The sequence below is a fragment of the Arvicola amphibius genome, chromosome 6, assembly GCF_903992535.2.
Source record: "Arvicola amphibius chromosome 6, mArvAmp1.2, whole genome shotgun sequence".
In the NCBI taxonomy this organism is placed as follows: domain Eukaryota; kingdom Metazoa; phylum Chordata; class Mammalia; order Rodentia; family Cricetidae; genus Arvicola; species Arvicola amphibius.
The window spans coordinates 157,997,181-158,058,128 of record NC_052052.2 but is presented as its reverse complement, the minus strand read 5'-3'; the positions used below and the strand labels follow the sequence as shown (position 1 = coordinate 158,058,128).

Here is a 60,948-nt window from a genome sequence, read left to right as displayed (position 1 = left end):
CCCAGAATGGCTAAGTAACAAGGAAGGCTTTAGAGAGGATGCATGGATCTCCCTGTAAAGGGGAAATAGATTTGTGGATGGACTGGGGTGGTTGGGGATGAGTGGGAACAGGAGGGGTCAGGTTGGGGAGGGAAGAAAGGAAGGACAGTATGGGGAGAAATTTGAATAGATTGGCATTGAGGAGACGATGTAGAAACCTAGTGCAGTGGAAACTTCCTGGAACCTAGGAGGGTGATCCTAGAGAGGACTCCTAGTGCTGGAGGATATGCTGTAGTTTACTCTTTTATCCCTGGGGGCCTGCCACCCAGCTCCCAAATAAATCAAATGGAGACTTACTACTTATGAATGCCCGACCTTAGCTTGGCTTGTTACTAGCCAGCTTTTCTTAAATTAACCCATCTACTTTTGTCTCTGGGCTTTTATCTTTGTCTATTTCTCTATACCTTTCCATGGCTTATTGTGTAGCTGGGTGACTGGCCCCTGGTGTCCTCTCTCCTTCTTTTCTTGTTCCTTGATCTTCTCTTCCCAGATTTCTCTTCCTATTTATTCCCTCTGCCTGCCAGCCCCACCTGTCCTTTCTCTGCCCACCTATTGGCTATTTATTAGACCAGCAAGGTGTTTTAGACAGGCAAAGTAACACAGCTTCACAGAGTTAAACACAAGTAACATAAAAGAATGCAACATCTTTGCATCATTAAAACAAATGTTCCACAGCATAAATAAGTTTAACACATCTTAAAATGATATTCTACAACAATATGTAGTCTGAACCAGCCATCTTTTGTAACCAGGCTAGGTCCCCAGTGGCGGGACCAGGACATCAACCCAGTCACGAAATCTTCAACCCACACCTGTCTAGCCTGCAAGATGTGCTGAAGCAATGACAGATGGCTCAGAGCTTGTGGGAGTGGCCAACCAATGACTGGTCTAACTTGAGGCCCAAGCCTCAAGAGGAAGCCCATGCCTGACAATGCCTAGATGTTCAGGAACTGGGAACTAGATGGCTCAGAGACCCCTAGGGTAGAACTAAACTGACAAAAAAAGTCAATGAAATGGTTCTTAATGATATTTTGATGTACTCATAGATTGGTGCCTAGCCCAGTCATCATCAGAGAGGCTTCCTCCAGCAAAAGATAGGAACAGATGCAGAGACCTGTAACTGGAGACCATGCATTTGTTTTCCAGCTGCCCAGATCGAAATAATCACACAGAAACTATATTAATTACAACACTGCTTGGTCTATTAGCTCAGGCTTACTTATTAACTAACTCTTACATCTTAACCCATTTCTATTAATCTGTATATCACCACGAGGCTGTGGCCTACTGGAAAGTTTCTGGTGTTCTTCTCCTTTGGCAGCTACATGGCATCTTGTCTCTACACACACACACACACACACATCTTAAAATAGGAAAACTTAGCAGTTCAATTTACCACACTAACAAATAAAGTAGAGGTCTCAACGGGCAGAAAAATTTTATGATTTAATTCAATATTAGCAAAATCTGTTAGAACAGAACTTTCTTATTCTAATTAATGGTGAACTATTATATGGGTGCTGGAGAGATGGCTCAGCAGTTACGAGCACTGCCTGCCCTTCCAAAGGTCCTGAGTTTGATTCCTAGCAACCACATAGTGGCTCACAACCATCTGTAACGAGATCTGGTGCCCCCTTGAGGAAGAGACTGGTCAGTCATCCTCATCAACTTAGACTGTGAAACCCAAGTTTCACAAGTTCAGCAGAACCACCATATACGGGCTGCCCATGCCTGCTTCAGCACGGCCAGGGCATAAGTTTCATTTCCTTTCATTATATGATCTCTATTTAAAACCAGGAGTGTGATGTCTGTTGCTACTTCTAGTCAACATTGTACTAATCATTCTAGTAAACCAATGTTGGATATAAGTCATAGATACCAGGAACAAATTATAAAAACAATTGTTAACAAGATGATCATTTATGTATAAAATGAGAAATTATTGATAAACTTTTAGAATAAGAGGATTATTGGGGATCACAAGTGAACTATATTCAAATTTAATAATATAATTTAAAATAGATTATTTTACACTTAATAACAAAAATTACAATAGTTAATAGTTCAAAATAAATGGAAGATATTTTTAAGTTAATAATAAAATGTGAAAATCTCCAGTAAAGAGATACCTATCTCTGGACAAGTTGGCGCATGGTGAATCTCTGAATTCAAGGTCAGTTTAGTCTACAAAGTGACTTCCAGGACAGCCAAGGCTATTACATAGAGAAAACTTGTCTTGATAAAGAGAGAGAGAGAGAGAGAGAGACAGAGACAGAGACAGAGACAGAGACACAGAGAGAGAGTGTTTGTGCTATTATAGTAAGAAAACTCGGTATGATGAAGAGGCTCCTCCCAACTCAGTAAATTAATAGAGCAGTTCTCTGCCAGATTACCAACAAGGGTTCCCCTCAGACCTGAACGATGAGATTGTAAGGATTCATATGAAAGCGTAAATGAAGAAGGGTGAGGTCAACATTGACATGGTATCAAAGGAATAGCTGAAAATAGCACTGGTACTAACACTGTAAAGTTAAGTATAAAGTACAAAACTTTTTTAATGATTTAAGTTTAGCTTAAGTGTAAAGTACAAAACTTTTTTAATGATTTAAGTTTAGCAAGAAAGAAGACAAATGAATAGCAAAGTACCTTTCCTCACTACAGCATGCCCATCTTGCTCTCTCTTTGTCTAGCTGGCAACCTCTGACTCCACCCTTTTACTTCCCATCATCCTTAGTTAGGTTTCCCCAGCTATACTTCCTGCCTGGCTACCAATTTGCATTTTATTAAACCAGTTTAGTTCGAGTGACAAATCTTTACAGTACACGAGAAGATTATTCCACAGTAGAGAATGATTAGAATAAAATAATATATCCATACGAAAACATGCTGCCCAACTTTGTTGGTAGATTATGATGAAAATGTAAATCAATAGATTAATATTTGTTTGTTTTTGTTTTGAGTTTCTCTGTAGCTTTGAAGTCTGTCCTGGAACTAGATCTTGTAGACCAGGCTGGCCTTGAAATCAAAGAGATCCACCTGCCTCTGCCTCCTGAGTGCTGGGATTAAAGGCGTGTGCCACCACCGCCCAGCCTAGATTAATGTTTTGTTATTTAGCACAATAAATGCAGGCTGGTGAGGTAGCTTAGATAGTAAAGTACTTGACTTGCAAGCATGAATTGGAACTGCAGAACCTATATTTTTAAGAATGCCAGTTGAGATCAGGCATCTTCCAGGTGGAGATCTGAAAAAGAACAAGGAAGGGTATGTGAGAGGGGTTGGAGGGGTCCGGGTATTATGGTGTGCAGTTCTAGTCCGGCACTGGAGAGGCAGAAACAAGCAAATCCCTGCCAGCCACCTAGTTTACTTTGTGAATTCCAGGACAGCAAGAGACCCTGTTTTAAATTTTCAAAAAGTGGATGCCCTCTAACGGGTGACACCCAAGGTATCCTCTGATGTCTACATGCACATGTAGGCATGGGCACGCACACACATGCATATGCCCAAAATATGTAAGTAAATAGATGTGGGCTTAATTATACTGATATTCTTAAGTGCCAAAACTAGCTTTTGAAAGCTAACTTGAAAATTGAATAAAATTTCAGGTAAAAGATTAATAAATAATACTTACTCTTGGTTTGTACTTTCTTCCCCCATATATCAAAAGCATTGTAGCACAGAAAGTTAGCTAATCCAAGTTCCTTGGAAAGATCTCCCCAACTAGAAGAAGAAACTAATGAAAATGTGGTGTTTGGTCTGTATTGAACATATACAGATGGTTTCCTTGTTAGATTTTAAAATTTTTATTACTATCGTGTGTGTATGAAATGTGTGGCCACATTGCTACAGTACACATCTGGGGGTCAGAGGACAACTTTTTGGAGTTGGTTCTCTCCACCTTTCTATGCTTTCTGAAGACTGAATTCAGATTGCTAAGCTTGCATAGCAAGTGCTTTTACCCATGGATCCATCCATCCAGCCCCAAAATACGCATTTTTAGGGAATTAAGCTCCAAATCATATTTACAATAGAATTTTTTTCTAAGGAAGTTCAATTAAAGAAGATAATATTTGAATAAGATCAAGATATGAGAGAAATAGGTAAATTGTATTTTAACAGCTTTCAGTAAGCATGATAAAAAACCAACTATCTGGATCATATTTTAGAATTATGGGTAAAAAACGCTTTTTGGCCTTACAAGGGACTTTCCCAGCACCTTTCATGTTATATGAGCCATGGTCTCACTTATGCCCAATGATCCACGTGATTTCTGTTAAAGATAGTTTTTCTCGATTTGTTTTAGGGCACATCACCTGGTCTTTGGCTTTCGCATCACTTAAATCCTTCAAGCAAAGAAAACTGAAAAGAGTGGGGCTACGTAGTTTTAAGTTCTCAGCTGCCAAGCTAAAGTGTGCTGATGTGCTTCGTAAAAGATTGTTGCTGAAGTTTTACTTTTCAAAATGTTCCCCGGTGAACAAGACTGTAGGTGTCATAGAACAAGGGTAAAGGGGGTGCTATGGTGATAAGATGTACAGACTTAGATGCAAGCACAAAGATAAATTTGATCACATTATCCTAAACGCATTATATGGTTGAATAATATGTAGGCTTTAACTATATTTGGTTGGAGGTAAGTTAGGTTAAGGAATTAATTAAGATGGGAGAAATATGAAAAATATGTAAAAGGCAAGTGAGTTTGTTTTTAAACTGGACCCCGTTTTTTCAATATAAAGCAACTCTTTCAGGGGAACTGTTCACGCTCTCCAGCTGATGCAGAGATTATTTGACAGAATGGCTGAAGTATCCCACACTACTTATGCACAGTGGAAATGCAAAACCCAAAGAATTCATATTTTCAGGACTGTTAACACCTTCTCAAATTTCGATAATTCATTCAATTTCTGTAGAAAAACATGGCCTTTGTTTTTCTTTCTTCTAATTATTTATATTGCTCGCTTTGACAAATAAGTTCTCAGTATCTGAAGACCTGCAAGAATGTTGCCACCCAAAGCACATTTCCCTGCTTTCTGTGCTCACCGGCATAGGAAAATATCTGCTTTCTTCCAGTTATCAACCTTTTCAGTGCTGTTCCTTAAGAAAACTGCTCCAGTCACTAATGCTGTAGCCCTGCAGGTTTGCATGTCTGCTGAATATTTTTCTAAAATGCCAGGCGATAGTTTAGCATGGCGGTGAAAGGGTTCACCCACTCGACTGTCCCTAGAGCAAAGTCTCCCTGCTGAGCAAGCACCTAGGACCAGGACGTAGCCATCACACAGATAGCGTAAGCCAAGTCTTCCACTTCGGTTTGATCATTTAGTGTCCATTCACAGGTGTGGATATTCTTCAGGGAAATAAAAAGAAAATCACTTCAGTTCTAAGTCTTTTAGTGAGCTTTGTAGTGGTGTGCAGTCCAAATCAAATGGAGTACAGTACACCTACAATATTCCTAGAAAAACATGTGATCTGGTTACCGTATGACGGAGGGAGAGGGTCTGTGGCCGAGTGCAGTACAGTATTTGCACAGTTGCATGCACAGGAATGGCTGCATTTTTCAGGAAGGGCTAGTGTATTGTTCAGACTCCAGGTGTGGATGTATAATCCATTTATAATTTGTATGTCTCCTTTTCTGTGTATTTCATATAATCTACAGCTCATTTAATGTAAATAATATTATAGTCTACTAAATGTCTGTTTCTTATTTTTCTGCTATAATAATTCCCTAATAAATGAGAAATTTACAAAAGAATTAATAATATTAAAAAATTGCCTGAAAAGTTCACAATTCCCTGAATATTTATTTAGACATTCATTCAATAAATGTTTATTTAGAGAACCTACCATATGCTGGGAATTCTGCTAAGCACCAGAGATAAAACCATTAACAGAAATATGATTCTGCCTTCATAAAACTGAAAGTCTGTACCATGTTCAATACGTTAGCTATAACAGACTCTTAGAGTTGAACAATGCAGGTTATATTTTGTGAATAATTTTTATATACAGACCACTAGTATAAAAGAAATGCAATACAGAAAAGAAAAAAATACAAAATTACAGCAGAGGTAGAGAATAGAAAACAAATTTAAAGAAATTAATCAAAATGAGTTGTTCTTCAAAAAGTTCAACAAAATTGACAAACTTTGTTATAATGAACACATAAAAGGAGAGAAGATGGAAATAAAATCAGAAGTAAAAGAAGGAAGGAACTGATTCCTGATTTTACAGAAATAAAATTCTAAGAGTATTATAAACAATTATTGAAAATTGGATAACTTGGATGAGATGGACAAATTCTCAGAAAATACATAATGTATCAAGACTCAATAATAAAGAAATAGAAAGCCTGAGTAGACCTATAAATTGATAAGCATGTTGAATAAGTAATCAAAAACCTTCCAACAATGAAAAACCAAGAGTTACTGATAAATTCTAGCAAATACTCAAAGACTAATTAATACTGATCATTTCCAAACTCTTTTAAAAATTAAAGAAGCCTGCATAACCCATTGCCTATATCACCCTTTCACCAGAACCAGAGAGAATCTACAAGAAAAGAAAACCTTTGTCAATATTTCTCAACAGAATACTTGCCAACTCAGCAAATGAAGAGGAAGACACAGTCACCTCACTTGATACAGAGAAAACATTTGGCACATTTTAATACTCTTACAATTGAAAAACCAACAAACTAAATCTAGAAGAAAAGGTGAGCATGAATAGCCCATAATTTGTATTTCATATCAATGAACAGATAAAAGATTGGAAGTGGTTTCTTTAAGATCAGGAATAAGAGACCCCATTAGTCCTCACACTCCAGGCCCTAGGACTATCCCAACCAGACAAATATTGCTTTCACCCCTCATCAAGTAAGTTTCTTCTTAGTAGATGGAGGCTATTGCAGAGATCTGCAAATTGATCAAAATAGAAAGACTAAGTGACCATGGGGTGCTTAAGCCCAGTTTGTACATCTACAGTGCAATCTTGCCACTAGACCTAAGGCTCATGGAAAATCACAGAAGAGAGGGTAGAAGGAGTGCAAGAGACAGAGGACCAGAGCACCTGCTGCTAGATAGTATCTCCTAGAGGGCAGGAGTTTGTGGGGGAGGATATGGAAGGAGGTGGAAGGCTAAAGGGTAGATATGATCAAAATGCATTGTACTCATGTATGAAATTCTCCAAAATAAAATGGACAAATAATATATATAGGCAATATGAATAAATGTAAACCTAAGTGATCCAATAATATGTCAGCATATGCTCAAACTCATGAAAAAATATTTAGTTAGCCATCCATGCAAAAAACAAATACTTGAAAAATCATGTAAGACCATAAGGTAAAACAGTACCTTATACATACTCCTTAGGGAAAGCAAAATTTCGCTGCCCAATCAGTCAAACTCAGTGCTCATCAACGTAAATGCATAACATGACACAAACCTAGACATACCTGGGAAGAGAGAATCTTACTTGAGAAAATGCCCTCCACGAGATTAGCCTGTAGGCAAGTCTGAAGGCATTTCTTAATTATTGATGGATGTGGGAGGGACCAGCTCACTGGGGGCAGTATCACTCCTGGGAAAGTAGTCCTGAGGTATATAAGAAAGCCAGCTAAGCAAGCAAAGAGGAACAAGCCAGTAAGCAGCATTCCTTCATGGTCTCTGCTTCAGTTCCTGTGTCCAGGTTCCTGCACTGACTTCCCTTGGTGATGGACTGTGACCTGAGAATTATAAGATGAAAGAACTCCGCCCCCCCAGCAAAGTTGCTTTTGGTCATGGTGCTTATCATAGCAATAAAAAAATCTAAAAGACAACTAGCTAGTTCTTACTATGACTGTGTAACATGTTGACACACAGAAATCATATCTTTGGTAGCCAGTGGCACACTGTAGAAGCCAAGCATTAAAAGAAATTTTGGTGTGTGCTGAAGGAAGAGCTGAGGAAAGTGTGGTGCTTATAATAGAGTATCCTTTGGCAATTTGAACTAACAGTTGTCTACCAGGCAATATTAACAAATCTTAAAAACATGGTGCCAAATAAAAGTCTTGTGTCTACTAAAATACAGAACAATCCAACATTTTGGAAAAAAAAAAACAAAACTCAGCCAGGCGTTGCTTAACAGGCAACATGTTCTGAGGAGTGCATTGCTAGGCAATTTTGTCATGATGTGGACATCATAGGCTACATTTAGATGAACAAAGAAAGCATGGCATTGCTCCATAATGCAGTCTCATGAGACCAATGTCATGTGTGCTTGCCACAACATAATGCAGCACATGACCATGCATGCATTCATGATCAATATCGAAGTTATTAGAACAAATATATGTGGAAAGAGAAAGGAGAGTGTTAATGGGGAATGAGATGAAAAGGAATAAATACCTGAAGTATTTGATTCTGGAACCCTAGTGACTGTATAGTATGAACCCAGGAATACTATTAACCTCATTTTCTGCCCCATGATCAATTGGAAATGGTGATAAGATGTGATCTCTGTGCCTATGAATGTACAGTGTGATAGAGGAAGATGACACAAGATATACTCAATCACACAGTAGATTAGTGCTAGAAAATAAATAAATAAATGCAGTCAGACAAGTGTCATCAGGGCGTTCTGGAAGAGATGGAGTTTTTAAATGGCAATGGAGAATAGTTGTATTTGATATATAGAGTAAGTTCAAATGTTATTCATTAAAGAATAAACAGAAAAATCAGAACGTTCATAGGAACTGTAAGAGGAAAAAAACATAATTAAGTTTTGTTGAAGTATCTGTGGCCTTAGGGGATCTCAAGGGTGAGACTGAGAGTCCACTGACCCCAAGAGCAGCAGAATGCCACTGTGGATTTTCCATCAAGTTAGTGACATCCCAAGGACGGAAGCCATGTGATGCTCCCAGTGTGCCTACTGAACTGAGCTGCCAAGGCCGTTTGATTATTGGTAATGACTTTCGGGATCAAACAGAGCTTCTCAATGTCTCCTTGAACTTTCCTTTGACTGACTAATGAAGGACTTAGCAGATTGAAGCTGCCTCCAAGAAACAGTGCAAACAAGTCTTGAGAAATCCCTGGAGCCTAAATTAAGCTCTGGGTGTTCTCGGTTTTAGTTTTGGCAGCTTCACTAAGTTTCTGTTCCTGTTTCCACACTAAGAGCTTCTTGCTTTCTTATTAGGCTTTAGATTTGCAAGCTCACAATGCATTTGTACAGTGGGTATGAAGACCCAGCTTTGAACTAGGTCAATAACTGGCAGGCCAGCTGCTGTATCAGGTCAGTGCAGGAACACAGGGCGTTAAGAAGCTGAACCTGAGCCCTGGTTTTCCTGGACCAGGAAGAAGGCTGACAAGTCAGCCCAAGTCACAGCCACCTGGTGGCAGATGAATGCTACCCCTCAAGATGGCAGGGGGCTGATCTGAAGAAGCTGGGCTGCCTTGACCTGTAGAGTTGATCTCATTATTATTTTAACTCAGCCCTAATATTTGAAAATTTGACAAGTGACAGAATGCTGAGTTCATCTCAGCTTCCTTGGGTCCTTGAGTAGAAATGTAAATATGAGTGCTTTCTATGGCAAACAGCTCTAAAATCCCCAGTCTCACCTGTTTAATTCCCTAGAAATTGATCTCTAACATTTAAATACACCCTTCCTATGGCCTTTTTAAAAAAGATTTTCTGTGGTTTAGCTTTCTGCAGTTAAAGCCCTGAAATTCTTAACTGCCAATAGCAGGCTCTCCTCACCCTAATTAGAACCAGGCCAGGTATAGGAACAGAGTCTGGCATGGCAGTCCAAGTAGGTTCTAGGAAATTACAGTGCTCAGAAACTGAACCTAGTCCTTGACACTTTGTTTCACATGTGACCATTCTCCTGACTGTGATTCTGTCAATAAACACTAAATGGCTCCTCTTAGTAGGGGCAGTTCGGAGACAAGTGGCCAGAAATCAGTCGGTTTTAATATAAATTAAAGAATGATTCTAATAATCCATTTGCTAAATTTACCACATTTACCAAAGTATATTTTAAGAAAAATAATCATCTTCAATGTAGTAAATGCAAGTGTTCATGGGGAGACTAAGGAATATGTACTTTGTAGCAAGTAAGGAAATGAGAGGTCAGCTAGCGTCTGACTTCGTTGGTGGCGCACGCCTTTAATCCCAACACTCGGGAGGCAGAGGCAGACAGATCTCTGTGAGTTCGAGACCAGCCTGGTCTACAAGAGCTAGTTCCAGGACAGGCTCCAAAGCTACAGAGAAACCCTGTCTCAAAAAACCAAAAAAATAAAAAAAAAATGTATTTCTTATTTATGTGCCTCTGTGATTGTGTGTGCACGTGTCTAGGTGCATGTGACTGTGGGTGCCCAGTGAGGCCGGCAGACGGTATTAGGTCCCTGGAAGCTATAGTTACAGCTCCCTGATGTGGATGATGGGGACCAAACTCCCCTCTGAGCAGCACTCTGGTCTGCTGAGTCATCCATCCAGCCCCAATACGCAATTGCTTAACACTGATTCACAACCCTAAAGTCAATATTTTCCTGCTGTCATTCCCCAGCAGGTAAGTATCAGATTAATATGTCTTTGGGTAGATTGTGTTAGAATGCTTGCTTTTGAAAATTGCTTTTTGAGGTCCTGACTTGAGCTTCATATACAATATTCAATGGGTTTGGCTTGGGGTTTGGACAGAATTTCCAACCGATGGTGAAATGGCCCTAAACATTTTTCTACAATTTTGTATTATATATTTATTTATGAGAACTTATGTTTTTGTCACTGATTTTAAATTTTTGGTTTTAAAATCAAAATATTGGTCAATTGTTAAGAGGTTCTACATCCTATAATATCAAAGAGTTGGCTAATATTTCTTTTTCAAATAAAAATAAATAAGTACATTTGTTTATGCCTTTAATAAATGACAAAATTACATGCATATGCCAAAGAATTGCTTTAATTGATTACATACAAGAAAAAATGTGTCCCTAATAGATAAATACTAGTACCTAGATAACAGGAAGTATTACCAGCTAGAATTACTTTTAACAAGTTGTTCACTGTTAAATTATCTTTCAAAAGAGTAATTTATGGAAAATTGCTTCTCAAGGGTTGACCATCTTTCTTCATAATTTTCCAAATGAGGGGTTATGTGGATGAAAACCTTTCTGGCTTTCTCTATTCAGTACATGTGACAATCCTCAGTCATGGGGTGACACAGAGTAACTCAGACTGCATTTCAGTGCTTCTTTTTGCCATTGAATTCATGTCCTGGTCTAGAACACGCATGCTATGTGAGGCCAGTTCACCTCCACCTCCACCCCACATCCAGCTAAAAGATGAATTTTGAAAAGACTTAAACTGTTGTCCTAAAACAAATAGTGCCCATAAATAATCAAATCAGTTCAATCATGTACCTTTCATCTCAGGAGCAGTTCCGAGAACTAAGTTACCGACTGTGATTATGGTTTGTAATGAACGTGGTCTGAAGTCACTCTGGAACCCTAACATGATGCTTTTGCATATGTTCATGGCTTGATTAAGATATTCACGTGTGTTTAGATACTATTTTACTGCATGTGGCTCACTGCTCATAGCGTGCCATCTTACAGCAATGAAAACATTGCTGAAGAATTTTGCCATCTTGATAAATCAAATTCCTCATTTTTAGATATCACTGAAGTCTTATCTCTGTCTATGCAGGCTTTACTTGTGATTTACAAATTCAGTGTCAAAAAGAAAATTGTGTGAGAGAGCATGTATGTGCTGGAATGCTGGTGAGAACATTGTTCTAAATTAAAAGAAACTGAGACACAAAGATAAAATCCAGTATCTAAAACTTGACTTTTTAAGGAATATCATACTATATACTATATAAACTGTATTAAGGACACATGAACAAAGCTGCATGTCTAGGGAGTAGATAAAATTGCAAAACTATTCTTTCTTTCTTTCTTTGTTTCTTTCTTTTTTGTTTCTTTCTTTCTTTTTTGGTTATGTTGGTATTGTACTTACACAGCAGAACACCTTGATTTTAGAAGCTGCCCCTGAAATTTAGGGTAGAGTGTCAGGAAGTATGCAATTCATTTTAAGGTACCATCCCTAAGCACACAGAGGTACACACATGCGCACACATGCACACATGAAAAAACTAGTGATGTTTTAACATTCAATGCTTATGCATTTAGACGGCAGAGATGTGGTAATGTGAGCCCTGGGTTAAGATTTGTTTATTGCTTTGTCTTTCAAATTTTCAACATGGTACAATATTTATAATCAAAATCTGGGGGAAAATAAAATCATTTCTTATAAGATAGTTCTAGAATTTCTAGGAAAGAAATTCTGTTTATGTAAGATACAGAACTAAATTGAGATCTCCAGCTAAGGTGAAGAACAAGCCATCCGGAGACAAGAGGACAAAGAGCAGTGCCAGAATCCCTGAGTGAACCGGATGTGAGAAGGAAGCCAGCCATTCTGTACAGTCAATACAGAATAACAAAAACGAACCCATATTCTCTGTAAGTTAGTCACTTCCAAATACAAGTCCAAGAAAGTAACTGATTATTCCTAAAATGTGGGCAACTGGCCTTTGATACCAGTTATCTGAATTTTTAATTTTCTTGAGTTCTCAGGATGAAGACAATGCTAATCATCTTAACCATAAACTTTTAAGTTCATGGAGGTCAGTATGTTTTTAATTATCTTCAATGTTAAAAGTTTCCAACCTTGATATAAACCTTAGGAGAGGATTCAAGTGACGTTCGGAGCTAGCAACATCTAAAAAGTTTCAAACGTGGGATGATTTGAGTAACCACTGTACTGTCTCTACAGAAGTAGATTAACTTACCTGAGTAGCTGAGGGTCTCACTGAACTCGTGTCTGGGCATCTCTGTGACACTGTGGCTGGTTTGCAATGCTTCCCACTGCTGTGTTTTTATAGCCCAGGCTGAGATAGACTTCCAGGCAAATGCTCTACCTGTCCAAGGTAAGGGTGAAGAAACACTGGGCTGAAGAATCAGTATGTCAATGTTGAATGATGACGGCAAAGCTGCTCTCTCTATATATAGCTACAATTGTTGTTCCAGTAGTTAACAGTGTGATCAAGAGGAAGCAGCTTATCTGGAGGTTTTCGGCAAAAGTCGATGACAACCACATGCCTTTATAATAAGGTTTGTTCATCAGCTGTATTGTCTGTTATGGCCTACATTAGCACAAAAGATTAAAAACTGAGTAACTGGTGTTAAAGAATTTCAGTTTCCTTGTTCTTATTAACTTCACAATCAGCACTCAATAATGGAGAAAGGGGGATGGACAGTAGGAGAGAGAGGTGGAGGGGGAAAAAGATGCTTACTGTGGTTCACAGCTCTGGTCCAAGGTCAAGGGGCTGCATCTTATGAATGCTTTCTTGCTGGCAACATCTAGATGGTGCAGGGTAGCATGTGTTGAGATGTGTGTGTGTGTGTGTGTGTGTGTGTGTGTTTTGTGTGTGTGTGTGTGTGTGTGCTGCTACTAATCTCTTCCTTTTTCTATAAACCTACTAGCAGTGGGTCAAAGAGTTTCTATCCACCCTAATGGTTTCATCTAACACTATTCACCTCACCAAGTCTCCACCTCCAATAGCATAATCATATTGTTTCTGCTCTCTTACTCACAGTGCAACTGAGTTTCAACATGAACTTTGACATGGAATAAACGATACATGGCGACCCAATACATCCACCGGCTTCCAAGTTAACTTTAACAGAAGCAGCGTCTCACCTCACACATCAACGTCTGTTCTTTGTGCAGCTGTGCTCAGACATTGCAGGCAGATGGCAGCTTTGCAGTTTCCTCCTCTTCTTCTTTTAAAATCTGAAACACACATAAATCTAGGCCATTAAATAAGAGCATCTTTTTCTAAAAATTCCTGTTATCAGTAGATAATCATAGTCATCCGTGTCTTCTGCTCTTTTGAGGGACAGAGACTGGCAGAAACAAGCACTTGGCATTAATGTGTGCACATTCTGGTCTTTCAGAAGGAAGTTTCCAACTCTAGACTTGACAGGAGAAGGCACCTGAAGAAAATGTCTATGCAGCAACTCATTTCTTCTACTACAAGTTGTCAAAAGTAGGCGCTGGGGAGTCATAATGAGATTATTTATCAGCAGGGAGCATACCATTGAGTCATACAGGGAGCACCTAAAATGGACTTTCCAGAAGTTGACAAGCTTGGTCACTGATGCAGGGAGAGGAGCTGCCCCTCAGTGGTCAGCGTACTTCCCAGAGGTTGATAAATGGGTAACTCAGGCAAGGAAAACAGAGCACACATCTGAGAGAGAATACTCTTGTTTCCAAGAAGAAAGTCACTATGTGTGCAGACTTCATGGTACAGGCACACAGAGGATATTGGCTTCTGATAGCTCCTGTCTTCCTCTCCCTCTTTCTTATGTCCCAGCCATGCATATCCCACACCTTTTGTGATCATGTACAGTTCCTGGATAGTTGTTTCATTTTCTTTCAACTTTTCCCCAAGTCTTCTGAATTTTTGAACTTTCTGTTGTATCTTTAAGCTCAGTTCTGCCTAATGACAAGCCTGTGAAATGCATTCATCTCTGCTTCAACGTTGTTCATCTCTGGCATTTTTGCTAGGCTCCTTCTTAGGACCTTCCTTTCTGCTTACATTAACTATTTGCTTTTACATGATAATTGATGCTTCTTATCAGAGCCTTTAGCACGTTTATTTATCATGGTTGTTTTGAGTTTTCAAGCTGCTGATCCCAATATCTTAACCAATATGGTGATAACTGTATGTTCTGTATCCAGGTTTGGAGGTTTCATTGTTATAGCTTAAGATTTTATGTGTGCGTGCTTGCATACATGTATTTATATATTTCGCCTTTTAATGTGACTTGTGACTTTTTTGTTGTTGAAAGCCTGTCATGATATATTAGAAAAGCAGAAAAGAGTCCTTTAGTGTAATGAAGGAAAAGGAATTGTAAATTGGAAAAGCTCTCTGTGGTCCACTGTGCTGTGCTATCTTCTGGTGAGTCAGGGAGCCAGTGAGCTCCCAGGCTGTGACCCTGTAACATTTGTCAGTAATGTCCCATGTTCAGATGATCAGGATGTATAATGCTGGGTGTGTCCCTTCTCCTAGGAAAGGTAGCCTCTGTCAAGCCTAAATCTAGGCTCTGGTGAACTAGCTCTCCTCAGGCAGATCTTAGCATGCTCGGACTTATTTTAGGTTCTCTGTTGAACCACACTAGAACTTTCGTTAGCCTCACTATGAGAACCAATGTTTTCTAGGAAAGACTCAAGGACATAAAACTTGCATAGATGTTTTTGACCCATTGGTGTATGTAGTTCCCAAGCCCATCTACGCTGGTAGGTTTGTCATGTTTACAAGCCTGGCTCCCTACTCCAGTCCCAGGGTTTGCAGTTTTGTTTATATCTCAGAAGTTGTGTTCTCCATATGTAGGTCTTCTTGTTTGAGGGTGTCTTAATTTGCTTTCTGTTACTGTGATAAACAGCATGACCAAAAGTAATCTAGGAAGCTTTAAGTTAAACTATAGGCTTGCACATCCCAATTACAGTCCATCACTGAGGAATGCCAGGGCAGGAACCTGGAGACAGGAACTGAAGCAGAGACCATGGAGTATTACAATGCAGGACCACTTGAACAGGGATGGGACTGCTCTTCTGTGTGCTGAGTTCATCCACATCAATCATTAAACAAGAAAATGCTTTACAGACTTGACCATTGGCAATCTGATGGAGGTATTTTCTGAGTTAAGGCTCCCTCTTCTCAGATGACACTAGCTTGTGTCAAACTGCCAAAACAACAACAACAACAAAAAAAACTAACCAGGACACAAAGTGAGGGGGCACCTACATAAGGTGAGTTACTCAATTTTCAGTCCGTTTATCCATTTTCTTGTTGAATGATGGCTTCTAAGCTGCTTACACAGTGGACAAGACTGATTTACTTATTTTGTTTTCAGGAAAAGGGCCCTGGGTCTTGAGGTACATTGTGTATCAAAACTACCGGAGCTTTCCATTCCAAGGTGAGGACTGTGAGGACGTAAGGTTAAACTCCAACGGTTGCTTTGGCCACAGTGCACACAGTCACCCTTCCTCTCTTGCAGGCATGGCAGGCCCCTACTGAGGGGTGACACTGTGACTCTCTAGCTGGGGTTGCTTACCTGGGAAAGAGAGTTTACATCAGAGGGGTCATGCACCCTCCTTCTCACTCCCTTCCTACTTCCTGTGGCTGTGAAACCATGGCATCCTCAAAAAGATATCCTGCCTCCACCACAGGGGCCCCGATTTCCTCTCTCCAGAGCCCTACGATAATGCTGTCTGCCTGCCCTTGGCTTTAGCGACTCCACTAATAAACTGCTTGCTCCCAACAGTCCTTAGTGTTCCCTGGAACCTGTGTCTGAGACCTTTCAAGTACGCCAGTTTGCACTGCCTACGACATGGTTTAGTGAACTACGGTTTTCATTTTAGCCTTTCTGTGATGCGTGTAGTGATTACTCACTGTGCCAGGCACCAGTGGTGCCGAGCGCATTTTCATGCCACGCTGTATTTCACAGCTAAGTTCCCTCATGTAGAATGCATTTATATAAGACTCTTCCTTCTGAAGCTATTTCTATGGTATTGTTCTTACATTCTTCGCTGTGTCCTGTCTGCCATTGTTGGCTTGCTTTGAACAATGAATCCTAGCCATAGGCAATTAAACCCGTCCTTTGTCTCAGCTGCCTTGGAGAGAGCATTTATTAAAGCAGCTGGACACTGTTATTCTCACCCTCAGCTTCCTGACCTCACACAGAGATTCAGCCTTAAGGCACCTGGTAAGGTCCTTGACACATCTAGCTATGCCCAAGTCTCATGGCGAGGGCGGCACATCTCAGTCAGGGTCTTTGGCACCCTCAAGTAGATCACAGCCACAACGAAAGAATTTTGGATCTGGTCCTGTGGAATTTTATTAAGTTGGAAATATGAGGAATGGAATTGATTCTTCTTTGTCATGTCTATATATTTGTCTTTTCCTGAAAGCTAATCCAGGGGCTGGAGCGATGGCTCAGTGGTGATTAGGACAGATGCGCTTGTCTTGCAGATGGCACAAGTTTAGTTCCCAGTGCCCGCCAGGCAGTGCTCAGCTGTCTGAAACTCCAGTACCAAGGGATCTGGACACCATCTTCTGGCCTCCTAAGGTGCCCTTGTTCACATGCACATACCCACACACATACACATAATTAAAAATAAGAACTTTAAATGTACTGAAAACTAACCCAGATTGTCATGTCACAAAGAACCTTGAGCAAAATTTAGCTGTTGACTCTCATCAGCTCCTAACTCTAGGGTTTAATTATGCAGCCACAGGTTTAATACAGGCCATTGGATCACAGAAGTTTGTGTGTGTGTGTGTGTGTGTGTGTGTGTGTGTGTACTGCTAGGTATGACTTAGGAAGTTGACAAACTCAGTATATGAGGACTGACTTGATTTACAAGGAAGTTGTTTCTAGTTGCCATACCCATGGGCAATATTGGCTACTCCATTCAATTGAGATTCCCTTTTTTTTTTTTCTGAGCAAACTACAACCTACACATCCCACAGTTAATTATGAAACTATGATAAAAACCATAAACAATACCGAGAACATGCGGTGTATATAAAAATAAGCTAAAAGCAATAGAGGACACCGTGAGTTATGAACTTAAGCTCCCAAAATCTTTTTAAAAGGTTGATTCTTGATTTGAAGACAGGAATAATTGCTCAAATCTCTTCCATGTATTATTGAACTAATCCTTAGATAAAAATTAAAGAATTGGTTTCAGACTCATAATGGTTGGTTTTTACTAGTCTGGAACAAAATCCTTGCTCACATACAAATCAATCATTATGAAAATTATTTTCTGAAAGATTGTTAAGTCGGAAGGGTTTTTAAAGTCTCTTCCAGTGTGTGAATTCCCGCACTGGTTTCTTAAAATGGGTCTGAAACAGAGGTTCTCAAGCAGTGGCAGGTACCCTGGGGTTTTGTCAGAACACAGACTCTAGGCCTGGGCTGGGTGGTGAATGCCTGCAATCATAGCACTACAGCACTTGGGAAGTAGAAGCAGGAGGATCAGGAGTTAATGGTCAGCCGTGGATACACTGCAATTTAAAGTTTTTATGTTTATCTTATGTTACGTGTATATATCTGTGTACCATGCATGTGCCTTGCACCCATGGAGGCCATAATCGGGCACTGCCTCCCCTGAAAATGGAATTATAAATGTTTGTGAGATGCCATGTAGGTGTTGGAAACTGAACCAAGGATCTCTGCAAGAGCAGCCAGTATTCTTAACTGCTGAGCCATCTTGTGGCTATTTTGAGGGCAGTCTGGGCTACATGAGACTCTGTCTTTAAGAAGAAGAAAAAAAGACAGATTTTGAATCATTAGGTCAGAGTGGGGCCCAAGATTCTGAATTTCAGCAGCTCTAAGAAATGCTGCAGCAACCTGCAGCCGATCTAGAGAGCACAGTCTGTGTGTACCAAGGACTGAGGACTCTTCAGAGACCTCGGTTTTTTAATGAAAACGTATCTGGAAATGGCAAGGAAGGCCATGCTCAGAACTGGAAGGACAATGTCTTCATAGCCAAAGGCAGGTATTCTACTTACTTGACTGAAGCCCTGAATGGATTCACACAATGGGTCTGGACGTCCATCTCCTCGGCTATTGGTGTGTGCCAGCTCCATTGTTTTAGCTCAAGACACAGTGGGAAGTAGTCTAAGTTGAGGTTAGTGTTAGTACAGGTGTAAGACAGACTTGTGTGTCTTTGGCAAACACGTATGCATAAGCATAAGGAAGTATCTGTGAGCATCCCACTAGGGATGTGACCTCAGGAAGGCCAGCATGGGTAAGTAGAGGGTTTTCATACTCAGCTGGCATCCTGGTTTGTTAGCATTCCTTGTGGTTCCAGAAAGGTTAAAGTTCTCTTCAGTCACCGAGAACAAGTGGACAGGCCAGTAATCTCTGATGTCACTCAGGAATTTGCCTCCTGATCTTCAAAACCACTGGAGTGACTTCAAATCAGCTTTCAGATGCATTTGTGTAAAGCATATTCCCGTTCAGAGAGAGCAACCCACAGCACGCACTTAGAGACGGGAACTTAAACTCAGCAGATGTTTCTCCTTTAAAATGGGTTCTTGAATTCATCGGCAGATCCTTGGCAAACTGATGAATTAATTTGTTCAAGCCAGGCTTTATAAACCCTCTAATAATTCTTCCTTTTAAACATATTGACTTGATTGCTGAGATCTACAGCACATGGTTTAAACGTTTTAACCTTTACTACTTTAATCAGCTAGCATTTACTTCAGAGTTGCATGATGCCCGACTATTGAAAGATACAGTTAACTAAGAAACCAAAGTCCAATTTGTCAGTTAAATAAGCCCGGGTCTCTAAAGAACAGGGAAAAATCAGTATGTCAGGGAATTTTGCACTGCTTGACAGCTTCAGAGTAACTCTTTGTCTTCCAGGCTTGTGTTGAAGACACATTTCTGGAAACTGAGAGAACTTGGTGACGCCTATAGTTGTCATGCTCAGATGTAGCTGAATTAATCCTGCTCTGACAACAGTGACTCCTAAATTGCTCACACTCATGTAAGCAGCCCCTCCCCATGCTTCTGTACCCTTACCCATGCTTCTGTAAGCAAACCCTACCCCATGCTCCTATACCCCTCCCCCATTCTCCTGTACCCCTCACCCATGCTCCTGTACCCCTCCCCTATGCTCTTGTGCCCCTCCCCCATGTTTCTCTACTCCTTCCCCATGCTCCTGTACCCCTCCCCCATGCTCCTATAAGTAACCTCAGTAAATTCCTTGGTTGGCCAAGTTGGACTTCAGTGGTATCCTTACTTTGGTCTGTTATCAGGTGAAGAGACATTAGTTCACATCTCCCCAGGATAGTGTACTAGAGCACCTCATTAAAAATCAGATTGAGCAGGTTTTAGTGGTGCATACCTTTAATCCCAGCACTTGGGAGGCAGAGGCAGTTGGATCTCTGTAAGTTCAAGGCTAGCCTGGTCTATATAGTGAGTTCCAGGACAGCCAGGACTGTTTCACAGAGAGACCCTGTCCTGAAAAACCAACTAACTAAAAAAGAAATCTATATTGATTAAAAAAAAAAAAAACCACACAAACGATGCCAAGGCCATTTCTTGCTAAAATCCCTTTCCAGAGAGAAACAAAAGCAATAGTTACCCTCCTCATGAGACTCCAGAAACAAACCAATGCACAATTCTGCCAAAGTTCTCTCTGGGGAACCAATGAGTATATTATGTTTCCTTACAGAACCTGAATAAGAGGTTACTTACAAGGGTGTGGCTGTTCCTCCCCCAACAGGTGTACCAAGAAAGCCTTTACCCAGCAGGGATGAAGGCTTCCCTGTAGCTGCATGGATGGTGACCCCTTTTCCTGAGTCTCCCCCACCTATATATTCTAACTTTTCCCCAAGGCCACAACAGTTCAGGCAGCTCTGCACAGAACTGGTTGTAGAGAGACACTGGACACTAGGGTGAGGAGCCCCTGACTCCCCAACCCTCCACAAGGAGCTGGGAATAGTCAACAAGCCCAGCTGGAATGGCTCTTTTGCAAGGAGGCACCTCTGAAATCTGTAAGATGATGATTGATTAGTTTGGAGGACATTCACACACAGCATCATTCAATGGAGAAAGGACAGACTTGTTGGGAGCAGTGAGACCTCAGATCCTGAATTTCTTGTAATCCCCTGATCTGAGTGCCTTCAGCTGCTCTGAGCATGAGCCCTTCAGGAGTTCCTGATGGCAGGAGAGTGGTTTCTGGTAGGTTTGGCTGGGGCGTGGCTATCTCTATAATCTGCCCCTGAACACAATAAAGGGGGCATTCTTGGGGAATTCAAGGATGACCGCTGTAGTTGACTCTCTGTCTGTATGTGTTTGTGTATTTTAACCTCCTGCCCCTTGCCTGAATCTCGTGAACTGGGTTCAAGCGCACCAAATGCAGACACGGGGGCGTGGTGCGTGGAAATTGGAGGTCCCAGCCAAGATATTGGGAACTAGGGAACGCTGAGAGGTTGCCCTCAGAAGATGAGGGTGGATTGGGGTATATGTGTTAATCCTGATGTCCTTCGCTCGGTTTTGGTTCCAGGAAGTCCAACCGAGAAAGAGGGGTAAACAAACAGGGTTGTCCCCGGATGGAGGGGACTTATGTATTGGGAAAAGATAGAAAGTATATAGCTTAAAAAGATAAATGTGTACAGATGTATGATGTCGATTGTGTTGTCTTTTGTGTTCTGGACTGGAGAAAGACATTTGATTCTAGGAACTGCTAAGAAAGGTATCTTGATTTTAAAATACGGGCTTAAGAATTTGATGTTTTGGAAAGGAGGTTCTGTTTTTGTCTCCACAGATGATGAGAGCCTAAGGATTTATTCGATACTCATGTGGTTTGAATCCCCGAGACCTCCTGAAATGTTGCAGTAGAGTGTGAGCAGCGGTGGCTCCAAGGCCAAGCGGCTCCAGGAGGCGGGCACTGAGGGGCTGCAACACGTGCAAACCCCGGGAACCTGCCTCGAGGACCAACGAGGCAAGAACACTAGGCCCGCTTCCTGTGTGGGCCTCAGGGCACAGAAGCGCAGCACAACCGTGATCCGCGTCCCAGCGCGACTGGAAAATGGCAGTGAATTGCAGTAAATACCCCTAAGACTGCAGCGTCCCCGCTCAGCAGGAAGTAGCCAGACAGATTGACAACACCCAAATTCCCTAAGTGTGGCCCCTTCAGTGGTTGCAGAGCAGCAAGCCTGCTTCCCTGAGTTCTGCTCCACTTCAAGCACCAGTTTGGACCCAGAACGAATGCAGCTGGGGCTAGAAGGCAGCTGGAGCAGAGCTTTGCTAGGTGGCTGTGGTGGAAGGCACATTGCCTCAGCCCAGTCGGTGCCTAGCCTGGCGGATGCCACAGCAGTGCCAGAAGTACATGTTACCTGGAGATACTGACCCCTCATCCCCCCGAATACTTAAGATCAGATACTGTTTTATAAAAAATTTAGGGGGGAGATGTTGGGAGCAGTGAGACCCCAGATCCTGAATTTCTTGTAATCCCCTGATCTGAGTGCCTACAGCTGCTCTAAGCACGAGACCTTCAGGAGTTCCTGATGGCAGGAGAGTGGTTTCTGGTGGGTTTGGCTGGGTCTTGGCTATCTCTATATAATCTGCCCCTGAACACAATAAAGGGGGCATTCTTGGGGAATTCAAGGATGACCCGTGTTGTTGTCTCTCTGTGTGAGTCTGTGTATTTTAACCTCCATCCCCTTGCCTGAATCTCGCAAGCTGGGTGCCAGTGCACCGAATGCAGACACAGGGGGCGCGGTGCGTGGCACAGACTCTTCAAAAAATATGGAGAAACCAAATAGCCATATGCAAAAGAATGAGGCGGAACCTTTACTTAGTACCACATATATAAAAATGGACTCACGATGGATTAAGGACTCACATGGAAACTCTTAGAACAAAAGCCAAGAACAAAGTACTATGATGTTGCATTTGGCAATGAATTTCTTGGGTACAATACCCCAAAACTCAGATTTTGACAAAAGAGAAATCATACAAATTGGGCCTCATCAAGATTTAGAATTTCTGTACATAAAAGAATCAGAAATAAGAGAGTGGGAAGATTATATTAAATAGCAGAAAATAAGCACTTGGTATCTAGCTAAATAAAGAGCACCTGCAAGTCAACAATGAAAAGGAAAATATTTAAAAAGAGGCAAAGGACTTTATGGATACTGCTCCAGAGGACACATATAAGCAGCACATGAAAAGGTACTCAAATGATGTCACTAGCCATCAGGCAAATAAAAATCAAAACCATAACAAAATAGCACTTTCTCCATGGAATGGACTGGTGAGATAGTTCATGGAGTAAAAGCCACGTCTGATGATCTCAGTTTGAACCACATAATATAAGAAGATATCTTATTTCTACAGGTTGTCCTCTGATCTTTGTGTACATGCACGCACACACAATGCACACACATGCACACGCATGCACATGCACATGCACACACACAATGTTTTTTTTTTTTAATAAACTAGAAAGCAATCAATGTCCACAGAGCTGTAGTGAGACAGGAACACTGTGTCCTGGTGAAGGAAATGGGAATGGTGCTTTCACCGTGGAAACAGATCAGAAGCGTCTCCAGATGTATAATTGAGCAGTTTTAAAGCACTGATGGCAAGGACTCAAATCACATAATACAACAGTGATCACAGCAGTAGCCCAAATGCCCACCAACAGGTAGGTAGGTAAGATGTACTATATACACGCAGAGGCATGTTTCTGAGCCTAGAAAAAGAAGGTAATTCAAGTAAGTGCATGCTTCAGTAAAAATCATTCTGAGCAGCACAGCATGGCACACAGCAGGACATATGTTTTAGGATCCCTCTTAGAGGAGATGCCGTCCCACAAACACATTCACGAAGACAGAAAGCAGAGGTGCCCAAGGTTTCAAGAAGGCGGGTATGAGAAGCTGTTGCTTAGTGAATATGGGCTTTCTATTTGAGACCTAGAAATGGATAGTGATGATGTCTTAGCCAATTTTCTGTTGCTGTGCAGAGACACCATGACCGCAGCCACTCTTATAAGGCAAAACATTTAACTGGGGCTGGCTTACAGTTCAGAGGTTAGTCTACTGTTAGCACGGAGGGAGGTGTAGAGGCACACAGGCAGACATGGTGCTGGAGAAGAAGCTGAGAGTCCTACATCCAGATCGGCAGTGGCAGAAGAGACACTGTGCCTGGCTTGAATGTTTGAAACTCCAATGCCCACCCTCAGGGACACACTTCCTCCAACAAGGCCACACCTCCTAACCCCTGTCAAGTAGTGTCATTTCCTGATGACCAAGCATTCAGATCTATGAGTTTATGGGACCATTCTTATTCAAACCACCACTGATGGCGTCTGGCTTTGTGGGTAAATATAATATGAATAGCCACACCTACGAATGGTTCAGGGTAACACACACAGGTTTCTGGACTCTGGTTTCAGAGTTTCTGACTGTGCATGTCAGGATTGAAGCCAGAGAATTCATTTTTTCTGACTGCTCATGCAGATGAGCTATGTCCTCTAGAGACTTTCTCTTTTCCCATAAGAGAAGACCACAGAGGCCTTTAAACTGAAGATTCCAGATAGCGACCAGCTAGAAGGGAGGTGAGTAAATCTCTTACACTGCATAGGGAAGGGTTCTGTAGTCCTGCCCAGGCTAAGAGGAAAGGAACTCCAGGACAGAAGCAATGGGTGCTGGGAACAGCCAGCCAAGGTGAAACGTGGGTTTGATGAGGTTGTTATTAGAATGAGGTAATTGGAATGAAAGAAGGACAATCAAAATAAAGTGGGAAAGGCGGTGGGAGCAAGCTGGCTGGTCTAATCAGGTTGGAGCAAAGACCGGGAGACAGGAATGTGGGTGCAAAGTTGCCCTCTGAGCTCTGCAGTGCTCAATTGAAAGCAGGCACCAACAGGAATGCCAAGAAGGGCAGTGCACGCCCAGGGCCCAGCCCGGCACTGTCTCAGAATCTCCCAGGGATGGCTTTTCTCAGGCCAACTATTCTGGAAGCCTAAGTGGCATCTGGAATTGAAGAAGCCTCATGTTTCCAGCACAGCCTGGAGGACACATGTGCTCCACAGGCTATGCTTTCTGCCACCCACAACTTTGGGCCACACTTAGAGGAGACGGTGACAGATTCAATCTGCTGAAGCAGAATAAAGTTCAACACTCTGAAAGCGTCATCCAGAGAGGCAGTCATATGTGTCGCCATTTTAGGCCCACAAGCAATCCCATTAATAATAAACCATTTAGACATAAAAAGCAGTATGCCACAAGTTATACTTTAAGTTATAAACAGAGGATAGAACAGACAGAAATGTGGAACAGTGAGTCCAAAGCTCTGTTGCTAGCTCAAGCCCAGGTCTGAAAAGAGACATTTACCTTTTAGTTTGCTTCTGTTTAACGATATTTCTCATACATAGATCCAAGCATGGTGGGACATACCTGTAACCCAAGCATTTGGGAGAAGGAAGCAGAAGGATCAGTAGTTCAAGGTCAGCCTCAGCTACACAGGGAGTTCAAAACCAGCCTGGGATACGTGAGACTTGTCTCAAAAAATTAGGTAATTTCTCAGTCCAGCTGGCCTTGGTGAGCTCCGATTAGATCAGCCCCACCATCTCGGTGGGTGGGAGCACCCCTCGCAGTCCTGACTTCCTTGCTCATGTTCTCCCTCATTCTGCTCCTCATTTGGACCTTGGGTGCTCCGTCTGGTGCACCAGTGAGTGGCTCTGTCTCTATTTCCATCCATCGCCAGGTGAAGGTTCTATGGTGATATGCAAGATATTCATCAGTATGACTATAGGATCCAGACTCCCTGAACATGGTGGGCAATGAGGGCTGCTGAGAAGCCAAGGACAATGGCACTGGATTTGGCTCCTACTACACATTCTGGCTTTGGGGGGGTGGCTAGCCTGATTGGATGCTCACCTTCCTAGACCTGGATGGAGGGGGGAGGAACTTGGACTTCCCACAGGGCAGGGAACCCTTACTGCTCTTCGGACAGGAGAGGAAGGGGGAGTGTGTGCGGGGGTGGTAAATGGGAGGCAGGGAAGAGGCAGAAATTTTTAATAAAATAAAAAAATTATGTAATTTCTCATGTTCCAGGAGGCACTTAGATGAATGATATAGAAGACCTAGTCCTGGTGGTGGTGGTGCATGTCTTTAATCCCAGCACTTGGGAGGCAGAGGCAGACGGATCTCTGTGAGTTCCAGGCCAGCCTGGTCTACAAGAGCTAGTTCCAGGCACCAAAAGCTACACAGAGAAACCCTGTCTCAATAAACAACAACAACAAAAATAAAAAATAAAACAATAGAAGACCAAGACTTTGCCTCGAAAGTCCTCAATGTCAAATGGAGAGATGAATCCATAACTGCATCTCGAGTTGTTCAAGAGAACATGAGAGCAAAACCAGCCAAATGCAGACCACTGTTAAAGAAGACAAAACGAAACAGGAGACAGGACCTGGTCCTTTCTCCACATGCCAGTATTCTAGAACCTTCCTGGCATGTCTGCTTTCCCGTGCGCAGTAGGTACTCAATGGCTTTGTAAGAGAATTACTTGTCAGACAGACCTAACAGCCTGCCAATGACTCACTCTCTGATGTAGTTGCTTTTAATTTGCACAATTAGACCAAATATCTGGTTCTATGCCACACAATCATATGTAAAATACTGTGCCTTTAGTTACAAATGTAAGCTAGCTAGGGCTTCTCGGACAGATGATAAGCAATTTTGGTGTGCTCTGTTAAATTGAGAAAGAAACGTAAGGAACTAGGGAGTTCTTGCCTACAGCATGCAAGAGGCTCTGGGTTCAACCCCACTGGGACAGAATCTTAAAGAGAGGAATTTGTATACATGGGGATATTAGTGAATGCATTAATGCAAAGTGTAAAAGACAAAGGTGAATAGATAAGAAGGACGTGATTTATCTCTGACATCCATGCCCACTTTTATCAGAGAAGTGGGACAAACTCCCATAGGATGGCTACTAGAAGTCTGAAGAACTCTGTGAGGCAGCTAGCCAGGCTGCTCTGAGCATTTCAACTCACATCACATATATTTGGCCACTGACCCAGATTTCACAAGAATCCAGAATGGAAAGCTCCTAAGCATTGAAATCCTTTCATTTCGCACACTGGAGGGTAATTCCTGCAGCTTGGGCTGCGTGCACTTGGCAAGACAGAGGTAGAAAGTCCATATTACAAAAGACAGCAAAAAAAAAAAAAAAAAAAAAAAAAAAAAAAAAAAAAAAGAAGAAGAAGAAGAAGAAGAAGATGAGCTGCCTTGAATTTTTTGGCAATAGAAAAATAGTTTTAAAAAGAAGCAACTTCCAGGCAGTGTTCTCAAAAGTTACGAGGTTTTAAATGCATTATAACAACACTTTCGGAAAGGACAAAACCCAAGACCGATTAGTTCATTTCTGTTCTACTGAAGAATGCAATAAATATGGTTCTCATCTGAAGATGCAAAGTCCGTCTTGCTAATTACATAAGCAAACACGAGAACAGGTCTAGTGAAACTGTCATGGCGAAGAATAATGGTTGGAGTAAATCAGGCCCTTTGGCAGGACGCTGTGATACAATGTTGCAATATAGGATTTTATGATCTGCTCAGGCTTTTATAATAAGACCGCAGTTCCTTTCTGCTATGCTGGATAAAGCATCAGCATCTAAAGCATTACCACCAACAAACACTGAAAGTCTAAGTAACTCACAGGCAAACTACGTCTGACACACTGTCACAGTTTATCATGTTACTTATGAGGTAATAACAAACCATTCTTTCGGCCTCTGGCCAATGGTCCACATCTAAGAAAACGACCCAATTTCTCTGGACTTTGATTTCCATATTTCTTTGTATTGTCCCCAAAATGGGCACCAAAATAAAGATCTGTGGGCGTGAAGTTTATTTAGGAGGTTTGGGGAATGGCTTACTCCAGGCAGCTTACACTGGCTGGAAGGGTAAACTATAGGGTCTCTTCCCACTTCCACATACAGGGATGCCCCATTGAGAGCTTGAAGCAGACCGTGGAGAGAGTACTTACACCGTGGGAACCAGCATCTGCTCATCTGGTTTGCTTTTGTTTTGTTGTTTTTCTTTGCTTATTTGTTCATTCGCACATCACCTGTATGGAAAATACATCAGAGGTGAAGGAGAAAAATCGTGTGCTGGTTGGAATGGTAAATGTCTCCCATGGACTCCTATATTTGGACACTTGGTCCCCAGTTGGTGATGCTTTTTGGGAAGGTCATGGAACCTTTGGATGAAGTACAATGTTGGAGGTGGACTTTAAGCATATATAGCTGTGGTAGTTTGAATGATAATGCCTCCCATAGGCTCATATGTTTGAATACTTGGTTCTTAGTGGGTGGGACTGTTTGGTAGGGATTAGGAGGTGTGGCCTTGTTGGAGGAGGCCATTCCAGTTAGTTCTCTCATTGCTTCATGCACGTGGATCAGAGTAAGTTCTCACATGCCTGCCTGCCCGCCTGCCATGTTGCTGCCTGCCGTGTTGCTCATGGACCAGCCTGAATCTGTAAGCAAGCCCTCAAATTAAAACTTTTGTTTTATAAGTTGCCTTGGTCATGGTGTCTCTTCACAGCAACATAAAAGTCATTAAGATAATAGTCTTGCCCCACTTCTTGTCCTTTTCTGTTTTGGTATTTGAAGCTGAAGATGCAATCTCTCAGCTTTCTGCTCCAGCTGCCTGCATTCACACTTTCCCCAACACCACCCAAATGGACTCTCCCGCCTGACCCTGCATCCTTTAAGACAACCGACTTCAATTGTTGACTTCTACTCTCAAGCGCCGCAAACTTTGCAGTGTGCCCTCCAACAGCCTCTGAATTTCTTCACAGCAGAAATCTCCAGTTTAATTTCAGGGGCTCCAAGCTGAATAATGCCCCTTAACCAACTGCCTACCATTCCTTTTCTGTCTGTATTAGCTACTTCTCTGTTACTGCAATAAAGTACCATCGCCAAAAACAACCTATGGAAAAGAGAGTTCATTTTGGCTTACTCTTCTGGAGGGGAGCGAGTGTTTATCTTAGCTCAGCATTGCTGGTTACAGTCCATCAGGTGCCTACAGTTGATCACATCACATCCACAGTCAAGGGCAGAGAGAAATGAATGTGTACAATTGCCTGCCTGATTGTGCCAAGCTTAATATCTCCACTCTTACACAGTCCAGGAACCCCTGCCTACGGAATAGTGCCACTTGGAGTCTTCTGATCTCTTCCCACTGAATTAACTTATTAAGATAATCCCCCCACAGACATTCCCACAGGCTAACCCAGTTTCGTTGATGCTTTCTCCCAGATGATTCTAGATTAAGTCAACTGGGCAATTAGAACTGACCACCACAAACTACAATAAATACCGGAGACAGTTGTCTATACAGTGTGTTTCTGCTCATAAGATATTGATTGGCCCTGTTGCTTTAGGCCTGTGGCATGGTGGAAGCCTTTGTGGAACAAAATACCCACCTCACATCCAAAAAGTAGAAAGATGAAGCAGTCAGGGCCTCACTAACCCCATCGAGGGCACGCCTCTAATAACCCGAATAATTGCCCATCTAAAGTTCTAAAGAGTCTAAAGTTCTAGACTCTCAGTTTGGCAAGCAAAGATTTACTATGTGTATTTGAAGGAATAGATTCCAATGCAAACTATAACAACAGGGTGACAACCATTGTGCACCTGCAGCCTGTGAAGCTGGAGTTGATGGTGATGCAGTACGCGTTTGGAGGAAGGGCAAAACCCCTTACCTAAAACTGCCTTTCTTTTGCGACATCCCGATCCCCACTATTTCTCTCCAGTTGTGTGGAGTGTGAAAACCCTGGAGATGATTCGATGTGTCACTCTGAAATGCTGTCATCGCAGGAGTTTAGCAGGATCGAGAGGACGGCTGGTCATGTTGCATCCACTTTCAGGAGGCAGAGCACGGTCTACTTAGTAGAATGACGTTCATTTTCTATAGGAGTGCTGGAGCAAAGCAACACTTTTCCCTTTAGAGGTTGATTATCTCGGGCATTTGTTTTAGAGAGAGACCTGCAGCTTGGAGGGAGGTGGTCTGGTTGATGATGTTAATGCGTGTGACTGACAGTGGGGGGATGTATTTCTGTGCAATCTGCTGTGCTGCTTGTGTCCACTCTGACAGGCGGTACCTGCCCCTTCATTAGGATAAATCACTGTCAGATCAATGTCCATAGCTGAACACACACAGCTTGGAACAAGGTTTACACCTCATAGGCACCTGCATGCACAAGCACAAACACAGACGTACATACAGTTAAAAAATAAAAGCGAAATTGGGGCTGGAGAGAAGGCTGAGCAAGTTCCGAGCACAGGCTGCTTTTCCAGAAGACCCTGTTCTGATTCTCAGCACCCGCATAGTGGCTCACAACCATCTGTAATTCTAATTCCCAGGGATCTGCCATCCTCTTCTGGCCTCTCCAGGCACCAGGCACACAAATGATGCACAGACATACACGCAGGCAAAACACTCACGTACATATAATAGATTTAAGAAATTTAAATCTTAAAAGAAAAATTTTTCATACATCCATTTGTTAAACTCAGGTTAACAAATGTGTCTTTAATTATTGAGATTGTTAAGAATTCCCAATACAAAAAAGCAGACCAACTAAGGTTGTATGGTTACTGTTCTTTAATTTTATGTGGTCAACACATTCTCTTATTGCTCACTTAGGGCTGACCGCTCTCATCCATTGGTCGGAGCTAGCGAGAGAGGTCGGTGGGGGTGGCAGAAGCCAGAGTAGTTGCCATTAGGAAGTTATGCTGAAGACTTGGGCTCTTGCTTTCTTTTAATTTTAGGTGCAATGAAAAGTCAATAGAAGACAGGGACCAGGGGAGTAATGCAATCTGATTTTTTTTTAGTAAAACCATCCTGGCAGGTGTGGAAACAGGAAGTATAGAGAGTAATGCAGGAGTCCGGGTGAGCTATGGTGGAGGTGGTGGTCCACGGCAGAAGAACAGAGGACAACAGGAGCAGAGTCAGGATGATTTATCCTCTGAAGGTAAGCCTGGCAACAGGAGGATTTCAATGTAGAGATGCACACTTTGGAGTCATCGGCACAGAAGTTGGCGTAAACGGGTAAAGAGTCTGGGCTTTAGAAGTTCAGATTGTATTATTCCACAGTAATTACAAACCCAGCCCAGTGTGGAGCAGGACAGAGAAAAGAGGGAACAGTAACCAGTGGGGTGTGGCTAAGGCAAGCCCGTATCTGAGAACGATGAGTGAGTACCAGGACAGGGTGCAGACTGCATTCTGGTAGTCAAGTTATTGAGGCCATGGAGAGGTGCTGTCTGTGGTACCGTAGAGCAGAGGCCCGCTGGGAAGGGGTGAAAGCAGGGTGTGGCTGTCTGTGGTAGGGTAGAGCAGGGGTCCGCTGGGAAGGGGTGAACGCAGGGTGTGGCTGTCTGTGGTAGGGTAGAGCAGGGGTCCGCTGGGAAGGGGTGAACACAGGGTGTGGCTGTCTGTGGTAGGGTAGAGCAGAGGCCTGCTGGGAAGGGGTGAACGCAGGGTGTGGCTGTCTGTGGTATGGTAGAGCAGAGGCCTGCTGGGAAGGGGTGAACGCAGGGTGTGGCTGTCTGTGGTACGGTAGAGCAGAGGCCTGCTGGGAAGGGGTGAACGCAGGGTGTGGCTGTCTGTGGTATGGTAGAGCAGAGGCCTGCTGGGAAGGGGTGAACGCAGGGTGTGGCTGTCTGTGGTAGGGTAGAGCAGGGGTCCGCTGGGAAGGGTGAACGCAGAACTACACGCTTCAAAGATATTCCTCCCTGTCTCGAAAAACAACAACAAAAAAGATATTCCTATCAAAGAATAAATAAATAATCCCCAGTTGGAGTTATAGCCCATTGCTAACAGCACAACCTCAGGATTCAACTCGCAGCATCCCTGAATTCAATTCCCAGCATCCCTCAAATATGTGAGATCTAAAATGTGATTAGTTATAGATTTTGTAAATGCTATTCCAGTAATAAAAGCTTGCACACAGGGCTGTAGACTTGGCTCGGTGGTTAAAACACTGGCTGCTCTTGCAGTTGATCCAGGTTCAGTTTCCAGCACCCACTTGGAACTGTTCCAAGTTATCCATTGCCCTCTGCTGGCCCTTGCAGGGACTGCACACACATGGTACACAGGCATATATTCAGGCAAAATACTCATACACATAAAATAAATATTTTTTTAAAAAAACTTTGCACAGAATGAGTAACTTCAGAATCATAACATAGTGTTTTATTTTAAACAAAACACAGCACTTAGTCCTTCCTGTTTTATGCAAGTGTCGGCCTCATAGAAACTAAGAGAATTCAGGAAAAGGCCAAGGAGAGCAGATAACAGACCGAAAGGAATATAGTAATCTGTGTTCTATGCAGCCCATGCCTTCAAGGGGTGGTTTGCAAGAACATTCTAATTTGGAGCTCCTGAGTGAGGTGCCCGAAGGCTCACCTCATCACCTCTGAGTATCATAGAATGGAGTCAAAGGGAATTCGGTTGCTGGTAATAATTTAAGAGACACATTGACCCTGGGCGGTATGACTCATGAAAACTCAGAGAACTTAGGGCAATCTTCCAGAAGCTTCCTGGTATGGTTCCTACTCACCTTTCTCATCTCTCCTTCTCCAGCCTTTAACTTTGTTCTGAGGATGTGAGAAGATCCATAGGCTGCATTGCTGCCCTGTGTCTCCAAGACCGAGAACGGTATTCAGAACACAAAAACACATAGTAGGTGTCCATCACGTAAATAGTTGGATTCACGAAAACTTGAACATTCAATATGAACTGTATCCAAATTATTTCTCTTATTTGTACCAGAAAGGAGAGCATTGCAGAGATGGTGGGGAATTGTAACAGCTAACGCACAAGTTCGTCAGATGATTAAGACGCACCCAAGTCTTCTTATGTAGAACATTCAAGCTGGAGGTTGAGGAAAGAGGACCATGGACAAGTTTGAGAATCCAACAACCATTTGTCCCCAGTGGGAGCTGAAATTTCACCTGTGCTTAGCTATAGTTTTTGAACAACTGCCTAATGGACAACAAAACATAAACATCCTTTGCAAGTCTTGAGTGACCCCTGGATTATATTCACAGTGGCACTCACAGGGGCTTTGATCACAAACTAAATGACATCCCAGTTCCTTTGTTGCCAGGCTTCACAGCGCTTGACCTAAGACAGCGTGCCGATGTGGTGCCTTTCTGTCATTGTTGTAAAAGACATGAGTTTAAAATGAGAAAGGGTTTACGTCCGTGGCTCATGGTTTCAGAGATTTCAGTTCATGGTCTCTTAGCCCTGCCACTTAGCATGTCCGTCATGGTGCCAGTGTCTGAAAGAGGAGGCTCTCCACCATGCAATGGCCTGGAAGCAAAATAAAGACAGGAAGGTGCCAGGGTCCCTGTGTTCTCTTAAAGGACATGCCCCGCAATGACCTCACTTTCTTCCACTAGACTCCACTACTTCAAAGGTTCCAAACCTGCAAAAGGAAGCACAGCCTGGTGACCAAGCCTTTAAGACATGGAACTTTGGGAGAGACTTCCAAACCACCCTGAGCCAGCTTTACTGGTTCCTCTCATTTGTGCCTGACTGGGCTTCCGTGGATGAGTGTCTTTAATCAATCATCCCCTCACACAGTGCTCATCTCTAAGTGCTATTCCCAGGGAACCCAATTTTGCACAAATTCTGACTGATACAATTTGCATGACATCCAGTAACAACTCTCAAAGACCTTTTAAGGAAATTATTTATTTATTCCTGGAGAATTTCATGCATGCTTACAATACATTTTGATCACATCTGCCTCTCTTTCCCCTCTAGCTCTCCCTAGACCACCTCATTCAGATCTCCCACCTAATTTTGTCTCTTCTTCCTCCTCTCCTCCCCCCCTTTTTTTTTTGGTTTTTCGAGACAGGGTTTCTCTGTGGCTTTGGAGCCTGTCCTGGAACTAGCTCTTGTAGACCAGGCTGGTCTTGAACTCACAGAGATCCGCCTGCCTCTGCCTCCCGAGTGCTGGGATTAAAGGCGTGCGCCACCACCACCCGGCCTCTCCTCCCCTTCTTTAAAAAAGGATTGAGTTGGTTGGTGCTGCCTGCATGTGCATGGGTGTGAGGCTGGCCATCCTCAGAAGCATGGGCAACTTACCAGGGTCCACGTTCCTCTCAAGGAGCTTTTAACCAAGTCGACTTTGACTTCAATAACACTCCCATCCCTCATTGGAAGGTCGTCCCTTTTGAGTCTAGAAACTGCATTATTTTGCAGGTGTTCCTGGGCTCTGGAGGGAAATGCTGCTGTTTTTCTAAGAAGCCGCCCAGCTCTGGCATGGCAGTGAGCTTGACTGGTTGATCTCACATTACCCACTAAATGAAGCCAAAACAAGCATTATCAAATGTTTAGATTTACTGGAGCCTCTGGCTTCAAGTAGCCTGATGATTCATCCCCAAACAGCTCACAAAGCAAGCCTCTGGCTGCATTATGGCCGGCTGTGAGCTTTGTGGCAGTGGGAAGGGTTTCCCTGTTTTATTTTTAATCTAACGACACAAGCAACACTAGCCACAACCAATTAAAAGGAGTAAAGAGTTAACATTCAAAATGGCTACGGTCCAGATGGCAGAATGGAAGTCATCAAGAGCCATTTCATCTTCCAGAAGATTTATCACTATGCTAACCAGAGTCTTTCATGTGGGTTTCTGCCACAATCCTTAGTGCACACTCACAGAAGGAATCTGGAGTTTGTGGGAATGACATAGTACCATCAACATGGATTTGTGCAATACAAAGAGTGCTTGAGACCGAAGGGCTAGGCAGGAGCATTCTGCTTTGCCATAGGGATCTGAGAAGACAGCTGTAGTTGGTGACAGGAACACTCTGTGTGATCACTACTGCTTTGTACTCAGTGTTTTTCTTCTTGGCTCTGTCTTAGTTAGGGTTTTTATTGCTAGTGCAAACTCCCAAAGTCCAAATTCCTCCAAACAAAAACATGGTCAGTTCTATCATAACAATACCCCAGTCCCTGGTACCAACTTCTGTCTTAGTTAGAGGTTCTATTGCCATGAAGAAACAGCAAGACCATGGCAACTCTTATAAAGGAAAGACATTTAGTTGGGGCGGCTTAGAGTTTCAGAGGTTTAGTCCATTATCATCGTGCGACAAGGTGGCGTGCAGGCAGATATGGTGCTGGAGAATGAACTAAGAGTCTTACATCTTGACCCACAGGCAACAAGAAGTGGTCCGTGACACTAGACATAGCTTGAGCACAGATGATCTTAAGGCCCGCCCCCACAGTGACACATTTCCTCCAACAAGGCCACACCTCCTAATTATGCCACTTCTTATGATCTTATGGGGGCCAATTGCATTCAAATTATTATAGCTCTTACCGCTTTCTTAACCATTGCAACTTTTCCCTTCTGCTTTTGTGTCAGATGTTTCCCCAAGCTCTGTCTAGATTCCTCCAGAATCATTTTCCCCCTTGAAAGCTCAAGCTGCCTTGGCATCTCACCTTCTTGTGCTGAAAGCCTGGGGCACAGTCCTGCATAGTTAGCCTAGCCTGGCCAGAGAGCAGTGGCTTCACTATTTCACACTTGAATCTCTATGCTCATGAACCCTGAGTGGTGTGTGTGTGTGTGTGTGTGTGTGTGTGTGTGTGTGTGTGTGTGTGTGTATGCGTGTGTAGGGGTCCAGAGGTCACCTAGCAGGTATCTTCCTCTATCATTCTCCCTCTACTTTTTGAGACAGTCTCTTACTGGACCTAGCTCTCACTACTTTAGCTAGACTAGACAGCCAAAGAGACTCTGGGATCTACCTGTCTCGTCATCTACATTCCCAGTTTCCCTGGTGATGGAATCACAGGTGTGCACCGCCCCATCAGGATTTCTATGCTCATGAACTTTTAAAATACACTACAGAGGCCTGAATCTAGTTGATTCAAGCATTGAATTATCAGTGCAATGTATTTTTAGTTAAAGGAGGCTTCAGGAAAAAGATACATCTTTATTTAGGTTTACAGAGAGTCATGCTTGTCCAAAGTAATTGAATACTACACAATGCCCTAAAGAAACATTCACAAGCAATCTGGTCATGGTTTGGGTTCCTGAACAAATATCAATTTGAAAATATCAATTTGACCAATGTTTCTTCTATAATAAATACACCCCAAACATATTAATTTTGAAAAAAATGAAGCTATCTGACACTTTGTCTTAAAATTACTCATACCAGCTATAGATTTAGAAATGTCATTAGCCATGCAGTTCCAAATGTCTTTACTGTCTATAGAGCAAGGAATTATTGTGTCAAAAACAGCCCTTAATGATCTACATGAGCCAGAAAGACTTGTTTAGATTTACAACTTTCTACAGGACTATGCATTAATTTTTTGACCCAAGAAATTTATTGAATTGGTAGGACTTCAGAAACTACATGACATCTCCTAAAATGGGACCAAGTTGATAACAAGTGAGGGATTAATCTGTCATTCTTGTAGTTAATCCATTCCATGGCTTACCTTGCTTGGTCCTATTGGATATGCTTAGATCTGTTTATACCACCCAGGCAAATTGCTGGTCTTACTGTCTGCTGCTGCCTAACCATGCCAAATGTAGTGGAATATAGTTATGCTTATGGATTCAGCCGGTTGAGGATTTGGTTGATCTCTGCCCCCATGGTATCTTGTGCTTTGTTTGGTAAGACTGAATAACTAGGACTGGGAAGATTATATTCAAGATGGCTTCTTCACCCACATGGCTGGTACTTGGGCTGGGGTGCTCAATCAAATGTGGGACTTACGAGTTATGTGACCTTTCCATGTGGATCAGGCTCTTAAGATGGACAGGTTCCTAGAGGAAGTATCTTGGGAGGAAACATTCTAACAGTGATCCTCCAAGAGGAAGTATCTTCAGAGGAAACATTCTAACAGTGAACCCCCCAAGAGGAAGTATCTTCAGAGGAAACATTTTAACAGTGAAGCCCCCCAAGAGAACCAGATGGAAGCTGTGTGACTTGCTCTGATATAGCCTGGAAAGCAGTATAGAGTCCCTTCTATGAGCCAACTCCAAGGGGTCTGAGGCCCTCTTCTGTTCATCATGGGCTCCTCATGGATAAATTATGTGCATATAAGTGTGTACATGCATGTGTGCACACACACATACACACATACACACATACACACAGAGGTGTGCATATGAGTCCACACAGATATGTAATACACATAACAAAAAATAAAACAAATCTAAAAGAATATATATATATATATATATATATAGTGTGTGTGTGTGTGTGTGTGTGTGTGTGTGTGTGTGTGTGTAGATAGAAGTTTCTGTCCTGCCTAGTACTGCAACCATTTGGTACCAAAGAAATACACAGAGACTTATATTAATTATAAACTGTTTAGTCTCTTAGCTCAGGCTTATTGTTAATTAGCTTTACAACTTAAGTTAACCCATAATTCTTATCTATGTTTAGCCATGTGGCTTGAAACCTTTCCTCAGTAAGGCATTTTCATCTTGCTTCTTCTACGTCTGGCTGATGACTGCATCTCTGCCTTTCTTCTCCCCAGAATTCTCCTAGTCTGGTCACTCTGCCTATCCTTCCTGCCTGCTACTGGCCAATCAGCATTTTATTAAACCAATACAAGTGACAAATCTTTTCAGTATACAAGAGCATTATCCCACAGCATTTCTCCTTTCTTTCTTTTTCAAAACGAGACCTCTGAATCTAATCACCTTTGTTTAGCATTTTTCCTGATTATTATTCATAACAACTTGTAACCAACACTCTAAACAAAGACAAACATCCATAATCTATTTTTTGGGAATGTGGGTATAGTTTTCTAGGCTACTTCCTGTTGCTTGGGAACACTGATAATCTTATGGGGACCCAAAGAAAATTTAGGATTATGGTCAAATCCTGACTGGAGTATTCTGTAAACTGGGGCCATCTCAGGCAGTTGAGGCTGTTCTGAATATAAAACTCAGAGGAAATTGCAATAGAAGTGCTCTGAAATGTTGGATCATCTGGGCCATCTATTCCTATTGAAGTTTTACGGGGGGGGGGGGGGGGGGATCTTCCTTGATCAAACCTTACTTTTCTGAACCCAAAATGAACCCACAGCCTCTCATTTTTTTTTTTTTTTTTTTTTTTTTTTTTGGTGGAAACAGAAGCAAAACCTTGTCTCCAAAGTAACATACCTTTTTACTTAAATTTTGAAGTCAAGGCATTTTCAAAATATATAGGTTGGATTGATCCAGCAGCATTTATAATCAAATGTCTTTTAGCAGCTGTTGCTCCTTCCGGAGTAGTCAAACAATTCAAATACAACACGGCAATCTCTTGTCAGGTGCTCCCGCTGCCTGACTTCCTTCACTCTGTGCAACTACTGCAAGTCCCCCGTGTTGTTCCTTTAGCCCATTTCTTGCTCTTCCTGAGAGTCATTCTGTTGTGTCCGCATACCAAATCATTTCATCTGTTCTCTGTCTTTTCCTCTTCCTTTAGTGTCCCTTTATCACCTTTACCTCCTTCTTAAGGCAGGGACCCCAAGTTCACGCCCTGTAACTCCAAGGAGCTCTGTGCTCAAAGCTGTTGCTCAAAGGTACAATCATGTGCACCCCCTGCCATGGCTGAGACCAAAACAATGGAGTTGTCCACCAAGGTCCCCGCCTCACTGAGGCCACCTACTGTATCAGACTCCTGAGCTGGCCCTCCCTCTTAGCTCAGCTGAAATTCCGAAGTCCCCAAGAGGGAAGCCTCTTGGGACGCCTACAGACAGTATGGACAGGAGTCCTTTGCTCTTTAAAAAGAACGTCATGGAATTCTACATCATGGAACTCCCACATATCATAAGTTTTGTTCTTTCTACTGATTGTTTCCATGTGATATCAAGTTAGTTGAGGTCAGGCTAGTGAGAAGGGAAAGGACGCTTTCAGCCTGGCTATCTTACCATCTATCCCAACACACAATCCACATCCACATCAGCCCAACAGCAGTTCAATTATCACCCAAACCAAAGACCATACAGAAGACTCCCAGTGCAGGAGGTGGTGACGACCTAGTTGGACCTGCATAGGACCAAAGCGTGTTATGCAGAACTCTTTCTTGTGATTACTGTGATTCTTCACCTGCCTAGATTGGATTCCCACTGGCCTTCTTACTGCCCCAGACAAGAGTCAGAGAACCTTCTAGATGCACACTGAGCTCTACTGTTTCTCTCCTCAGAGTCTGACAATGGCCTCTGCTGCACATAGAGAGAAATGTAAGGTCACCTTAATCAGCCTTAGCACTTCTCAGTCTCTTCAGTTTCTCTGCTGCTCCTTGGAGCAGACCAAGCCTGGGTTGTGTTTGCAATAGCCCAGACTCCTAAGCTTGACAGGGTCCTACGGTGCTTCTGCACCCTGCTGTTATTCCAAATGTTTGATAATTCGGGGAGACAAGGGGCCTTTCTTTTTCCTCTTGCATTCAGCTTTTCAGATGAGTTCTAGCTTGAGCCATTTAACCTGCACCTCTTCAAATGGCTGGGGATGCAGCCGTTTCTGCGTTAGGACCCAAATGGTCACCGTTTCTTACCCCAGACAAAACAAACAAACAACAAACAAACAAAAACCACAAACATCTCTTAGGTGTGTGTGTGTGTGTGTGTGTGTGTGTGTGACTGTTTCTCTCCTTTCCTGGGGTCAAGGTCAAATATCTCCCTAGTGAGCTCTTCCTTGACCACCTGGTAGGTAGACTCAATGGCCTGCAGTCTCCACAATCATCTGCTTGCAAACCCTGAAGCATTTCTGTGTCAAAACACCTGTTTCTTCCTGGCTTTATGCTCTGCATATGCTCCTTAACCTCCGATGAGGCTATGTCCCAAAACACCCATTGTAAGTTGAGAATATTGTGCCAAAACTGCGTGTTTTATGCATCTCACATACAGCCTTCACAGCCTCACCTTCCCAAATGTGCTCAGTACACGTCCATTCCCCTACAGTTGGGCAAACTCAGCTCACATAACCAAGAAACTAGAATGCCATCAGCACTGTGCCTCCATCCCCCTTATCCTCACACCCCACATCATGGGCTCCCAAACTCCAAGGCTGAGGGAGCCACATTTTTGGATATTTGTGATTTAAAACAAATCCATATTTATGCATACGCTCACACATATTTTAATATCATATATGACATTTTTGTTCAATACTTCAAAAGATATTTTTAATGTTTTATAATATATGCTTAGTGTTTTAAATATACATAATTTGTTTTAATTCAATGTTTTTTTTTTTTAAATGAATGGCCTTTCTTTTTGTGCTTTCAAGGTTGAGGTTACTTTCAGCCAATGCAAAGGTTCATGATGCTGTAGTGCTTTTTCTGTATTTGTTTAGAAGTGGGAACTGAGTTTATACCAGGACCAAAACCTTCTGTTTTGTTTCTGTGTCTGTTCGTGCAGAGGTTTACTGAATCTGTGGCCCTGACATGACCCAGCAACACAGAAAGGGCCACCTTCCACTCCTCCCTCGCACAGGGAGCAGAGAGCACACAGCCTCTTCCTGGACTGCCTTTTCCTCACACACCCCACCTGGGCTCCCAGCAGAGTTTCAAGCCACCCACCTCGCAAGGCTGCTTGCTCCCCCACCTGTACAAACACAGGGCTTCCTGTCACCACGTGGCCAACAGTGCAAGGCTGTGGATGGGAAGCTTCGGGTTTTTAATTTCCTAATGAGGATTGTAGACCTGGAAAACAGCTGTTATCCCAGGGGCCACAACACAACGTAATTCAATTGTGCTTTTATGATTTCTGTCTTGTCCTCTGCAATTTCCCACAAACCTGGAAACATGTTGTGACTCTCTGCCCATCTCTGCCTCCACAAGCCTGCATGCACAGAGACTCAGCACAGGAGACTTTTGCCTCAAATCCCAATGGAAGATAATAGATTACAGAGTTACTTACACAATGGTGGTTATGACCAAGATAACCCGGCTTAAGTAGAGCCTCTTCTACATTCTCTGCTTCTGCAGTTATTAGCCATTTAAAAAATACCAACGTGCCACAGTATATTTTGAACACGAATCTGAAAGTAGGGGTGAAAGTGAGTTTAAATCCCACCTGTCATTCACACATTGTATGACACTGGAGCTCTCTGTAAGACGGTCAGGCAGCTACTTCATAACAAGTGGTAAGAATTAACTGGGGTAAGATGGAATGGCGGAGTTCATGCTACTCCAGGAGTACGGCTGTGCTGACGGATAGCCTTGGGCTGGGCGCTCACGTCTTCACCCTGGCCTACTGCAGCCCGCGGATCCCCAACTACCTCTCTCTCTCTCTCCACTCTGATCCATCATCCACCAGGGCTGAGTCATCTCGCAGCCACAGCCGTATCTGCACGCAGCAGCATTACATCTTCTTCCCTCCCTGGGTGCACCCACATCCCTAAACACAACAGAAACCATCTGTGGATTCCCAATGCCTTCAAGATGTCTACATCCTTGAAGCTGGCACTGAAGTTTGGCTACAGTTTAGAACTTTACCCCCTCTCAGTGCCCTTTTCTCATCTGACACCCAGACTCTGTACTGCAGGCCACCTCATCACCTGAATGTTCCCACTTCGTGCTAAGTCCTCTGCTCTGCACCATGCTCACCTTGTTCTCCTCGTGGACCCTACTGATCCCTCCTCCGCACTGGTATACATTCCATCTTTTATTTGAGAGGTTCATATAGTCCCGCTCACTACTGCTGCCCTTCTCTGTGGGCTGTTGCAGGTATCCTATCTGGTTCTGTCACTAGCTGTTGTATATGTGGCAGAAGGTAGCCAGCAGAGATCCTAGAGAGTACGTTCAGAAATGTGTAGCAATATATGTACAAATATAAAAGCACACATTTCAGAAATATTATCCTCTAGAAGAGCTTCCAATTGCAGTTCAACATAATCACAGATCAATTCCTTCCACATAATTTTGAAATGTCAATACGTGTGTGTGTGTGTGGTGTGTGTGTGTGTGCATGTGTGCGTGCATCTGTGTGTGTGCAAAATGCAAGCATGTGTATGTATGTCTGTGTTTTAGGACACTGCATTCACTAGTTTGATTTTCTAGACCCTCCAGGTAAGGCCATTGTTTTAGCTCCTTGCTTCTTGGGTCCCTCAGCTGAGAAATCCTCACCAACCACTTTGTTTGCTCAAGCTTCCAAACAATAACAGAATTTAGGGAATGTGAGTAACCACTTTTCTCCCACTAAGTTCCCCCCAGACTCTCTAGGCAGTTTAATCTTGTAACAAGATATGCCAAGGGAAGTTGTCTTCCCAGAATTCCCTGTCAGTAGGGGGAGGGCACTCTGGCTTTGTTGGCAGTGAAGGCTGATGGGGGTAGGGGCTCTGTTTAAGCTCTACATGCGCCTGTTTAGATTCCAGGCATTCCCGTAAAGAGTTATACCTAACTCTGTACTTGGACAAACACCAAAAGATTATGCATTAGAACCACACACAAAATATTTAGGGACTCTGTCAAGATGAAACCTGGCCAATATCCATGCAGTATGGTAGCACCTGAATAGTATTGAATTTGAAGCAATTAAAGAGTAACACCCTGAACTTATGCACCTGAGGATGGCGTTAGTTAGTATTCACTGTTCCGCATGGTAGGAAGATCTTTTTAAGTCTGAACCCTGAGAAGGAAAAAACACTCACCTTGGAAGTTTTGGTCTCTTGGTTGCTAATATTCTCAGAAGAAAGAAAGTCTCAGCCAACTTAACACTTACATATGAAACCTCTCAGATGAGATTTAAGGGAGCATGCAATGCCATCTAGCTGGAAGAGCCCCTGTAACCATGGGAGCAAACAAGCCTTGTGGTATAGCACTTCAAAGATACAAAACTGGCCCAATGTCCAGTTAACAGTGGATTAGCAAACATCCTGACCTGCTAGATGCTGTCAGAAAGATCATGGAAGGGTTCTTTGCAAAGATAGTGCTGATCGCCTCCCAAGTGTGTGTGAATACGCAGAGAGGAGCTCACAAAATGAAGACTGTAAATGGAGCTTTTCTGTCCCCACCGCCCAGTCCCAAAAACTGACTCAGGGTCTGAGTATGACTTATAAATACTCGCCCCATAGTTCAGGCTTGTTACTAGCTAACTCTTACATTTAGATGAACCCATTTCTATTAATCTATGTATTAGCATGTGGCTTGTGGCTTTACTTGTCCTCTAGCATGTCTTGCTTCCTGGGTGCCTGGCTGGCATCTCTCCTGACTCTGCTCTCCTTCTTCCTATCATTCTCAGTTTGACTTTCTTGCCTAACTTCCTGCCCAGCTACCGGCCTGTCGACTTTTTATTAACCAATGAGAGTAATATATATTCATAGTGTAGAAAAGGATTGTTCCACAGCAGGGGAGAGAGTTGAAGATTGGATGGACAAATCAGGGGGATGCTAATCAAGTAGAAATAGACTCAAAGTTCAGCGTCATCTTCAGCAAAAACACTAAAGAGAGGGTACACACCCTGGAACACTGGGCAGACCTGTTTCCTATCCCAATGCACTCACATAGTTTCTGTTTTGTCTTCTGGAGAGTGTGGGTACCTAGAAAAGACCTTGCTGTCCTGGGGGACTGTCAAAAGTTCTAGTGGCCCTGCTTCCCCATCAGTGCCTAGCACGGAGGTGGAGGTAAGACCTTGAAAGGTTCTAATCAGAGGATTTAGGGAGCACTCTTTTGGTAGGCTAAGCGAGACTAGAAAAGGCCTTTGAATTCAAATGGATTTCTAAGCAGTGCTAGCAGACAGTTATGCGGGCCTCCTGCAGGTACCACATTCACGTTTCCTAATCTCTAAGTGGTTTAAGAGCATCTGGCCCCTTCCTTGGGGAAACAACAAAGAAACACTATTGGCTCCTTTCTGGATTTGCTCCCTCAGTCCAGGCTGGCTTCTGAGATACCACAGAGGGCCTGTCCTATGAACGACCAGCCTCTTCCCCTTCAGCAAGTCTGCCTCACAACTGAGGGGCCTGAGGGCAGCAGAAGAAGGATGGAAACTAGAATCCTCTTTCTCTCCACCATGTGCCATTTGGAGGCAGAAACAAGCCTCACAACTTTCCAAAGGAGTCAGGAGGAGGATGGATGTCAGGGCTGTAGAAGATAGGAGGATCTAGGTCAAAAGTCAGTTAAATAATAAAACAGAAATCATTCTGCTCTGGAAGGAAACTAAACATGGAACTGAGTTCCCTAAAGATGGAAGATGGGGGGGGGGTTGTTATGGTTTTTGTCTCTTTAAGAGGAAAGCCACACCCACTCCCAGCCGCACACAAGTGCTCTCTTTCTCTCTCCCTCTCTCAGGCCCTTCTCTGTCTCCTCTTCTCTTTCTTTCTCTCTCCTCTAAGTAATAAATATCCAGTTCTATTCTGTACAATGTATCCATGTGCCTTCTACCCTGCCAGCCCACTGGGACCAGCCCAGCTCTGCATGGCTGGGCCCTCCCCCTGCTGCTCAGGACCGGGCACCGGGACCCACCTGCCAACCCGCCAGGGACCCGCGGGGAGCTTCTGGGGACTGGCAGCCTTCTCTGCCTGGGACTGGCTGCTCTGTGGGCCTGTCTGCCTACTGCCACAGGGGACCTGCCAGCATTTTCTGCTGCCAGCTGCTCGGGACCCACCAGCCCAGCCCTCACCTCCCCACTTGCCCTCACCTCCCCACTTGCCCCCACCCCCAGCTGCTCGGGACCTATAACCGGGACCCTCCGCCAGCTGCTCTGCGGGCCCGCCGGGGATTTTTTAAAAAAATCATAAAAAGGGGTCTTTATAACTCGGTGAAAGGAAGAATGAACAGTAATTGAAACATTACTACAAATTATCTTTTAGTTAGCTGGTGTGTGTGTTTGTGAAGATCGGAGGTCAGTGTTGACAATCTTCCTTTGTTGAACTCTGCAGTAACATTTTTCCCATTGAGTGTGTATATGTGTGTGCATGTGTTAGTGAGTGCAGGTGCCTCACCTGTGTGGGAGGATCTGCGTGTGGGCCCTCTGCAAGAGGAGCGAGTGATCTCTTAGCCATGGAGCCACCTTCCCAGCCTCTCTACCTTACTTTGTTTTTAAGACAGAGTCTCACTATGCAGCCCTGGCTTTCCTAGAACTCACTGTGTAGATCTGATTGGTCTTGAACTCACAGAGGTCCTGCCTTTGCCCCCTACATGCTGGGATTAAAGGATGTACCACCCTACCTAGCCCTCAGCCTTACTTTCTGAGCCAGGGTTTCTCACTGATTTGGCTGGACTGACTGGCCAGCAAGCTCCAGAGGGCTTCTTCTTCCTGGCACTGGGACGCAGGCACAGACCATCACAGTTGTCTTTATGTGGAGATGGATCATATATCCTCATGTTTGTGTGGCTTTGCTGTGTTGGGCCATCTCCCTAGCCCCCAGTTTATAGTTTTAAAGATGTTTAACTTGAGTGAGATCATAAGCAGGAGCAATTAACACCCATGCTGACAACTTTGCTGGCCTAGGAGACGCAGAGTGAAATGTGGTCGGAAGGACACATTCCCCTTGGAAATCAGTTCTGCCCGGGTTCGCTCCTGTGGAGCCAGGGTTCTGCTGTGACAGATTGTTCATATTCGAGGATGAATAGAGACAAAGGGTCATGGATGGTGTTCAATCTCGGAGTCTCCAAAGTCAGAAGACAGTAAGACATCAACGAACTTCCAGGGCTTTTGAAGAAGCACAATTCAATTCAAGCAAGTTCTCTACTTTGGTTATAGCTTTTGCAATATTCAAGTGAGTTTGTGAGGGCCAGCCATGATAATCTAAGTCTGGGCAAAGAAAAAAAAAGTCCTTTACTTGCTCCAACCATTATGACCTGGGACTCTGGCCATCGATACATTTAAATGGAGTCTAGAGTCTCAATAGTTTACTCTGAGACAATGCCTGGCAGGTGTGGAGATTACCTGACCCCCCCCCTCCCCAAGAACAGACCATTCAAAGGAAATTCTTGGCATTCCAAGCACTGTAAATAGAAACACTTGCCAGTACTTCACCAGGACACCCCTAGACAAATCAGCCAATCAGGGGTCCTGAACCTCAGAGACTCCTCACCCCCACCTTTACTACTATAAATACCCAATTCTAATTGAGCTTGGGGCTCTCTGGATATTCCAATACGTTGAACATGCAGAGAGACCGAGTTTGCAATCTTGATTAAAATAAAGACTTTTTGCTTTTACATATGAGCCTTGGTCTCCTTTGTTGACTTTTATGGGGACCCACGGATTTGGGCATAACAAGTTCAAAGGGAAACCAAAATACACAATGAGGTTAAAGCCTAAAACAGCACTTCAAGCACCTCTGAGCTAGAGTTAACTTTGAACTAGATTAAGAGTGAGCAGAAAGTCAGGGAGGTTAACAATATTAGGAAAGGCAGGACATTCATGCACTGGGGTGAGTGGGAATTATACCAGGTAGCCTTCAGCTGGTATTCCCAAGAGTCCACTCAAGATATAATTCAAGGTCACGGACATTCAGCCGTGGGTATATTTAACTGGCATGTGTTGACTGCAAAAGTGAGGTCCCACAAAGGATCGTTAGCATCCTCCTCTGAAGCTGCGTCCTGTGGCAACACTTGGCACACCCTCCTGAGACAACTTTTAGTAAACAGGATACTCATACGTGTTTCAGAACTCGGAGAGCACATAGACCCAGAAACCCTTCCTTGTGGAAGCCTACTGTCCCTGTCCAAAACCACTTTCATGGACTCTTTTTCTCCTGCCACCAGACACAAAACTCCTTGGGAATCACACATGAAGCCTGGCACAATTTTTCTTACTGGACAGTTATATCAGCTTGTTTTCAAGAAAAACAGGGTAGTGTATTTTTAATCAGAGAAAACCCAAGCTGAGTGGAAACTGCTCCCTAGGCACGTTGGATGCAAAAGAGACCTACTTTCAAGGCAATCATCGATTTCACGAAAGTGAAAAGGTACCGGGGTCAACATCAGCCTGACTGGATAATCATATAGTCAAGGGGGCACGCAGATTGTATGGACTTCCCATGACCTGCAGACCTGGGTGCTGTCACAGGAGAACAGAAGGTCAACTGAATATTAACTGCATATATAAGACTCTGTTGAAGTAACTGTGAGACAAAGTGACTTTCAAATGTGTTTTACGAAGTGAAGATTACCTGAAGATCTGAGAGTAAAAGAGTCCCAGGGATCCGCCTCAATGAGCAGATTTGGAAACACACACCTTTAATCCTGGTTGCCACACCCTACCACACGCACGAATCCTATTGGTGGGTGCCTCTAGCCCCACCCCTAGAGAGGACTATAAGAAGGGGTCGAGACCTCTCTCAGACACAGTCTCTTTCTGAGCTTCCTGGAGGTAGCAAGCTTGAGTTGGCAGCACAGGCTGGCGCAGAGGAAAGGAAGGAAAGAGTAGGCCGGACAAGCAGAAAGGAATCGGCTGACTAGGTAGCCAAGCCACGGGGAGAGAGCTTCGCATCATACCCCCTTTTGGCAAGCGCCTAACCCAGCAGCCCAGCAAGTCAACCCAAGCGATCCTGGTCAGGTCCGGGTCATCCAACCCGCCCGCAGCAGCCGCGAAGAGGAGCCCTGGGGTCCATCTCCTTGGATCCTCGGGATCTGAAGATGGCCGCAGAGTTTGGGCCGAAAGTGGTGCTAAAAAGAACCACCAAGATGTCTCTAAATGAGCACTTTTCTAGGATGCTGGAGAACACACAGCCCATGACAGTGACTATTCGGGCTTCGCTGCGGGAGCGGCAGCGAGCCAGCGCCAGAAGCAGAAGAATGGTCCGGCAGATGGAGCACAGACCCTCCGTCCAGGCCCCAGTAAGACTTGAGCAGCGCCTGGGTAAGACGAGGAACATCCAGGCGCCTTTAGGCCGACCCAGAGGCCCCCCGGACAGGGGAGCAATTGGAGGACTAGGCCTACCCAAACACCAGAGAGGCTTTCCCCGAGGAGGAGGAAGACAACGTGGGGGCCGTGACACCAGAAGGCTGCCTAGGGGAGCGTGGTCGCTCCAAGGTCGAAGCCCGCTCCTCCGAGGTGAACAAGACTTAGCTGCCCCACCAATGGACTCAAGAAGAGGTGCTCTTCCAGGTCGCGGAGGTCCCGGGAGAGGGGGCCTAGGGCGTGCAGCAGCTATGGGTCGTGGTGGAAACAGGGGAAGAGGTCTGCCTGTGAAAGGTCGGGGAAGAGGGAACTTTGGAGGCCGTGGTCGAGGCAGAGGTGCCCTCCCTCGCCCCGTACCGACCAAGGAGCAGCTGGACAAAGAACTGGATGAGTACATGGCCAACGCTAAAGGACCCCTGGATTCTGAGTCGGATGTCGACATGGAACAGACAGACCCTGAAACCCATGACTGAAGCCTGCCCGCCCACCCCTTAGACTCTTGGAGAAGCCCCCACCTCTGTGCCTATGCCTATGGAGAAAGAGCCCTGAGCACACGTGAGGAGGACTCTGACTGAGGCCGGAAGGACTCACACAAACCATGGGTTGTGGACTCCCTTGCCAGCAATGGGTGGGTGCCTTTGGTCTGTTCCGTTTACCTTTCGAGACTGTGTGAAATAAACCCCCTTTTCTTTGATTCTGCCGAGTTTGTCTTGTTGTTTATCCAGGCGGCCGGACTTGGGTTTGAGCGGGAATGCGTTGGCCCTGTCAGGAGACCCTTCTTCCAGTCTCTGCCTCCCCTGCAGTATACGCTGATGCTTTAATATTCCTTCTGGTCACCTTTATGATCCCAGAGAAAGTTCCAGAAGGAGCCAGAGTTCTCGCCGATGGGTGCTCCCTGGGTTAGAGTTCCACATCTTCCTTAAAAAGCTGTCTGGACACAGCTAGAACTGCAGGTGTGTCTGCCATGTTGATGGTGAAGGAGGTCATTTGGAAACGTGGATATTGCTGCTGGATCAAGAATGGCTTACACACGGTGGCCACTTGGATTTGGTCATTGACATTGCTTAGGACGTCCTGAGTTGCATGTGTAGAATGTCCACCCAAAAATGAGATTTTTAGTTTAGGTTGGCTTTCTGTTTTGTCCAAGAGGCCTGTGCACATTTAGTGTAGGAGAAGCCCTTGTTTGATGTGGCTCAAGAGACAGGGGTGGGAGATGCTTTACAACCTAACTCTGGCAGCAAGTCATTTGCCACTGCTCCTGAAATGCAGTTACCTAGGTCCAGAACCAATCTTGGTTCAAGCTACATAACTTGCTTTTCCTTGAACTTCTTGAAGGTGTAATTCTAACAATAATTTGTCAGCTGTCATGTTTCGGTGGCATTCTTTTTTTATCTGGTTCTTTATAACAAACTGTTGTCTCATTCAAAGGAAACTATCAGCACCCAATCATCAGGAGAAAACTATGCACACCTTCTCCCTCCACCCAAAAATGGTTTATGGATGTTTGTTCCTGTATAATGTGTTAGTTACAATTTATTATGGATAATGGTTAGGAAAAATCTAAACCAAGGGTATTTGATGAGATCCAAGGTTTTTGTTTTGAAAAACCAAGCCTGGGCTTCCGTGGCAATCACTTTAATCCCGACACCTGGGGGGCAGAAGCAGGCTGCTCTTAATGAGTTCAAGGACATCCTGGTCTACAGAACCAGTTCTTAGACAGGCTCTACAGCTACTGAGAAACCCTGGATCGAAAACCCACAGTGGTCAAACAGAAGGAGAGAGAGAGAGATACAGAGAGAGACACCCACAGAGAGAGAGAGAGAGACGGAGAGAAGAGAGATAAAATGATAAGGAATAAGAAATATTATCAATCCTGTTTTTAACATGTATTTGTTTTAAATGTTTTGCATTCCTTTACTTTTATATATTGTATACAGAGCATGTATATTGATACGAACTTGAGATCAATTTTAGTAAAACATGCTCTACATACATTTCCAATCTCCCCCGAGGTATTGTACCTATACAGCTCATTAACAAAGTAATATACATTTCTAGACCTTGAGAATTATTATTATCGATTAACTGTTTAGAATAATAAAGAAAGATAGGTGAGTAGTTAATCCCCTGGTACAATCAAACTCATAGTCATACTAAGTGTGTTTTGAAGGTTTACCAAAGATATAATTTAGATGGATGGGTCTTGTTGACACACTTCAGAGATTGACAGAATATGGCAGTTACACTGTTTTAATGACCTAGGTTGTTGTTTTCTTCTGTGACAATGAGACACGTATGCTTCTTGCAGCAGCCGTCTACTTCAGAGAAGAGGATGGATACAGGAGACACACCACATGGAGTTACTGTCCCTGTGGCAAAAAGGAATCCACCGGGCGAGAAGACGCCCCTGTCTGGACAGGCGACACGACATCGTCCCAAAGACAAGCAGGACACAGGGTATCCTGCTTCACAGAAAAGCCTGTCACATACGCTAGGCCTGAAGGCTGGAGACGGATGCCCCGATGCTGCCCAGGAACTCGGTTTGGGTGACAGTCGTCCGGGCAGGCAGCTGTTTTCTGTCATTCCATGGTTTGCAAGTCGCCCGCCTGCACCTCCTGCTTACCTGGTTCCTGTTATTTCCTCTTTGAGTCTCTGAGGGAGTTGAGGATTTGATAGCTATAGTTCTATAGTTTGCAGACACAGAAAGCAAATTCTGATACAAAGTCAATCGGGGAGAAAACTTTGAACTCACCTAGATAGGATAGATGTGACATCTGTTCTCTGAATTTGTCAAAGGCAAATGGACTATGCGTTGTTGATGTATTTATTGCCTTGACTTATTGTATATATGCACACATTACTTAAAGCCTGCTCTTTTCTGTTACACGGAAAGGGGAAAACGTAGTGACTTTCAAACGTGTTTTACGAAGTGAAGATTACCTGAAGATCTGAGAGTAAAAGAGTCCCAGGGATCTGCCTCAATGAGCAGATTTGGAAACACACACCTTTAATCCTGGTTGCCACACCCTACGACACAGCACGAATCCTATTGGTGCGTGCCTCTAGCCCCACCCCTAGAAAGGACTATAAGAAGGGGTCCAGACCTCTCTCAGACACAGTCTCTTTCTGAGCTTCCTGGAGGTAGCAAGCTTGAGTTGGCAGCACAGGCTGGCGCAGAGGAAAGGAAGGAAAGAGTAGGCCGGACAAGCAGAAAGGAATCGGCGGACTAGGTAGCCAAGCCACGGGGAGAGAGCTTCGCATCATACCCCCTTTTGGCAAGCGCCTAACCCAGCAGCCCAGCAAGTCCACCCAAGCGATCCTGGTCAGGTCCGGGTCATCCAACCCGCCCGCAGCAGCCGCGAAGAGGAGCCCTGGGGTCCATCTCCTTGGATCCTCGGGATCTGAAGATGGCCGCACAGTTTGGGCCGAAAGTGGTGCTAAAAAGAACCACCAAGATGTCTCTAAATGAGCGCTTTTCTAGGATGCTGGAGAACACACAGCCCATGACAGTGACTATTCGGGCTTCCCTGCGGGAGCAGCAGCGAGCCAGCGCCAGAGGCAGAAGACTGGCTCGGCAGATGGAGAACAGACCCTCCTCCCAGGCCCCAGTAAGACTTGATCAGCGCCTGGGTAAGAGGAGGAACATCCAGGCGCCTTTAGGCCGACCCAGAGGCCCCCCGGACAGGGGAGCAATTGGAGGACTAGGCCTACCCAAACACCAGAGAGGCTTTCCCCGAGGAGGAGGAAGACAACGTGGGGGCCGTGACACCAGAAGGCTGCCTAGGGGCTCTTGGTCGCTCCAAGGTCGAAGCCCTCTCCTCCGAGGTGAACAAGACTTAGCTGCCCCACCAATGGACTCAAGAAGAGGTGCTCTTCCAGGTCGCGGAGGTCCCGGGAGAGGGGGCCTAGGGCGTGCAGCAGCTACGAGTCCTGGTGGAAACAGGGGAAGAGGTCTGCCTGTGAAAGGTCGGGGAAGAGGGAACTTTGGAGGCCGTGGTCGAGGCAGAGGTGCCCTCCCTCGCCCTATACTGACCAAGGAGCAGCTGGACAAAGAACTGGATGAGTACATGGCCAAAGCTAAAGGACCCCTGGATTCTGAGTCGGATGTCGACATGGAACAGACAGACCCTGAAACCCATGACTGAAGCCTGCCCGCCCACCCCTTAGACTCTTGGAGAAGCCCCCACCTCTGTGCCTATGCCTATGGAGAAAGAGCCCTGAGCACACGTGAGGAGGACTCTGACTGAGGCCGGAAGGACTCACACAAACCATGGGTTGTGGACTCCCTTGCCAGCAGTGGGTGGGTGCCTTTGGTCTGTTCCGTTTACCTTTCGAGACTGTGTGAAATAAACCCCCTTTTCTTTGATTCTGCCGAGTTTGTCTTGTTGTTTATCCAGGCGGCCGGACTTGGGTTTGAGCGGGAATGCGTTGGCCCTGTCAGGAGACCCTTCTTCCAGTCTCTGCCTCCCGTGCAGTATACGCTGATGCTTTAATATTCCTTCTGGTCACCTTTATGATCCCAGAGAAAGTTCCAGAAGGAGCCAGAGTTCTCGCCGATGGGTGCTCCCTGGGTTAGAGTTCCACATCTTCCTTAAAAAGCTGTCTGGGCACAGCTAGAACTGCAGGTATGTCTGCCATGTTGATGGTGAAGGAGGTCATTTGGAAACGTGGATATTGCTGCTGGATCAAGAATGGCTTACACACGGTGGCCACTTGGATTTGGTCATTGACATTGCTTAGGACGTCCTGAGTTGCATGGGTAGAATGTCCACCCGAAAATGAGATTTTTAGTTTAGGTTGGCTTTCTGTTTTGTCCAAGAGGCCTGTGCACATTTAGTGTAGGAGAAGCCCTTGTTTGATGTGGCTCAAGAGACAGAGGTGGGAGATGCTTTACAACCTACCTCTGGCAGTGAGTCATTTGCCGCTGCTCCTGAAATGCAGTTACCTAGGTCCAGAACCAATCTTGGTTCAAGCTACATAACTTGCTTTTCCTTGAACTTCTTGAAGGTGTAATTCTAACAATAATTTGTCAGCTGTCATGTTTCGGTGGCATTCTTTTTTTATCTGGTTCTTTATAACAAACTGTTGTCTCATTCAAAGGAAACTATCAGCACCCAATCATCAGGAGAAAACTATGCACACCTTCTCCCTCCACCCAAAAATGGTTTATGGATGTTTGTTCCTGTATAATGTGTTAGTTACAATTTATTATGGATAATGGTTAGGAAAAATCTAAACCAAGGGTATTTGATGAGATCCAAGGTTTTTGTTTTGAAAAACCAAGCCTGGGCTTCCGTGGCAATCACTTTAATCCCGACACCTGGGGGGCAGAAGCAGGCTGCTCTTAATGAGTTCAAGGACATCCTGGTCTACAAAACCAGTTCTCAGACAGGCTCTACAGCTACTGAGAAACCCTGGATCGAAAACCCACAGTGGTCAAACAGAAGGAGAGAGAGAGAGATACAGAGAGAGACACAGAGAGAGAGAGAGACGGAGAGAAGAGAGATAAAATGATAAGGAATAAGAAATATTATCAATCCTGTTTTTAACATGTATTTGTTTTAAATGTTTTGCATTCCTTTACTTTTATATATTGTATACAGAGTGTGTATATTGATACGAACTTGAGATCAATTTTAGTAAAACATGCTCTACATACATTTCCAATCTCCTCCGAGGTATTGTACCTATACAGCTCATTAACAAAGTAATATACATTTCTAGACCTTGAAAATTATTATTATCGATTAACTGTTTAGAATAATAAAGAAAGATAGGTGAGTAGTTAATCCCCTAGTACAATTGAACTCATAGTCATACTAAGTGTGTTTTGAAGGTTTACCAAAGATATAATTTAGATGGATGGGTCTTGTTGACACACTTCAGAGATCGACAGCATATGGCGGTTACACTCTTTTAATAACCTAGGTTGTTGTTTTCTTCTGTGACGATGAGACACGTCTGCTTCTTGCAGCAACCGTCTACTTCAGAGAAGAGGATGGACACAGGAGACACTCCACATGGAGTTTACTTTCTCTGTGGCAAAAAGGAATCCACCGGGCGAGAAGACGCCCCTGTCTGGACAGCCGACACAACGTCGTCCCAAAGACAAGCAGGACACAGGGTATCCTGCTTCACAGAAAAGCCTGTCACATACGCTAGGCCTGAAGGCTGGAGACAGATGCCCCGATGCTGCCCAGGAACTCGGTTTGGGTGACAGTCGTCCGGGCAGGCAGCTGTTTTCTGTCATTCCATGGTTTGCAAGTCGCCCGCCTGCACCTCCTGCTTACTCGGTTCCTGTTATTTCCTCTTTGAGTCTCTGAGGGAGTTGAGGATTTGATAGCTATAGTTCTATAGTTTGCAGACACAGAAAGCAAATTCTGATACAAAGTCAATCGGGGAGAAGACTTTGAACTCACCTAGATAGGATAGATGTGACATCTGTTCTCTGAATTTGTCAAAGGCAAATGGACTATGCGTTGTTGATGTATTTATTGCCTTGACTTATTGTATAGGCACCTATTACTTAAAGCCTGCTCTTGTCTGTTACACGGAAAGGGGAAAACGTAGTGACTTTCAAACGTGTTTTACGAAGTGAAGATTACCTGAAGATCTGAGAGTAAAAGAGTCCCAGGGATCCGCCTCAATGAGCAGATTTGGAAACACACACCTTTAATCCTGGTTGCCACACCCTACCACACGCACGAATCCTATTGGTGGGTGCCTCTAGCCCCACCCCTAGAGAGGACTATAAGAAGGGGTAGAGACCTCTCTCAGACACAGTCTCTTTCTGAGCTTCCTGGAGGTAGCAAGCTTGAGTTGGCAGCACAGGCTGGCACAGAGGAAAGGAAGGAAAGAGTAGGCCGGAGAAGCAGAAAGGAATCGGCTGACTAGGTAGCCAAGCCACGGGAAGAGAGCTTCGCATCATACCCCCTTTTGGCAAGCGCCTAACCCAGCAGCCCAGCAAGTCAACCCAAGCGATCCTGGTCAGGTCCGGGTCATCCAACCCGCCCGCAGGAGCAGCGAAGAGGAGCCCTGTGGGGTCCATCTCCTTGGATCCTCGGGATCTGAAGATGGCCGCAGAGTTTGGGCCGAAAGTGGTGCTAAAAAGAACCACCAAGATGTCTCTAAATGAGCGCTTTTCTAGGATGCTGGAGAACACACAGCCCATGACAGTGACTATTCGGGCTTCCCTGCGGGAGCAGCAGCGAGCCAACGCCAGAGGCAGAAGACTGGCTCGGCAGATGGAGCACAGACCCTCCGTCCAGGCCCCAGTAAGACCTGAGCAGCGCCTGGGTAGGACTAGGAACATCCAGGCGTCTTTAGGCCGACCCAGGGGACCCCCGGACAGGGGAGCAATTGGAGGACTAGGCCTACCCAAACACCAGAGAGGCTTTCCCCGAGGAGGAGGAAGACAACGTGGGGGCCGTGACACCAGAAGGCTGCCTAGGGGCTCGTGGTCGCTCCAAGGTCGAAGCCCTCTCCTCCGAGGTGAACAAGACTTAGCTGCCCCACTAATGGACTCAAGAAGAGGTGCTCTTCCAGGTCGCGGTGGTCCCGGGAGAGGGGGCCTAGGGCGTGCAGCAGCTACGGGTCGTGGTGGAAACGCAGGAAGAGGTCTGCCTGTGAAAGGTCGGGGAAGAGGGAACTTTGGAGGCCGTGGTCGAGGCAGAGGTGCCCTCCCTCGCCCCGTACCGACCAAGGAGCAGCTGGACAAAGAACTGGATGAGTACATGGCCAAAGCTAAAGGACCCCTGGATTCTGAGTCGGATGTCGACATGGAACAGACAGACCCTGAAACCCATGACTGAAGCCTGCCCGCCCACCCCTTAGACTCTTGGAGAAGCCCCCACCTCTGTGCCTATGGAGAAAGAGCCCTGAGCACACGTGAGGAGGACTCTGACTGAGGCCGGAAGGACTCACACAAACCATGGGTTGTGGACTCCCTTGCCAGCAGTGGGTGGGTGCCTTTGGTCTGTTCCGTTTACCTTTCGAGACTGTGTGAAATAAACCCCCTTTTCTTTGATTCTGCCGAGTTTGTCTTGTTGTTTATCCAGTCGGCCGGACTTGGGTTTGAGCGGGAATGCGTTGGCCCTGTCAGGAGACCCTTCTTCCAGTCTCTGCCTCCCGTGCAGTATACGCTGATGCTTTAATATTCCTTCTGGTCACCTTTATGATCCCAGAGAGAGTTCCAGAAGGAGCCAGAGTTCTCGCCGATGGGTGCTCCCTGGGTTAGAGTTCCACATCTTCCTTAAAAAGCTGTCTGGGCACAGCTAGAACTGCAGGTGTGTCTGCCATGTTGATGGTGAAGGAGGTCATTTGGAAACGTGGATATTGCTGCTGGATCAAGCCTTTAATCCCAGCACTCGGGAGGCAGAGGCAGGTGGATATCTGTGAGTTCGAGGCCAGCCTGGTCTACAAGAGGTAGTTCCAGGACAGGCTCTAAAAAAGCTGCAGAGAAACCCTGTCTCGAAAAACCAAAAAAAAAAAAAAGAATGGCTTACACACGGTGGCCACTTGGATTTGGTCATTGACATTGCTTAGGACGTGCTGAGTTGCATGTGTAGAATGTCCACCCGAAAATGAGATTTTCAGTTTAGGTTGGCTTTCTGTTTTGTCCAAGAGGCCTGTGCACATTTAGTGTAGGAGAAGCCCTTGTTTGATGTGGCTCAAGAGACAGGGGTGGGAGATGCTTTACAACCTAACTCTGGCAGCAAGTCATTTGCCGCTGCTCCTGAAATGCAGTTACCTAGGTCCAGAACCAATCTTGGTTCAAGCTACATAACTTGCTTTTCCTTGAACTTCTTGAAGGTGTAATTCTAACAATAATTTGTCAGCTGTCATGTTTCGGTGGCATTCTTTTTTTATCTGGTTCTTTATAACAAACTGTTGTCTCATTCAAAGGAAACTATCAGCACCCAATCATCAGGAGAAAACTATGCACACCTTCTCCCTCCACCCAAAAATGGTTTATGGATGTTTGTTCCTGTATAATGTGTTAGTTACAATTTATTATGGATAATGGTTAGGAAAAATCTAAACCAAGGGTATTTGATGAGATCCAAGGTTTTTGTTTTGAAAAACCAAGCCTGGGCTTCCGTGGCAATCACTTTAATCCCGACACCTGGGGGGCAGAAGCAGGCTGCTCTTAATGAGTTCAAGGACATCCTGGTCTACAGAACCAGTTCTTAGACAGGCTCTACAGCTACTGAGAAACCCTGGATCGAAAACCCACAGTGGTCAAACAGAAGGAGAGAGAGAGAGATACAGAGAGAGACACCCACAGAGAGAGAGAGAGAGACGGAGAGAAGAGAGATAAAATGATAAGGAATAAGAAATATTATCAATCCTGTTTTTAACATGTATTTGTTTTAAATGTTTTGCATTCCTTTACTTTTATATATTGTATACAGAGCATGTATATTGATACGAACTTGAGATCAATTTTAGTAAAACATGCTCTACATACATTTCCAATCTCCCCCGAGGTATTGTACCTATACAGCTCATTAACAAAGTAATATACATTTCTAGACCTTGAGAATTATTATTATCGATTAACTGTTTAGAATAATAAAGAAAGATAGGTGAGTAGTTAATCCCCTGGTACAATCAAACTCATAGTCATACTAAGTGTGTTTTGAAGGTTTACCAAAGATATAATTTAGATGGATGGGTCTTGTTGACACACTTCAGAGATCGACAGAATATGGCAGTTACACTGTTTTAATGACCTAGGTTGTTGTTTTCTTCTGTGACAATGAGACACGTATGCTTCTTGCAGCAGCCGTCTACTTCAGAGAAGAGGATGGATACAGGAGACACACCACATGGAGTTACTGTCCCTGTGGCAAAAAGGAATCCACCGGGCGAGAAGACGCCCCTGTCTGGACAGGCGACACGACATCGTCCCAAAGACAAGCAGGACACAGGGTATCCTGCTTCACAGAAAAGCCTGTCACATACGCTAGGCCTGAAGGCTGGAGACGGATGCCCCGATGCTGCCCAGGAACTCGGTTTGGGTGACAGTCGTCCGGGCAGGCAGCTGTTTTCTGTCATTCCATGGTTTGCAAGTCGCCCGCCTGCACCTCCTGCTTACCTGGTTCCTGTTATTTCCTCTTTGAGTCTCTGAGGGAGTTGAGGATTTGATAGCTATAGTTCTATAGTTTGCAGACACAGAAAGCAAATTCTGATACAAAGTCAATCGGGGAGAAAACTTTGAACTCACCTAGATAGGATAGATGTGACATCTGTTCTCTGAATTTGTCAAAGGCAAATGGACTATGCGTTGTTGATGTATTTATTGCCTTGACTTATTGTATATATGCACACATTACTTAAAGCCTGCTCTTTTCTGTTACACGGAAAGGGGAAAACGTAGTGACTTTCAAACGTGTTTTACGAAGTGAAGATTACCTGAAGATCTGAGAGTAAAAGAGTCCCAGGGATCTGCCTCAATGAGCAGATTTGGAAACACACACCTTTAATCCTGGTTGCCACACCCTACGACACAGCACGAATCCTATTGGTGCGTGCCTCTAGCCCCACCCCTAGAAAGGACTATAAGAAGGGGTCCAGACCTCTCTCAGACACAGTCTCTTTCTGAGCTTCCTGGAGGTAGCAAGCTTGAGTTGGCAGCACAGGCTGGCGCAGAGGAAAGGAAGGAAAGAGTAGGCCGGACAAGCAGAAAGGAATCGGCGGACTAGGTAGCCAAGCCACGGGGAGAGAGCTTCGCATCATACCCCCTTTTGGCAAGCGCCTAACCCAGCAGCCCAGCAAGTCCACCCAAGCGATCCTGGTCAGGTCCGGGTCATCCAACCCGCCCGCAGCAGCCGCGAAGAGGAGCCCTGGGGTCCATCTCCTTGGATCCTCGGGATCTGAAGATGGCCGCAGAGTTTGGGCCGAAAGTGGTGCTAAAAAGAACCACCAAGATGTCTCTAAATGAGCGCTTTTCTAGGATGCTGGAGAACACACAGCCCATGACAGTGACTATTCGGGCTTCCCTGCGGGAGCAGCAGCGAGCCAGCGCCAGAGGCAGAAGACTGGCTCGGCAGATGGAGAACAGACCCTCCTCCCAGGCCCCAGTAAGACTTGATCAGCGCCTGGGTAAGAGGAGGAACATCCAGGCGCCTTTAGGCCGACCCAGAGGCCCCCCGGACAGGGGAGCAATTGGAGGACTAGGCCTACCCAAACACCAGAGAGGCTTTCCCCGAGGAGGAGGAAGACAACGTGGGGGCCGTGACACCAGAAGGCTGCCTAGGGGCTCTTGGTCGCTCCAAGGTCGAAGCCCTCTCCTCCGAGGTGAACAAGACTTAGCTGCCCCACCAATGGACTCAAGAAGAGGTGCTCTTCCAGGTCGCGGAGGTCCCGGGAGAGGGGGCCTAGGGCGTGCAGCAGCTACGAGTCCTGGTGGAAACAGGGGAAGAGGTCTGCCTGTGAAAGGTCGGGGAAGAGGGAACTTTGGAGGCCGTGGTCGAGGCAGAGGTGCCCTCCCTCGCCCTATACTGACCAAGGAGCAGCTGGACAAAGAACTGGATGAGTACATGGCCAAAGCTAAAGGACCCCTGGATTCTGAGTCGGATGTCGACATGGAACAGACAGACCCTGAAACCCATGACTGAAGCCTGCCCGCCCACCCCTTAGACTCTTGGAGAAGCCCCCACCTCTGTGCCTATGGAGAAAGAGCCCTGAGCACACGTGAGGAGGACTCTGACTGAGGCCGGAAGGACTCACACAAACCATGGGTTGTGGACTCCCTTGCCAGCAGTGGGTGGGTGCCTTTGGTCTGTTCCGTTTACCTTTCGAGACTGTGTGAAATAAACCCCCTTTTCTTTGATTCTGCCGAGTTTGTCTTGTTGTTTATCCAGGCGGCCGGACTTGGGTTTGAGCGGGAATGCGTTGGCCCTGTCAGGAGACCCTTCTTCCAGTCTCTGCCTCCCGTGCAGTATACGCTGATGCTTTAATATTCCTTCTGGTCACCTTTATGATCCCAGAGAAAGTTCCAGAAGGAGCCAGAGTTCTCGCCGATGGGTGCTCCCTGGGTTAGAGTTCCACATCTTCCTTAAAAAGCTGTCTGGGCACAGCTAGAACTGCAGGTGTGTCTGCCATGTTGATGGTGAAGGAGGTCATTTGGAAACGTGGATATTGCTGCTGGATCAAGAATGGCTTACACACGGTGGCCACTTGGATTTGGTCATTGACATTGCTTAGGACGTCCTGAGTTGCATGTGTAGAATGTCCACCCGAAAATGAGATTTTTAGTTTAGGTTGGCTTTCTGTTTTGTCCAAGAGGCCTGTGCACATTTAGTGTAGGAGAAGCCCTTGTTTGATGTGGCTCAAGAGACAGAGGTGGGAGATGCTTTACAACCTACCTCTGGCAGTGAGTCATTTGCCGCTGCTCCTGAAATGCAGTTACCTAGGTCCAGAACCAATCTTGGTTCAAGCTACATAACTTGCTTTTCCTTGAACTTCTTGAAGGTGTAATTCTAACAATAATTTGTCAGCTGTCATGTTTCGGTGGCATTCTTTTTTTATCTGGTTCTTTATAACAAACTGTTGTCTCATTCAAAGGAAACTATCAGCACCCAATCATCAGGAGAAAACTATGCACACCTTCTCCCTCCACCCAAAAAATGGTTTATGGATGTTTGTTCCTGTATAATGTGTTAGTTACAATTTATTATGGATAATGGTTAGGAAAAATCTAAACCAAGGGTATTTGATGAGATCCAAGGTTTTTGTTTTGAAAAACCAAGCCTGGGCTTCCGTGGCAATCACTTTAATCCCGACACCTGGGGGGCAGAAGCAGGCTGCTCTTAATGAGTTCAAGGACATCCTGGTCTACAAAACCAGTTCTCAGACAGGCTCTACAGCTACTGAGAAACCCTGGATCGAAAACACACAGTGGTCAAACAGAAGGAGAGAGAGAGAGATACAGAGAGAGACACAGAGAGAGAGAGAGACGGAGAGAAGAGAGATAAAATGATAAGGAATAAGAAATATTATCAATCCTGTTTTTAACATGTATTTGTTTTAAATGTTTTGCATTCCTTTACTTTTATATATTGTATACAGAGTGTGTATATTGATACGAACTTGAGATCAATTTTAGTAAAACATGCTCTACATACATTTCCAATCTCCTCCGAGGTATTGTACCTATACAGCTCATTAACAAAGTAATATACATTTCTAGACCTTGAAAATTATTATTATCGATTAACTGTTTAGAATAATAAAGAAAGATAGGTGAGTAGTTAATCCCCTAGTACAATTGAACTCATAGTCATACTAAGTGTGTTTTGAAGGTTTACCAAAGATATAATTTAGATGGATGGGTCTTGTTGACACACTTCAGAGATCGACAGCATATGGCGGTTACACTCTTTTAATAACCTAGGTTGTTGTTTTCTTCTGTGACGATGAGACACGTCTGCTTCTTGCAGCAACCGTCTACTTCAGAGAAGAGGATGGA

General features: G+C 44.4%; 4 protein-coding genes and 1 long non-coding RNA gene across 9 annotated transcripts; all 5 read left to right on the top strand.

Moving 5' to 3' along the window:
• The first annotated feature begins 10,331 nt into the window (after positions 1-10,331).
• On the top strand, positions 10,332-20,047 carry LOC119817937. The gene is made up of 3 exons (XR_005285968.1): positions 10,332-15,879; positions 15,984-16,046; positions 19,509-20,047. It is a non-coding gene; the product is annotated as an uncharacterized LOC119817937 (long non-coding RNA).
• A 27,162-nt stretch (positions 20,048-47,209) lies between these two features.
• LOC119817709 (chromatin target of PRMT1 protein-like) lies at positions 47,210-47,947 on the top strand. Of its 2 annotated transcripts, XM_038335084.1 has the most exons (2): positions 47,210-47,606; positions 47,754-47,947. In XM_038335084.1, the coding sequence occupies exons 1-2, from the start codon at positions 47,210-47,212 to the stop codon at positions 47,945-47,947; spliced, it is 591 nt and encodes a 196-aa protein (XP_038191012.1). The 2 variants fall into 2 exon arrangements, with proteins under 2 accessions (XP_038191012.1, XP_038191010.1); XM_038335082.1 differs by having other exon boundaries at positions 47,210-47,947.
• A 2,934-nt stretch (positions 47,948-50,881) lies between these two features.
• On the top strand, positions 50,882-51,619 carry LOC119817710 (chromatin target of PRMT1 protein-like). 2 transcript variants are annotated; one of them, XM_038335086.1, is made up of 2 exons: positions 50,882-51,278; positions 51,426-51,619. In XM_038335086.1, exons 1-2 carry the CDS (start codon positions 50,882-50,884, stop codon positions 51,617-51,619), a joined length of 591 nt encoding a protein of 196 aa, XP_038191014.1. The 2 variants fall into 2 exon arrangements, with proteins under 2 accessions (XP_038191014.1, XP_038191013.1); XM_038335085.1 differs by having other exon boundaries at positions 50,882-51,619.
• A 2,928-nt stretch (positions 51,620-54,547) lies between these two features.
• Positions 54,548-55,285, top strand: LOC119817705 (chromatin target of PRMT1 protein-like). Of its 2 annotated transcripts, XM_038335080.1 has the most exons (2): positions 54,548-54,944; positions 55,086-55,285. In XM_038335080.1, the coding sequence occupies exons 1-2, from the start codon at positions 54,548-54,550 to the stop codon at positions 55,283-55,285; spliced, it is 597 nt and encodes a 198-aa protein (XP_038191008.1). The 2 variants fall into 2 exon arrangements, with proteins under 2 accessions (XP_038191008.1, XP_038191007.1); XM_038335079.1 differs by having other exon boundaries at positions 54,548-55,285.
• Positions 55,286-58,357: 3,072 nt separating this feature from the next.
• Positions 58,358-59,095, top strand: LOC119817407 (chromatin target of PRMT1 protein-like). 2 transcript variants are annotated; one of them, XM_038334627.1, is made up of 2 exons: positions 58,358-58,754; positions 58,902-59,095. In XM_038334627.1, the coding sequence occupies exons 1-2, from the start codon at positions 58,358-58,360 to the stop codon at positions 59,093-59,095; spliced, it is 591 nt and encodes a 196-aa protein (XP_038190555.1). The 2 variants fall into 2 exon arrangements, with proteins under 2 accessions (XP_038190555.1, XP_038190554.1); XM_038334626.1 differs by having other exon boundaries at positions 58,358-59,095.
• Positions 59,096-60,948: the final 1,853 nt, after the last annotated feature.

Bases quoted from the DNA above. Each gene is read 5' to 3' on its own strand.
- LOC119817709 (XM_038335082.1), top strand. From the start codon at position 47,210: ATGGCCGCAGAGTTTGGGCCGAAAGTGGTGCTAAAAAGAACCACCAAG.
- LOC119817710 (XM_038335085.1), top strand. From the start codon at position 50,882: ATGGCCGCACAGTTTGGGCCGAAAGTGGTGCTAAAAAGAACCACCAAG.
- LOC119817705 (XM_038335079.1), top strand. From the start codon at position 54,548: ATGGCCGCAGAGTTTGGGCCGAAAGTGGTGCTAAAAAGAACCACCAAG.
- LOC119817407 (XM_038334626.1), top strand. From the start codon at position 58,358: ATGGCCGCAGAGTTTGGGCCGAAAGTGGTGCTAAAAAGAACCACCAAG.